Source organism: Amblyomma mixtum, chromosome 6 (assembly GCF_055824585.1).
Source record: "Amblyomma mixtum isolate Tamu chromosome 6, ASM5582458v1, whole genome shotgun sequence".
Taxonomy (NCBI): Eukaryota; Metazoa; Arthropoda; class Arachnida; order Ixodida; family Ixodidae; genus Amblyomma; species Amblyomma mixtum.
The window spans coordinates 99,395,030-99,467,118 of NC_143017.1; the positions used below are offsets into that span (position 1 = coordinate 99,395,030).

Consider the following 72,089-nt stretch of genomic DNA (forward strand, 5'->3'; position numbering starts at 1 on the left):
GTGCGTGCATGCGAGCGTGCGCGCACGGGCCAACGCGTCAAATATAAAACCAATCTGAGGCGGTGACGCAGTTGTCGTTTGCGGGGACAGCCAAATGCCACATTCGTTCAAACACAAAACACAAAGGTTAATTTTTGCTTGCTGTACACACTCTTCCGCACTGTTGTTACTGCGTTCCTATAGCAAAGGAAGAAATAGCGTTGTCTGCGGCCTTTCTCGGCTGCCTCCCTGGGGACGGGTATGGATCGGGCGCGCACCCGTCCATGACGCGGATAGGAACGGCCGCGCGTGAGCGACTCATATTTGCGTGTTTTCCATTGATGTTCGAACAGCAACGATGCCTATTCTAGAAAAGTGGTGTCATTTGACGAATCTGAGCTTTGGACAACACGCATCGTCCTCTTTACCGCAAGAATCTGGCGCAATTACAAAACAGCGGTGCTTTCACTGTAAGCCATGGGCTTGTACACAGTGAATTTTAAGGCGTCTGTAACCAGTTATGATGAACTGCAGACATTTTCTGTTGCCAACAATAATTTCTCTGCGTCGGTTCCACTGAACTACAATGTTGAGTGGGTTCCCAATGTGACTTGCAACACCACCTCTAGCTTACTTTAGCCAAAGATTAAAAATATGCGCAGGCAGAATAGGTGGAGGCAACTTGTACAGTACTTTCGAATACTGTATTTAGTAAGTCTGTAGTTTTATATATTGTTCAACTGAATAAAAAAATTGAAAAAATAACATTTTAGCTATCATGTTCCTAGCAAAAATGGCAGTGCCAAATTCTGGCGCGTATCAAACATGTCTATAAGTTTTTATTTTCATGCATGATATGACCAATTTTTTCTTCGTTTAAAAAAAAAACAGTGTTAAGACTGGTCATGACCAAACACTAACCTGCATTCCGGATGACGAGCAGGCAAAGCAATGGGCGCGCCAGGCAGCAAACACGAGAGAGAAGCGGCGCACAGAGTTGAGAGCCTGACAGTAGCAGCGGAGATTTCTCAGGGGCCCCATAAAAACGCACCCGAGGTGATTTGGTAGCAGCGATGCAGCGCGCCCCCATCGACTGCTCTGACAATGCGGCGGCGGATCCGCCTTGAAAACGACGACTACCAGCTATTCAGTCCCGCCTGCCAGTGAAGTACGCTCTCCGTCGAAGAACAACATTAGCGTTCTCTTTTTTTCAGATGGCCGGGACAAAGTGAAAGGAACAATAGAGCACGTGCGCACTTCCAAAGACCAATAAACAGAATAAAAGGAACAAGTGAGCGAAAATTAGAGGCAAGAAAAATTGAGCAAGAATAAGGTTGTAAGAAAACGCATCGCACCGTTCTGCGCTTTCTCTCTATCCCCAGCTATTCTGCTACCGAACGGCCTCTGAGGACCCTGGAAGTATGCAAATGACATTTTGCTCTTCCGCTCCACAGTTAACGCTCGGCTTTATTTTAGTTTTCTTCATATTCTTCCTTTCGCTCTTGCCGTTCGTCGTACGCCCCTAAGGCCTTACGATCTGCTCCCTCCAGGCTGTCCTCCTGGCCCGCTCGCACTCCCTGATATGTTCCGCCACCTATTTCGTCATCGTAAAGACATTCGACTGGGAGCAGACAGTATTCACGGGACCAGCCTTCTTTCCAGTGCTTCGTTTCGATCTCCTTCTGCTCGAGGCGCCTAATAAGAACCCCGCCGAGACCGGCGGCGGCTGCGACAATGAGGGCAACCGTGTGACGGGCGATTTGTAGGGCAAGCGGACTATACGCGATGGGTGCATATAGAAAAGAAAAGCAATCCGGTTAAAAGACATCGCAGGCCGTCGCCAACCTTACCCGATAATCGTCACTAAACAAAAAAGAAAACTACAACTAAAGCGGAGTGGTGTTGGACACGGGGAAACAGGCAGAATGAAATGGAGGAAAATATTGACGAATAAAGGAAAGACTGGACGGAATGTGCGCTGCTGAAAGAAGGAGACGAGCGAACCGGAAGGCGCCGTCGGAGTGAAGCGGTCGCGGTTTGTCGGTAACAAGTCTCGGTGATTGTATAAGCCCCGCCGTCGCCGACAAAGCGTTCCGCCGTGAGGCCGGTCCTCACCGCATTTCTGGCGGCAGCTGCGAGCGCCCATAATGGCACTCGCTGGGATAGCAGATCGCGCGGCGTTTTGAAACTGCCTCTCTGAACGAGCCTGAAACAACTGAAGCTTCACTTTTGCGCCCTGTTTCTGACTGAGAAGCATGGCTGTATGCACCGCCAATTCACTCCAATTTATATATTTGGGGCGCAGTTTGATGAGATAACTGAAGAACATTATATCCTCCAGCGAACGTTCGCCTTCATGTCAGAAGTCAGACCGAAAAGCACAATTTTTCATATCTTGCTATCGCTGAAGAGGTTTGTTTTATGTGTCGATATTAAATGGCGTGGTCCAATGGGACCACAAAAGAGGTTTGTCATACGCAGAGTAAAATAGCGGGAACAGCTTGTGGCTGCCCAAATGAGCAGCATCACGGCGCTGTCCTTTCGTGCGCACGGACGCTTTGAGACGTATGCATGCAAAACGCACTGCACTCCTCGATGCTGCTAGCCGGGTTATTTCGTATTTGAGCGCACGCTGAAAAGAGATCGCTAGAAGCCGTTCAATGCGCAAGGCTCACACGGACGATTCATAGAAGCATAAGGACTAGAGTGCGTTTGTTAGCTCTTGGCATTGTAATGAGCCCACACATGTTGGCCTGACACTACTTAGAAACTACTCAGATACGATTTGGAATTGGTGCTGGTTTGATAAAGCATGGTCTCGCTGCAGCGACCACCGTACATCACACCGAGATGCCGGTCCATGCCTGCCCCTGAGCCTGCATTACTGATTATGGCAAATCACCTTCCGGACCGCGCTCGCTCCCTCAGGACGTCTCGTCATTGTGGCTTCGCCTCCCACCCGTCTGCAACCAGAACATTCAAGCGTAGTTCCTCCAGGTGGAGGCGCAGTTCAGCCTTCCCTGTATCACCTCAGCGACGACGCGCTACTATCAAGTCGCCTCACTGCTTACATCGAAGGCGGTGAGCCACTTAGGGGCATTCCCTCCGAACCAATAGTAGATATCCCATATCAACGCTTCAAAGCCAAAGTACAGGAGAGAAAAATAGCGTCGGAACGCACTTGCCACAGGCAGCTTCTTACCGGCGGGAATCTTGGCGACCAGAGTCCGTCCGAGATGATTCGCCGGATCCATCAGCTTATGGGCGATCGCCACTTCATCACGCAAGCAGCGCTGCGTCGAGAGCTGTCTTCACAGCTCCATCGGCGGCCTGTTCGCGCTGGTTTCAAGGAGCCTGCGACCTGCACATCGACCGCCTGACAGAGCTGGGTGACCAGGTGCACAATGTGGCCTCCCTGGCCGCCATTGGATCCGGTGATTTCCAGCCTTGAGGGCTGAGCTTGCCGTCTCAGAAGCCTTCCCACAGAGGACCTCCTAGGAGGCCAGTTTGTCACGTCAAAGACATCGCTTCCCTTCGAGCGGAAGCCAAGCACGGAGACCCAGCCCTCAACCACTCTGTTGGTACCAGTGGCGGTTCCAACATCGCACTGCGCAGTGCATTTCTCCATGTTCCTGGTCGCGAAAGCCCACCTAGATCACTGACGGCGGCAGGTGATCGCGCGTCTCTTCCCGGCCGCCTTTTCATGGTAACAGAGAAATTCTCGGGCACTCAGTTTTTAAGAACGCAGGCTCAGAGGACAGCGTGGTCCCACGATCCAAGGCTTATCGATGCAAGTTGAGAGGATGGTCGCTACGTGCTGGAAACGTCTCTTCGGTTGCGACGTACAGACTTCGGTCCCTCGCCGTCGTCCTCGGACTCCATCGCACGTTTCGGTGACGTTCGTCATCGCGGAAGTCGTCCTCCTGATCCTTGGCTCAGATTTCCTCTCGTACTTAGACTTGGACGTCAGCATTCGGCGCCATTGCCCGACAGATGGTTTGACTTCTCTAGCAACGTCTGGCGTCGTGTCAGGCTATATCCCCATCTTCATCCGGGTGCTCACAGCTTCGTCTCTTTTCGAGAAGATCATAGCAGAACTTCCGGAGTGGAGGAAGCCGTTCAACCTTACCCAGACACGTAAGCGTACAATAACGCTCCACATTTTAACCCATAGCCTATCTGCTGCAGCGCGACCACGTTGACTGCTTGGGGAATGCCTGGCGGTCGCCAAACGAAGGTTCGACAACATGCTGGAGCTCGGCATTATACACCCATCATCCAAGTCGTGGGCTTCGTCGCTGCATCCTGTTCCCACAAAAGACCAAGCTGACTGGCAATCGAGAGCACCCACGGAGGACCTTAAGCAACACACGTATGGCTGCAACATATTTGGCAAGGCGTACCTGGTTATGTAGTACAAAAATATACCCATTGAACCCGCCTATGTACCTAAGACAGCCATCACGACGCCATCGGGGGTGTTCATGTACAGATGCCCTTTGAACTCCGCCACTAGGCTCAAACATTCCAGGGGTTCATCGCTGAGGCAATGTGAGATCTTCCCGATGTGTTCGTATACATCGATAATGTACTCACCGCCAGCGCTGTGCCTGAAGAGCATGACGCCACCGCCGTGACGTATTCCCCGGCGGGCTCTTATTAGCTAAGACGAATCCAAATACTCACTTTCCCCATTCTCCTATGCCTACTCCACATTTGCTCATCGTATACGTAAATACATGACCCTGGTGTGGTGGTATTCCTACATTTACACACATTACATGGACATGCACAGCTAAACACAACCACTTAACCACACAACCACATCACCAATCTTTTTTTGTTGCTTCCATAAAAGCTGTTGCGGGCGCCGTGCTTTTGATACATTCTGGAGGCAACGCTCCGACTAGGCTGATGATGGACGCCTCGAGCATGCCCATCGGAGCGGACTTACAGCAGTACATCATGTCCGAGTGACGGCCTTTGTACATTTCCTCTCGGAGGCTACAGCTTGCTGAGATCCGCTACATTGTCTTCTGTAGCGGGTTACAGGCCATGTACTACGTTGCGTTTCAACGCTTACGACACTTCATAGAAGGAGGCCAGTTCCACGTGCTGACCGACCACAAATCACTGCCGTAAATTTTCCGGCCAATCTCATCGAAGAACACGTCTTGTGAACTCCGCCTTCTCGTATACATCGAATTCACAACGGACGTCCGCCGTCTGATGGGTGCTAAAAGCAGCGCTGCTGATACCATGTTCGGTATGGCTACGATTTCGCACCATCCAGCGTCGACAGGACCGCATTGTTTTCCACACAACAGTATGACAGCGAGCTGAAGGCTTTTCAAGAGAACCTCCCTTCTCTCCGAACGCAGCTTGTTACCCATTCGTGCATGCCTTATTATGATGCGATACTTCGACGACACTTTCACGATCTTTCGCTCCTGACCCATTCTGCGCCGCAATGTTCCATTCACTCCGTTGTATCTGTAATCAACGCGTACGGACAACTAAGCACCTTGTTATGCAGCGCGAAGTATGATACTCTAGTGTCTACAGCGATGTGCGCGAATAGACTCGCACATCTCTACCCTTGCAAGCACCCCGCCCCGGTGGCTCAGTGGTTACGGCGCTCGGCTGCTGACCCGAAAGACACGGGTTAGATCCCGGCCACGGCGGTTGAATTTCGATGGACGCGAAATTCTAGAGGCCTGTGTACTGTGCGATGTCAGTGCACGTTGAAGAACCCTAGGCGGTCGAAATTTCCGGAGCCCTTCAATACGGCGTCTCTCATAGAGTGAGTCGCTTTGGGACGTTAAACCCCAACAAACCAAACAAACCAAACCTATCCTCGCAAGCAAAGAAAGTGTCCCCTCGTAGCAAGACGCCACACCACGCCTGTCTTCTTCCAGGCAGTCGTTTCGATCAGGTGCATCGCGGTACCCGTACCTGTATCACAGGGTTGTCGCTCTCTCTCACCGCTATCGACCATTCTACACGCTGCCAGCAGGCCGTACTCATTCACGACATGACCACTTAGACTGTTTTCCGCGCGTTCGTCTGCACTTGGGTGTCGCGATTTGGTTGTCCAGACACCTTGGCTACAGACTAACATTTTGAGCCTGCCTTTTCTGCTTGGCTCACCCCACTCTGTGTACCAAGCTCAGTCGCAGCACTGCGTACCACCGTTGAGCCAACGACATGGTGGAACGCTATCACCGCCAACTGGTGGCCGTCCTAGCTACAGGGTTAAACTGCACCCATTTGGTCGACTAGAAGACCCTCAGTGGTGTGCGGCAGCGCTCGTTTTCTGTAACCCCAGCGTCTGCGCAGGGACTTGTCCTCGTCAGAGGAGCTACAAGTCCAGCCGCAACAGCACCTGTACTGTCTCGTGGACTGCTTAAAGGAGGTACGGCCTGTTACACCTCGCTTTTCCCACCACAACGCCACATTTGTGCACCCTCATTTTGCCCCCTCCACGCAAGTTTTCCTTCGCCGCGATGATAATTGAGGATGATGTCCTCGCCGCGATGCTATCCGGTTATGGCACGTGGTCTGTGTCTTCTTCGTCTTCGTAACCTTTGCGCTCACAAAATATTATGCGCTGCAAACCCATTGCCTACGAAGGACCATTCCTAGTTATCCGCCGCACAAGCTAAACTGCCACCCTTCTGGAGAATGACCATGACGAGGTCGCCAGCATGAACCGCCGCAAGCGGGCGTGCTATAAAGGCGCCGACTGAGCGTCTCGCTACTCCGCTCGACTTGGACAGCACATCGTCAGCAGTGTCTGATGCCCTGTTTATCCACCTGTGACGGCGGCACTCTGTTAGGCTTTGACGTCCACTATAGACGGGGTGCCCTGTAGCGCCCTCTTTAGTTCAAGCCCAAGAACGCAGTCGAACGGAAAAGAAAATAAAGAACGCGCCTGGCCGTGCGCACGTGATGCCACAGCACGGCTTGTAGCTTCTAATTTCGATCCGACTTCGATGTTCTTTCTAGCTCGTGCCTGAGCCTGGCGCCCGTAGGCCCGCTTACCAAGCATTTAGCCGCAGCGCAGCCGGGTACCGGCTCAGGAAAAATCTTGTACGGTTTATCAATTGTATAAGCGGTGGGTACCCGGCGGCATTCGGGATCGCACCCTGTACCTACTGCGTACGAACCGGCTGAACAAACTACTGCGTTGCCGCTGCGGTGTGGTTACATGTAATCGTAACTTTTATGTTTGTATAGCGATTGAGAGAACTTGTGTTGAACACTACTCTGACGGAAACAACGAATAATAAGAGACCTTCTTGAGAGCAGAACAACTGCGGTGTAAAGAAAAGACTGTCGTTGCAAGAGAACATATAGTCCAAGTAACTATGACCTATGACATGTGCTATCGGGAACAAAAGTGGAATACTCCACGGGGCGGGAGCCGCAGCAACGGAAAACTGCGTTGCAATGCCATCTAGACGCGGCATCTGGGACCTAGACAGGCAATGCGTGACCTTTATTATTAGCAGGCATGTCGCTTGGCTCATTTCAATGTTTCGTGCTTTAGCTCGCCAAAAATGCGGCAGTTTTCTGTTATTCCGGATCCCGCCGCGTGGAGTATACTACTTTTGTCCCCGATAGTAAATAACGCACTCACTAATAAGTCAGAACAAACCTCTTGTCGAGAGAGCTTTCAGGCGTTACTAGACACTGTGCTATGTCAACTAATTTGGCGCTGCTGCTTTCTCGGCTGCTAAAGGTGTTTGCCCCAAAATAATTAAGGTGAATGAGAACAAACATTTTTCTTCACTGGAGAAACGTAACAGCTCAATTCTTTATTGTTCAGAGGTGATGTGTCTTTTACAACTGCAGACTCACTCACACATGACGTGCCACACATATTTAATACAAGGAAAGAAGCTCATGATCGCTAGTCATAAACAAGCGAAAAAATCTTTATGCCATACTGGGGGCTTCAGATGAAAAATGCCTCCTTTTGCTTAGCCATTCTTGCCAAAAAACAATACCACAGGTCGCTTAGTCAGTCATGAAAAGAACAATTTGCTGGTAGAACAAATACATATCTCAAAAATACATATCTCGAATACATATCTCATAAACACCTCGGTGTAAGCGACACGCGAGAAAAAAAAAAAAACATTTTACCAAGTATTAGGCTACTAGTTACTTTATTCAAATTTTAGCGTTGCTTTTCTTTGTGCGATACAACTAAACGCCGTCTTTGCCATAAGCGACTCTTATTTTAACGCATATTCGCACGGATCCAAGCATTCGTTTCCACAATTTTGCACATGACCCTACCAAAGCTAAACGCTTGTACTACGCCATTTTTGACTCTCCGGTGAACGCCGGGAGAGTGGGACCCTACAAGGAAAAAATTTTGCCTAAAACGGTCACAATTCTGCTCGGCTGTTTTGGCTAAAATTCCCGTAAGCTCTGTTTGACATGAGTTCGGAAACAACAATTAGGAAACCAGGAAGGAGGCGTACTGTGCGCAGCGAAGCGTCGCGAAAATCTCACAGGGTTTCACAACATCGTCCCTGCCATTCCGTGTGTGAGGGGGGAGGCGCCTATTTGGAACGAACACAAAGCACGGCAGTCAGACAGGTGTTTGAAGAGCATTATCTGGTTGAAAGTGTTATAGCCTTCTTACAGGCCTAGCCTTCCGCAAGAGGCTGAAATAGAATGACTCTCCTCGTCACCGAGAATGAAGAAGACAGCATTGCATTGTGGTGAATGCTTACGGCAGGCTGAAGTGTCAGTTCTAGCGTACCTTTCAGCGTGAAACAGGTGAGTGCACGGACACTCTGTTAACCGGATCTGCATCGGAATGAAGGAAGCTTGGTCGCGGGCTTGACAGTGTAACATATTACTGGCTCCCTCGAAATTTTGTCCCAAAACGGAAAACAAGGGCTGTCACGTTGAAAGCCTCCTTTAAACTAAACATTGCTTGCTTTCGTGTTTCGTTCTGAATGATTTAAACATCCCAGTTGGTATTGATCAGACATCAACTTGGACAAAAAATTAAGCAGAATTTTCATACTGCTTGCGTGGCCCATTGCCTAGTAATAAATCGGCAAACGCTGCGGCCTCTTTGATTGAAACCAAATATTCATGACGCTCGGGGAGTTTTCGAGAGACAGGTAGGTGGTGCACTCGAGTATAAGGGGTAAACTCAGCATGGCAGATTTGTTACGCGTCACGTATTGTAAAATTTAGGACGCGTAGGCTGTTAGCGCAATTTTCGATCGTCTGTCATAGAGGCCCAGAGTTGCGAGTTTTCTGCCGGAAGAGGCATGTCTGCCTTTAGAAAGTTTACTTATCTCCAGGACAAAAGTGTCCACGACGCGTGACGGCAGTCGTCGAACCTCATAGCTTTGTTAATACCCGCTGTCTCGAGACCGGACTTGTGAAAGGTCATTTGATGTGATTTATGGGGTAGTAGTTAAGTGAGATGATAACTGAACAACTTCGCACCTGCTCGCGTAGATTGCTTTTTGCGTTTCCGCGAAGCGTTTCTCTTCAACAGTACATCTGGTGCTCACGGCAAGCGATCTTTTTTCCGGTCTGCAGTTTCCCATCAACTGCAGCCTGCAGCTACAAAGACAATGGAGGTTGTTTTATTCCCCATTCTAGAAAACTTAAAAAAATTCATGTAAGCAAGCGCTCACTTTCCGGGAGAATACTTTAGGTCCGATGGTTGAATGTATTGCGACAAAGTGAATCGGACGTTATATTAAATTCAGACTCAACTAATCAGAATCGCCTACACCACTCGCCTCACTGGAAACTGCTTCGAGACAGTATAGTCGGAAGTCAGTTGTAGTTTCTTGGACTCAAAAGCCACAGATTAGTGCTTTTGAATTCTCAGAGCTTTCTTGACTTGGCACTGACGTATGATCGAATCAGTTGGACAAGAAATTGAGGCGCTTAATAAATACCGACCTCTTTTGCCCTCTTGCTTCGAACCTTTCTCGAGCATGCCCTAACGGTTAGTAATGAGGAGTTTTGCACCGTATCGCACTCATAACTGAAACCTTAATTCGGAGTCTGTTTCTGCCGGCACGATTTTAACGCATCTTATTGTTTTGCGTTTTACGACAGCGTAGGCGAAATTTAATCTGTTATCAAGGCCAGAAGTCCTCTAGAGTGCGTTAAATTGTGAACCCAGCTTTCGATTCTTAGCTTGAATGCTTTTATCGCTTGAATTGCGCCCTGCTAGTGGTGCAAAAAACATAAATACACGTACCCCAACGCTCACAACAAGCGCGCAAAATCTCTGGCGGCAATTGTAAAGCCATATGCCTCAGGTGCATTATACATTTCGGCATGACACGCGCAGCGCCCTGACGAGCTTCAAACTCGTTGGCACGAATGGAGAGGCGATAAACGGTGCGTGGCCTCAGAGGAACGAGCGAGGTCTCAGCACAGTAAGAACCGAGGCTATTGCAGGCGGGCAGTGGATGCCCCGGGCGAGTTGCGTCGTCCATCATAGCTCCAGCAGGGCGAGGCAGATGAGCAGACCGGAGAAGAAGGGCGCCAGCACGCAGACTCCCTCGTTGGACGCTGCACACATTGCGGAAGAGAAGGGTGCATCAAATCAAATTAAATTTCATTCTCCTTTGCACAATGCAAAGAGTGGAGAAGCGCAAGAAGCTGCCGCTACCGCAGCTTGACAAGGCGACTGCCCCAACTCATGATAAGGCCAGAGGCGAAAAGTCTTATTAATAAGGGAGTAATTACTCATTGGCATCCACCTGAGCGCAGCCATACGCAGCCGTATGGCTGCGCTCAGGTGGATGCCAATGAGTAATTACTCTCTTATTACAAATCTACTCCACCTTGGGGGATTCCCCTAAACATTTGACCAACACTGTTCCCACTTCGAGTTATTGATCAATTCGCTCTCGCCCTACCATAAGCTTGCCGTCCCGGCTAGCTCAATTGGTAGAGCGACTGCTCCGGTGAAGCGGTGGTCCCGGGTTCGAACCCCAGACCAGGACGAATTTTTCTTTAACTACGAAGTTTCTGAGAAAGCTGTATAGCTTTCCTTTGCAGCCGTATGACTGCGCTCGGGTGGATGCCAATGAGTAATTACTCCCTTATTACAAATCTACTCCACCTTGGGGGGTTCCCCTAAACATTTGACCAAAGTCTTATTAAAGGACGACTGAAGAGGTTTTAGAATTCTCCACGCTTAAAGGGGCCGATTGTATGAAACTTGCAGGTAAAAAGTGCGAAGCCTTTTGGCTCTAACGTTTTAAGTGGTGACGTAATCGTCCTATAAAGTCGCGTATGCTATCAGGTTTCTCGGCAGCGCGCAGCGCCAGGCAAGGGCTACAGTGATGACGTAATATACGGGGATGCTGCCTGTACACAGAAGAAACGGTTGCTTTAGGAAATAAAAACAACAGAACCGAAGGTAAAGTGCAAGAATGGTTATTTGGCGGCATCGGACGATGCACGGCAGCATGTGGGCGAAGGCAGCGGCAATTTGAAATTTCGCCAAGAATGACGTCGTCAAGAGTTTTTCGCACTTCTCCGAAGTAGTCAGAAGAAGCCTGAACGTCGTCGATGCTTTAATTTGAGATTTTTTTAAATGCTAGCGGAAAAGTACTTGTCATGTTTCACCCAGAAGCTACGTACAATCGAATCCTTGAATAGCCTAAAATTCTCGAACAGCAGTTCAGCTTCCCTTCAAAAACACAGCAAAATAACACAAATAGGTTTCACAAGAAATCCAGTCGCATTCAAAGGTTCTAATGAACAGGATGAAAAGCATCACAATGAGCACAAGGTTTTGGCTGACTAAATTAATAGTGTTACGATGATGATGGTCACAAGAACACATGCTTGAACTTCTTTTAGGCAACTGAGTAACATCAATAGTCTGATGAGCCTAGTTGTTGAGGAGAAATGGAAGATTATAAGTTAATGATGAAAGCGCATAGTTTTTCGGAGGGATCCTCGCGCACGCTGCTGTTATTTAAATTCGTTATTGCGGAAGTGACCTCGTCTTCATGCATTGAACACAAGAACACAAGAACATAGAACTTTGTTTGCTGAAATATCTTGTAGTGCTGGGTCTGTTCCTTCTAATGAAATACCGGAAAATGGATATTAGTTTGCAAATAATCAACTGAAAAGATTTGCTATACTGCATTCCGAAACTTTCATATCGCCATGAGAGGTCTGCTCAATTTTACTAGAACCACAGATACGACACAGCACAGCAACAAGATTCTTCTATGTTAAGTAAGATAGCTCGATAGCTCAGTATTATGCAGAATACGAGTTGTAGCCTGATTTAGGCTTTCGGTCTGTTAACAAGTTTATTTAAATGACTTTTAAATTCACAAAGTGTACTTTCATCTTTAGTTGCATTGAATTTTTCAAAAAGAGTTCTTGGGATCTCTTTTTCTGAAGGATATTCCTGGCTTTCTTGTTATGTATGTCATAACGAGCCCCTCATTTTCCCACCCTTCTCTTCTCGATAGCTTAACGAGGGTCTCGGCTCTGGCAGTCTTGGTGCCGTAGGAAACACAAGAGGCTCTCGCACAGTTCCTTCCTTGACCGTTTGATCCCGTTTCTCGCGACACTCGTGGTGATATAGGATGTACTGCGTCCGCCGCTATGGATGAGGATGGCACCGGTGACCACTCTCAACGCTAATTCGAACGCAACATAAATAACCCAGAAAGGAGAGAAGGAGAAGATTTGACTACCTGCCACCGTAGTTCAGTCGATAGAGTACCGTACGAGAAATTCGGAGATCGTGGATTCGGATCCCAGCGGTGGCATCAGGGTGATTTGTCTTCCGCTTTCTTACTATCTTTAAGCCATAAAAAGATTACACTAGTAATGCCCAGCTGTTACATCCACAAACTAAAAAAGGCCTTTGTTTTGGTGTCTGCTGGCCTCCTTTATTACTTCGTCATCCGGGGCTTTCGTGTTCTCTCTCTCCCCCGCCGATGCTGACCTCGGACCATCTGATGGGCCAGCTGGCTTTTGTGACGCTGGTGCAAGATATTCTAGACGCTATGGTGTGTGGGAAATTTTTTTTCTGTTTATTTTTCGAATTCAGTTTACCTTCTTGATTATTAAAAAAAAATTCTGGGTATAAGCGGCCTTTTGTTGAAGAAAGTTTCGTAGGCCTCCTCAGCGTCTGTTATCGCACATATAGAGTATGTTCCCATGTAAAGGTTTCTTGGAATTTTTTTAAGCATTCTACATTTATCCGCTTTGACCATTTAATGCACACATTTCGCATACGGCTTTGAGGAAAAAATGCTGGCGTCCACAGGGAAGCACGAAAGGAGAGGGAATCAGGAAAGCAGCGACATCGGCATTGGCAAATGCAAGGTGCAGATGACATGGGGAGCTGTTCGATGCAAGGAGGATATGCGATAATTCTTAATGCGATGTGAAAACTTGTTGCAAAAAGGAGGGCCGGAAGACACGTGCTCATGCAGTGTTTGCAAGAAGTGGGCATGAAATAATGCAATTACGAATATCGGGCGTGTATCACGCCTCTACTGTGCACGTACACCTGCAGAGGATGCTATATTTTCCCTCCCTTCGGATAATACGAGCATTTCACAAAGGGCTCGTTTTTCCAGAGCCTTAGTGAGCCCGCAGTTGTTTGCAGGGTATTGATTTCAAGAGATCGCCCAGCAGTGCAGACTGACCGTCGTCGTCGGTGGACGCCCTGAGGCCGGACATGGTGCGGTGCTTGTTCTTGATGCTCGCCTCTGCGCTGCTCGTGTTGAGCACGTGCGACAGGGTGACGGTGCAGCGCAGGTGCATGCGTTCCTCCTCGAAGTGCTCCGGCCGCACCGTGAAGCGGAGGCCCAGGGACGCCGCGTACCTCGGATACCTCTGCAGCTCGTGGCGCACAAGGTACTCGGGGCGGGCCTGTCAGGGTGAGCACGCAACGCATCAAGTCTTACAAGAGCTGCCGATGGCCTATGGCTTGTACGAGTGCTCAATATATCAGGGCGTTCGGTCGACCATTTTGTATACCGAAATGATTGGCTTGAATCATTAATGTGGCTTTCCGGCTGAAGAGTTGCATTACTTAGTCTGTCAGTTTGCTATTACCGTAACTGTACTGCCTGATTAGGACGTCTTTGAATGGTATCGCACAGTGGCGCACCCTCTATGACGCGCAGCTGACGCCTACGAGTTCACAAGTGCCGTTCCCAGCTGCGGGGGACTCACTTCCGTAGTAGGAAAACGCAAGCACCTCAGCTCAGGCTCTTAGTGTATGCTAATAAGCCCCGGGTTATTGGAATTTGCCACGAATCACTACAGAAAGGCATGTCGCATAGCCGGAGTTAAGATTCCGACCTTAAGCATTTATTCACCAAAGACAAGGTTGCAAGAAGGAAATGTATGAAATTAAGCATGTTTTGCTTATCTTTCCGGTTTCTAGTTAAGAAATCCCATAATTATGGACTTACCGAGACCTCTTAAACTAAGTAAACTGAAGTAAGAATTGGCTAGGATATATGACAAGAAATATTATTCCTTAAGAAGGAACAGGGTTAGCAAACACAGCTGAAAATAGAGTAACCTAAGCGGAAATAATCTCAAACAAAACGTTCACAACCAGTGTCGAACAGCGCGGAGACAGACAAGAGACGAGGAAACAGAGGAAACGAACGTAACAGACTTGTGCTTCTCTGTGTTCACGCTGTTGGGTAGAGGATGCTTAACCAACTAGCCCGCCAAAACGTTCCTGAACATTCACAAGTAGTATCATTGCGAACATGAAGAAGAAGGGATGAATAAAAAGAAAATAAGAACAGAACACTAATATGCAAATCCAGTGCTATTACGAATGAAAAAAATCCGCGGTAATCATTTTTGAGGTAGTAATCATTTGCCGAGTGATTACGGGGTATTTCATTAGGTGGCAGCGTTGGATTACTGAAGAATAAAATATCGATATGAGAGAAGAACTTGAATTATTGACCCGAGGAATGCTATTCCACGCTTTGATTGATGCGAATCCTACAGTGAAGATATCGTAGTTATTGCGGACTTAAAGTATTCGGAAGTTAGTTCTTGATGCAAATCTAGTAACATTGAGATTATTAAGAACTTGGTGCACATGTCCAACATTCTAGGGCCAAAAATTGAAAATTGGAAATTGTACGATACTCCTACGGAAATATTAAAGGTAATAGTCTATTCTGATATGTAGCAAAGTGATTCTTTTAAAGTGCTTCCATAGATCGCACTGAAAAGTTAAGACTGCCATATAAGAAGCAATTGAGATCACTTTTGAAGTAGAAAAAGCGTTAAGAGAAAACAAATTCAAGACTGCCGCCGGTGATCTGCGGATATACTGATTGTTACAGTGAAATCTTACATTATATGAAAAATGTGCTTTCATAAACGGTTTCCCGCTCAAAAATGCTTATGTCCAGAATTGTTGCGTATGTGAAGTGGAGGAGGTTATGATCATTAAGAAAGGAACGGGCGAAAATGCCTGATTACAGGATTAGGTTGGAAATGGGAACAATACTGAGTGCTGAAAAAATGTAGAAATATTGGCACCGTATGGAATAAATGTAATAAATACGTAGGGCTTGGTTTCGCAAGTGCTGTAGTGGTGCGATATGGGAATTGTATCTAACACCCGAAGTTATAATGCAAAAATTAAGATGACTATCAATGAATGCGAAGTATACTATTAGGGTTGAAAAATTAATTTCGGGCCTTTAAGAGCACCCTAATGACATAAGTAGTTTTCTTCCGAAGAAGAGCAACATGAAGCCGAAGCTTGCTGAGACATTAGCAATTAAGGCGCAGTGGAGCATAATGCATCAGCAAGATGAATTATTTTCGTAATGTAATTTTCTTATAAGTTATCCTCGAAACCACTTCTGTCCACTAACACAAGAATTTAGCTATGACTCCTGTATGGCCGTGGAGCGAATGCCAGCCTGCACCAGGCAATTTGAAACAGATCCTGAATTATTTCTCTATCAAATACCTCGACTGCATGCCTAAACTGGCAGAAACTCTGGAAGCGCGGGCACTAAGCGGTGTTTTCTTGCTACGAAACATTTTTACGCACAGTATCAGTTCCAGAACGAGGCAAACAGAATTTGATACCTACCAAAATGGTCTTCTTCATAAAAGCGCCTCTTAAAATTCAAAGCCTTGGCAGAAAAGACACCTTGCACTGGGAAAACACTGACCTCTTTATCGTTAATGAACCACATGAGCTCCGGAGGTGTATCGTACTCCGCGGACCGGCAGGTCAGGTTCACGAGGTCATTGATCCGGTACTTGGGCAAACCTCCATCGATGACGGGGCTGTCGGGACTGGTCTCTGCGTGCATCCCCACGAGATCGGTGCAATCAAGCCCAGTCGTAGAACAGAAATGACGTGCAAAAACTCGTGAAGATGCTCTAAGAAAGTTAATGAGGAGCTGGAAATGAAATACAAGAGCAAAACACCAATCTAAAAGAGAACGTCGAGTAGCAGTGTCTTTTTTCTGTGCACCTACCGCTTTTTTTAATAAATGGGGTCTCTCTGGAAGAACCACACGCATTCAGCGATAGCAGATTCGTTGTTTCGATTTACAAATATAACGAAGAAGTGAGTCTGTCCAGTATAAGTGTGGCAGCAATAATTTATCATCATTGGCTTGCGCACGTGAAACTACGTCATGATGTCGCCTACATCGCGATTTATATCAAGAAGAATATTTGTAGATGTGCATCTAAAAGGCACAGGAGCTCGGAGAAGAGCGTGAAAACGAGTGTTACTAAGTTATATTGGGTGAAAAGCAATCTATTCGTGGCAAAAATCTCCTGAACTTGCATTCAGTAACGGGCTACATATCACCGAGGCTGTCTGCGTGCATGGCATAGCGTGCAATTTATGATGGTGAAATAGGATGCGTTGTGTAAAGCTAAAGGAGTGGTATTTAGAAGGGAAAGAGTTGGTGGTTTGGGAAAAATTTTGCATAGTTTCTTGTATACAATCGTGAACAAAACGAGCGAAAAAGCTAACTCTTGTGACTTTACCAGATATTCTTCGAAGGAGTGTTGTACAGTATTTTTCTTTCTGAAATTTATTTGATAAAATTCCATGCCGAAGGCAATTTAAGCTTTATTTTTCTAACACCGGAACTTTCACTGTATTTCTGTTGCCGTTGTGCGGCTGGCTAATTTTACGCTTGCTTACTGGCACTAACTTGAGCGGATAGTCGTAACATGGTGTATCACTACTTAGAAATGGCGCACGTGTCTGATCATAAGTGCGTGACTTCCATAATGTATCAGTGCTGTCAGTTTCGCGCCGCAGGCCGGAACACAATGAAGTCATTGGGTGTGAAGTACCGGTCGCGTTTGCCTCCTTAAAGAATCGCGGTCATGGAAGGGGGCAGGGGGGAAGGGGGGATACTCTGTTAACACCTGAAGGGACGTTTTCCGACGGGTGAACTCAGCCGATTAACGTCAGGTGAGTTGAGGCTCGATTCGCAAAAGTAGTCTGAGCCCTCTCACTTTCATTTGGTGCGCAATTGGGGTTTCGCCCACCTGGATAGGGTATGGAGGGCACCGTGTCTCCGACAATGAGCTCCTCGCTGGACGTGAGGAACACCTCGGAGATGACGCTGACACACTTGATGCGCAGCCAGTTGCCGGCCATGTGGTGAGGCCGCAGCGTGAACGACATCGCCGCGCCCGAGCTCTGCAGCCCCTCCGAGTCGAACAGGGTCTCCAGGTCACGCACGTCGCTGAAGGGAACCTGGACGACGCGGTGATGGTGCCATTTGCGGGAAATGTGACCCAAACGCTTGGCAGGGTCCAATTGATTGCAAAAAGGTATAGCGCACTTCCAGCACTTGGTAGCGACTGGTCTCTTACTAGAAATTGCCATGTCTTTTGCTGCTTGAAAGCAGGAATCATCGGTTCCTTCTGGACTTCATTCGTCCAGCAAACGTTTTCTCGCTGATATAATCATCTCCTTTGTGCCCTCTTGCAATAATCACCAGAAAAAAAAAACAGCGTACTTAATTTCGTTGAAGCTGCTCCGCAGCATAAACAAGCAAAAACAGCATTGCCTGCCTACTTCATGCCAGAAATAAAATGTATTTAGTCGCACTAGAGTTTGAAATCATAAGGATCTTTATGATCTTGGGTTGCTATCAAAAGCTACTGCTACGCAAAATTGCGAAATTATTGATAGGTGCCAGTACGCCTGAGGCCTGGAAAGCCATAATAATCACCCAGTGGATACTAAGATTTATGAACTTATTTTGTCCAAGAAGCGCTCAGTCAACTACATTTACGATTCAGCGGCGTGATGAAAATGCGGAGTGACAATTTGCACCCTTCTCTTGGTTGTTGGCTACACAAACAAGAAAATATGCTTCTTCCCATGTTTCAGACGTTCTTTAACGGGTCAGAAGCTTTGTGCTGCTGCTTATATTGTTTACGGATTGTTATCTCAGGCTCCCCTTAGTTCCCACTGATAAAATCATCGCGAGTTGTCGTCATAGCCGGCTATGTTTCATATGAAACATTGAGACAGTCGTCTACTCTTGCATTCACAGCTAGTGAGAAATGCTGTATGAACTGATGAGAAAATTTGTGTACCTTTTCACAATTTTGCAACTCTTCGAATAGTGTGACGCTACACAATGTTTCTTTTTTTTAGGGGGGGGGGGGGGGGGGGAGGTGAGTTTGGAGTGGCCACATTTATTACGGGAGGTGAACCTTGGAATTGTTCTTTGTACAAGATGTATTATCAATGTGCGAGTGCATTATGCGATTTCTGGGGTATTATAAAAGGAATTGTCGCACAAAAACCTCTGTCACGAATTTTGGGCTATTATATCGTCGGGTATATTTGTGTGATAGGTAGGTAGCATTTGTTTCTTAGAGCACGTTGAATGTTCTGCCTGCTATCAGCTAATGCAAATTTCTTTTTTTTTATGAACGTGTGTTTCTCAGAAACGTGAACTTTGCTGCATGAAAATCTGCTGCTGAGAACTTCCAAACTGCATAGGGTCGGGGGCTCATTCAGGCACTGCCTGCCTTGTGCATCTGTTCCGGAAAAAGCTTTCGTTCATACTCTGCTGAAGCGCTTGTAAATACTATCTTGTCGATCAGTAGATGTTCAGCCGCTGCGGTGGCTCAATGGTTATGGCGATCGGCTGCTTACACGAAAGACGCGATTTTGAGCCTTGGAGCGCCAGTCGCATTTCGATGAAAGCGAAATGCTAGGAGCCCCTGTACTGTGCGATGTGAGTGCATGTTAGAGAACCCCAGGTGGTCGAAATTTCCGGAGCCCTCCACTACGGCGTCTCTCATAGCCTTAGTCGCTTTGGGACGTTAAACCCCATAAACCACATAGTAAGTATTCAAGTAGAAAGGACTAAACTTAACTGTTGAAGATGTCGGCTGCTGTAATACTTAAAATACCGGGTATTTCTGCGAACACTGTCAAAACTTCCATGAAATAGGGAGCGATAAATAGGATGAGAATTATTTCGGAAACACACGACCAGGCACGGAGGAAGGTCTTAAGCTCTAAAAATCACGCTAGTTATGTAGATAATTATCTAAAATTCACTGCTTCTATTTTATTTGGCGTCTACCGGTTGGACCAACGAAACGTGCAAAGCCATGGAAAATACGATTGCCGAACTGAGGCGTTACCTAAGCTTGACAGTTCGGGGAAATCCGGCACTTTTCTGAGCACAAACCCGAAACTGAGTGCATGAGGTGCAAGCACAACGCCCGCTGATGACGTTTTACAATGACACAAAACAAAATTCCAACTGCCTGTTCTACTTTGTCGTCTCACCTAGTTCGCTTTCGTTTGCTCCGTCCCTGCCAAAAACAGGGGCCATGCAATGCATCTTCTTTGCAGAAATTTAGCAGCGAGGCAAAAAAATGTTCAAAATATAATATGGTACCTGAGACAGTTCTAATTGGCATAGGAACGCGTCATCAGCGGACCCAGGTTCCTCCCCTTATCCTTCAAGTTTCGGTCTTGTGCACAAAAATGCGTTCGACTTCCGCGCAATTCAAGCGTTAGAGAAACATTTTTTCTCCGTTTAAACAAACGAAATGGCATGGTCTTATCCACGGCTTCGAGCTCTCCGTTGGCAGTAAATAAAAGGCTGTCTTCATTTAAAATTAACTTAGTAAAGTTCTGTAATTAGTTATCTATCCATGCTTATATCTTTAGTAACTGATGTCTGCCGAGGCTGACAGTCTGTTCCTGAAAAGATTTTCTTCCCTTTTCGAGGCTGCTATTTACAGTAAGTTTTTAAAGTCTTTGTGTTTGCTGAATCATCCTATATGAGGATTCCTTATTAGTTGTTTTTTTTTCGCTGCCTGAGAAGCTAATGTGACGTCACACCCCTGTGCTTCCCCTTGCTCACCGACTAAAGACGAGTGATGGCGGCAATCCCAGGTCACTTTAGCCAATAGCGATTAAAAACAAAAATATAAAAAAAAACATGATAGAGTCAAAAGTGAATCGCTATGGTAGGCCGACTCTGTACAGGAATCGTTCTGAACTGTACTCGTTCGCGCCCTGGTGAGAACAGACAGCGACTGCCAGCGTGCGTGACTTCGCATGCGCGTGGCACACACCTCTTGATCGTTCACCAGCCAGACGAGCTTGGCAGCGGGAAGCGAATATGGGGACCTGCAGGAGACGTCGACACGCTCCCCGACGCCGTACTTGGCTCGGGTGCCCCGGATCGTGGGAGGCTTCTCGGGGATCACTGTCGGCAGAGAAAAGGCACAAACTGTTAGCTGGCCGTAGGCTTTCCAAAAGACAAAGAAGGTTTATTTTCTTGTTGACTGAAGGTTAGTGGATTAGTCATGAATGTGGCAGCGACGATGTGAGCTGTCAAGTGAAGCTCAGTTATCTTTCGTCCTCGGGTAAAATTTTGACTCCGTTTAGTAATTGGCATTTCGCCAAAGGTACCGTTTCTTTTCTTGCTGGTCCTTTCATACTTGCATGAATCGAATTTATGTAGTTGGCACCCAGTTACTTTGCATTTTTTTTCAAATCAAAACAAATCAGTTTTATTCAAATGGTTAGTAAAAAAAAATACATGCGAATCATCTGGGCCCTTAGCCTTCTCGTCTAGACTTGGGTTCATGCAGAAAGTGGAAAAAATATTATAGCGAGACAACTCAGTATTATACACAGAATTCATGTACACCAGTTATGTGACAGTTATATACAAAGAAAAGCGAAATACTCAAGAAATTATACAATAGTTAGGAACACAAAAAAATAAATGAATGAACGCACCCAAGAGACACACTGATTTATAGTGGAGTCGAATATTGCTGGCACCGAAAATAGTTTTTTATTTCGGCGATTGCGAATTGACCTAATTTTAAGCTACCTGGCAGTTGGTTCCAAATTGTAGTAGTGGCATCGGCAATAGTTCTTCTACTGTACACATTATTCACAACAGGAAGGTTAAAACGACAAGTGAAAAAATTTCTAGTTAGACGAGATGGATATACGAAAACAGATTATGATAGTGGGATATTACGGTTTAGTATATGTATAACGACACAATCTAGTTTGAAATCCTGCATAGCAAATAAAGGTGTAATGTCTACGTCACGAAAGAGCGGAGTGGATCTATCTGTGCGCTTACTATGTGTTATTATATGAAGGGCTCTTCTTTGTAAAATTAGCCGCCGCGATGGCTACGTGGTTATAGTGCTTGGCTGCTGACCCGAAAGACGCGGGTTCGATCCCGGCCGCGGCGGTTGAATTTCGATGGAGGCGAAATTCTAGAGGCCCGTGTACTGTGCGATGTGAGTGCACGTTAAAGAACCCCAGGTGGTCAAAATTTCCGGAGCCGTTCACTACGGCGTTCCTCATAGCTTGAGTAGCATTGGGACGTTAAACACCAATAAACCAAACATTTTTCGTATAATTTCTATTTGATTTAAGCAAGTGTTATACGTAAGTTCCCGGGACTCTACACAGGAAGCCATATTGTTTTGAGAAAGGTAATAATAAAAAATTTTTAATGTGCGAAGCGAGAAGAACTTTCTAGCTTTTATTAGGACAAAGCAAGCCCGTCTCAATTTAGTGCTTACACGAATTATGTGAGGATTAAAATTGAAAGTTGAATCTTGAGTTACACCAAGATAGATCTGTTGATCGACTCATTCGAGGGGGTTTGCGCCTATTCGTAACTCATTTAAGCTGTTTGAATTTTTATATAGACTGGAGAAGACAATGTGTTTAGTCTTTGAGGTGTGTATTGTTAATTTAGTTTGTAGAAATCACTGGCATATCAGAGAAAGATCACCATTAGCCTGCCTTTCGACTATATTAGGTGCATGACTAAAGCAGAGAAGGGCTGTATCATCAGCATACATAATAGTTTGGGCATAATTCAGAGCACCAGGCAGATCATTTATGTGCAAAAAAAAAGAGTAATGGTCCTAACACCGAGCTCTGAGGCACGCCACACAAGATGGAATGAACGCTTGATACGGATTTGTCGATTTTTACATATTGCTTCCGGCCAGAAAGATAGCTTTCGAAAAACTGCTTTGATTGACCTCTGAAACCAAACCGATGCAATTTTGATAGTAGCCTATCATGGTTGACAGTGTCAAACGCTTTTTTTAATATCAATAAAAATGCCAACTACATACTCTTTCTTATTTAATGTTTTGCTGATAAATTCACTTAAAACACTGTACAGCCGTGGAAGTAGATCTGTTTTTCCTGGTACCATGGTGGTTGTCTACTAGTACGTTATATTTATCTAGAAAATGTGTAAAACGTTTCATCAATGACTTATCAAATACTGTGTTAAGGGCACTAAGTATTGATACTGGTCGATAGTTCTGGATGTCATCCTTACTACCGGGCTTGTATATAGGAGTGACGCGCTATTGTAAATGCATCTGGATATATGGTCATGTAGAAGGAAACATTAAATAATTTTGCTAAATGCTCACTTAGTTCCTCAATGCGCTGTTCAATGACGAGTAAGGGGATCTCTTTACCAGGTGTTTTTCGTCCAGTCATTGTTTTAACAGTAGAAATGATTTCATCATGAGTAATGTCTTCAAAATCAAAATAATAAGTACAGGGGCTGGGAGCTCGGGGGCTTCGTGGATACTTAGTTCTTTCACAAGAGTTCGACCTATATTACAAAAGTATTGATTAACGTATTCTGCAAAGTTTTGTGCGGTTCTAGTTGGTGGGATATTTCTGTCACTATATGATCCTTCTCTCGAAGTGTAATGACTGAATTAACTATTTTCCACATTTTACGTCGAGCTTTCTGGTTGCTTTCTATGAGAGTTGTATGTTACTTCTTTTTGGATTTTCTAAGTAAGGCCAGAGCTTTATTTCTACGCATTTTATATTGTATTCGATAGTATTCATTGGCTTTGAGCTCCTTGTGCTTTCTATATCATTTATCTTTAGTTTGTAGAGCGGCTAAGATCTCAGTCGTTACCCAAGGACATATTGGGTCAGAATAATGAGATTTTGCATCAATAATTGCTTCTTTAAATCAAGATGAGTTAACAGTCATGAGGTGGTCGAATTCTTTATTAATATTCGTACTGTTCACAACATTTATCTCTAGAGTACATATACGAGAATTTAACAGGTTATGATTAACGGTTGTTTTCGCGGGTTTCTTCATTTATTTTCTAAGAGAACACGATGCTAGAAAGAACACTGGAAAATGATGAGAAATATCAGCATCCATAACACCAGGTGATTAGCAGCTATGCATACGTACTCCTCTAATGACCCCATCAGGGTTGGCAGTATTCCAAGTAAAAAGTAAAATAGTTATAATGCGTGCATTTGTTGTACTTTGTGGACTAATATTTCTTGGAAATACCCTTTTTTCTCGTGCGCGCAACCGGAAGATTAAATAGTAACATAGATTTACATACACACATATGTAAAAACGCGTGATAGAAGGGCCATTTAGGAAGATGAGTGATCTCGTCTGAGGCCCAGTTTTCATGTGACTTCTGCGCACCCCTGCACTCGAACTGCGCTTACTATATCCCAACGATCAATGCACGGAGGCAAACAAAATCGGGAAAATAGTCTAAGCTTGCCACACGGATCACCAAGACAATAAAACGACGGCAAGACAAGAAAGAGAGTAATGTTGGTTGATAAGTCTAGATATAAACAAAAAATAAAAAAGGGCAGAAGTCAACACAAGACACCTCGCTCAAACTCAATTTCCACACGCTACATTAAGCTCTGCATTCGCGATTAGTCAAAGCACCGCCCGAGAAGAAAACTCGGTCGAGCGTCCTGCCTCGGAGCGAAAGAAAAGAGACCGGCGCAGCAGAATTTCCTCATTCCGTTTTTTCCCCTCTTCTTTCACTTATTTCACAACTTTGTCATAGCTTATCTGACGTTCAGATGCAAATTCCGCGATCCCCAGGATGTAGTACCAGCACGGAATTTCACTGCACGAATAAAGCGAATAGCGCATGTGTATGCGCGACAGAGCGCCAGGGGAAAAATCGGGAGTTATTACGAGGGAAAGAGACGATGGCGGCGGACGCGAACTTCTTCGGTTCGGAAAGGAAAAAAAAATAGAGCTCAGCACCCGCGTTGGGTGAGGGCGCACTGTCAGCGCATGGTAGCCTGTACCGCTTCCGTGCCGCAGCAGTGCTTCCGGCTTCGTGGTAGGTTCTTTTTTTATCGTTGCTTTTTACGTACGAATGTCGTTAAACCACCGTGTTTTTTTTGTGTGTGTGGTTTCTCTCTTTTTCAGTGAACAAGAGCAAACATGAAAGAATAAAGTGCATTTCACGAAGCACAGGAATATATGGACCGAAAGCGCACGTCGAAGTGAGGCTCCGAGCAATCTCCGGCAGCAAAAATTTGCGTACGCACACGCGAACCGAAGCGCGCTATTGAATGCACTTGCGGGATATTTTTCGTCCCTTACTTTAAACCGCACGCTGGCCTGTGCTCCCATTCTTAGTGCCTTGCTATCTACGGCCCTCAACGGTAATGATTCGCATAGCGAAAAAAAGCGCACTGGTGGAGAGCTCACAGAAAAACGGACACATTCTAATGGTCCTTGCTACTGACCGCAACCATTCTTTCTGCCACTCTGCGGCCAGAGAACTCCGCCAGAAGATAAATTAGACGCCGCCAGGAAATGTGGTGCAGCCAGATAGGCTCTGTGCCAAGTGATCTTCGGGAGGACTTCCCGGCCGTAACGATTGCCTCGCGATAAGGACGTTAGTGACCACGTATGCTCTCCTCAGCTGTAGCCCCTCGCGTCTAGCGAATGCACGAAATTAAGGAATGCACCAAGCTGAATACGCGACATCAGAGCTACTTCGGAGGAGATTTTGAGCGAAAATGCCCTGCTAGCACAGGGAAGGTTGCCGGCATTGGTTCAATGCTTTGGAAGCAGACTTTGAGCTGTAGCTATGAACGCGTGGCATGCATGCTGCTGAAATGCAAAAGTAAAATAAGGCATAGATGGATTGTGTCGACTGCGGTTATTTTGTTTGTCTTTGTCGGGGCATAGGACAGAGGGATAAAGAGGAAGAAGGAAGGCAGGGATGTTAGCAACATACTCCATTCCTTGTACATGTGTGCGTTTGTATCCGCTATGCACTCTGGCCAATCGCCCTCCGTGGGTATGTGCCATTAAGCCTGAGGACATCATCATCATCATCATCATCATTAACAAGAAGAGTGCTCCGGTTGGCTACCCTGCACTGAGGAGCAGGGATGAGGCGATTGAAAAGAAAATGGAGAAGGGTCACGTGAGGAGCGCAGTGAAAGTTTGTCATTCAAGCCAGTCGCACTCACGGATCGCGTAGTAGGCCCTGAGGGCAGTGGACTGCTGTAGCCACGATCCGAGGATCTTGTCCTGTAATAATGGGCGAGAATACAAGTGGTGCAGAGCATAACACAGTGGGTCTCTCGATCGCGAAAGGCTATCGGCAATTCCAATCATTCATGCGGAGGTTCTTGGCTGCTGAACTCAACTGCAGCTGCAGTTCAACTGAGCCACAAGAACTGGATGCAGCAAGTCCAGTGCTTGCAGCATGTTGTCTGCTGCTGGAGTTCGCAGGCTGGAAAGCAGAGCACACATGACACTCATGTAGGACGTGAGCATTTGAATTGCTGGAAGATCTTGGCCTCAGTCCGGATCGTGGCTTTTGTCTGGTAGGCATGTGACACCGCGGTTTCGGCATCGTCGTTAATCCAGCAGGCGTACAAGGCTTCGGCAGTCGTGACCAAATTATATCAAAGGCTTCACTAGACGCCAAGCTTCCTTGATTTAGTGGGGTGGCTGGAGGAGGCGGACACGCTGCAGTGGTGCTTGGGACCTTCCAAGAAAAGGTCTTCTGTGAAGACCTTCGGCGGCCCAAATAACGTCGGCGCACCTTTGCGGCGGCTTCTCTGTGCGTAAAATGGTCTCGCACCATTTGCTTGAGTGCCGCCCGTTCAGCCTTAAGACGGGGGCAGTCTTTCGAGGAAGAGTCGCGAGGGCCACTGCAGTTGGCGCGCTTCAAGGCAGTCGCTCGGCAAATGCCACCACTGTCTGGCTGGGAGCATCTCGGGCACACGATAGAGTTTTTGCAGACTCCGCTCACTTGATCGATCCTTATGTCCCACGCTGGAATGGATCAAGTGGTGCCAGCACAACGTGCTATTAAGAAACACTCTTCTCTCACCCCACAAAAAAAAAAAAAAAACTCAGTAAAACAAACCCTGACAACTTGCTTTCCAAGCGCTGCTCTTTCCAGTAAAGGCTCAGGGAATTTTAGTTTGTGTTCGTCTTTTCTTCTTCGTGCTGTTGAAGTCCTGAGGGTGCTTAAAATCTCTCTTTTAAGTGAAGGTTGTGGCTCTCTCGTTAGAATGCGGTTTTCTGTCAATGTAGGCCAACCTTAGTACGCCCTCAGAGTTCCTTTAATGCATGAAGGGCTTTCCATGGTACTCACATGTGGAGAAAAATCTCCGAAACAGTTTCTCAGTCGTTCGCAATGACTTCCTAGGTTGCCATGATGCATAGCATTCTCTTGGCTGGCAACTAAAACCTCGCATCCATTTTGCGATGCAACAGAGGCACCGGGCACCAATAAACAACTTTGTTGCTTTGTTAAGCTGTAGAGTGGGTGAAGGCCGCTATCAAGGAAAAACTTGCGCACCAAGCTGTTGTGTCCTTCTACTGGCGCCACTGTTTTTATTTGATATTTGGTTGGTCATGATTGCTTCCACTATCGAGAGCAGAATAATTTTGTTGAGAAACATAAAAAGCCTCATTTGCGTCTACGATCGAACAATAAAGCTATTAACCTTACCCCAATGTCAACTGTTCTCTCGCTGAGCAGGTCATAATATTGGTGATAGGCTCTCAGCGATCGCTCCTCACTGCACACATTTCCTGTGTTTCGAAATGTCCCGCATTTTTTGATCTTCGTCCCCCGTTCTTAAGCAGAGCATTTTTATACTCTACGCGTTACGTTCCGTTTCTGTTTTGATGTTCTTTCTTTACCTCACCCTGTGCTGCTTGTTCTTCGCTCCGCAATGGCGAGAATAATTCCTAGCCGATCTATTCGTCAAGATTGCATGCGTTGTTTGCTGAAGTTAAAAGAGAAAAGAAAAACTATTACTTCGAAACGCACGGACAAAGTTGGAGTCGCCCCTACGCATGGGGACAGGGAAGGAGGGGGGGGGGGTATTAGAAGAGCACGCAGTTTTCCCAGTAGTGCGCTCGCGGGCGGCTGAAATGTAAGGGTTCCGAAACAGAGGGTATGATACAGCTATCACTACCTGGTGGAGGTGAGATGAACAGTCGGAGAGCATTTCATTTTTTTGTATGCCAATTTTTCACAAGTTCAGGGTAAGCGAATCAGCTCACGCGTCGGTCAGGCGATTCACGCCCCGAACCGCAAGTCGAGCCTGACTCTCATCGCGCAACATATTTCGACGAAGCGTGCGGCGACACCCGCCCGACAAGCACTACAACAACGAAAAATACGTGTCAGCTCGGCACGGCATTTCTCTTCACGACGCGTCGGGCTGGAAGTGTAAGCAGCAGCGGGTAAACACTATGAGAGAGCTCATTTCACGCTTGGCTGGTTCGGCAAACGCAGAGGCAGGGAGGCCGCGGATTTTGACAATTCTTTCTGTTTATCCAAGCATGCGTGGAGACCATAACTAAGTATTCCCAAACAAACACGTATTCCTATGACACGCATTGTTATTTTTTTAATGCGCTTCGAAAAGCCGACAAAATTGCGCCATCCCAGCGAACGACGCATAGCAAAAGCTTTTATCTCAAGAAAAATCAAGGCACCTGTTCTTGCGTTGAAGCGCAGACTCTATATTCAAGCCCCGGAGAGATTGTAGCGCTCAATTCTGGTCATTTCTTTTCGCCTTGTTGAAGAAGCGGGCGGGCATTCAAAACGAATCCCAGTGAAGATTCGAACAGTCGTATTAGCGAGTCCGACAGCTTCACGTATAGGTGTGCAGGGAGCATGCCGTCATGCCGGAGCACAGCGAGTACTGAGAACTAAAAGTGGAGACATACAGGCTACATGAGCCTTTAAAGTTAATGAGTTTCATGCACTCAACTACAACTACTCCAAAGGAAAGCATAAACGTCGGCCACTTGTACAGAAATGGCACAAATTTCCCTTCCGAACTGTTTAAATTATACACTGAGAAAGTGGTTTGTGAGGGTTAACGTCCCAAAGTGACTCGAGCTATGAGGGACGCCGTAGTGAGGGACTCCGGAAATTTTGACCACCTGGGGTTCTCTAACGTGCATTGACACCGCCTCTATCGAAATTGGACCGCCTCGGCTGGGATCGAATCCGCGCCTTTCGGGTCAGCAGCCGAGCGCCGTAACCACTAAGCCACCGCGGCGGCCCACTGAGAAATTGGGAACACTCACCAGCACATAGCGTGGCCGACAGTGCTCACAGCCGCAAAGTTGCGGCCGTTATTACAGCCATTCAGCTACAATTAAAATGTATTATTTTAAAATTTTGCCTCATTTTGGTTAGGCAACAGAAGCGTCTTATTACTGAATAGTTTGCACGAATTGGCCAGCTACCGACTGGAAGCTTGGGCTAGCTCATCACGAGCCGTTGTAAAAATGCGGTTCAGACGATATGCCAGCAAATGATGCTGAGCTGCCTACCGAAAAATTCTTTGAGGATTTGAGGTGTATTAATATAAGATTACGGGAGCACGAGAGGTTTTTACATATTAGTAGGTGTTCTAACTTGGCTGTGCGTTGTAAGGGATGGGAAGGTTGGTACCCGCTCCTTTCGGCAGTGGTTATTTTGGTGGTTCATTCATTGTAGATTAATCGGGAAACCATCGAGGCTACACACATCTTACGACTAGGTGAAGAATGTGCGAGTGTGCCGTCCATCGAGTTAACATGCAGCGAGTTGGGCTACCTGGGTCAGGAGAGTGTTTTGGGCAATTTTAGATTGCTGTTATGCTGCACGATTTTCAACGATTATGTGGTTCGTGGTGCTTGGCTTGTCCATATAATCTATGTTCGCTTCAGTAAACTACAGTTGCGAGCCAGCCCTTGTTTTATCCCCTTTCACGTTTCCGTCTTTCGCGCTGGTTGATGCATCACGACACCATGCCAACTTGAGCGTGTGCAATGAAATTAATTCCAATAAATTCGGTGCAATTGCTCTTCTCCACCGGGGCTCTGCGCATCAGCTCGTGGTTTAGAGAGAGCCTGTCTGAACGAAAATTAACCTCAGGCAAGCTCGGGAAGAGCAACCTGGTGGCTGTGTTTGAAACTTTCACCCGCCAGGGCCGCGGCGCATCGCCTAACACCTGCGCTCGGAGTGGCCTCCCCACGATCTATGACTGCATAGAAGAGAAAGTGTTCTTGCGCTTGAGGGATCTGTAACGCTATCGCATTGCATCCTTACTGATAGGTTAAATGTCGCCAAAGTTTTTTCTGTCTTTTTCTTTCTTTAATCTCGGCTAATCCTCTGTGTTCTGTACCGTTTCTTGATGTGACTCCGCGTCCTGCATAAGAATCGTCCGTTCGCAGTCTGGCAGCATTTGGTGGTTAGTACGTCTTCGCGTGTGTGTCTGTTCTCCTTCATGATTAAAATGAGGGCGCAAACAAAGCGGCGACACAGAAAGAAGAAAACAGGACAAGCGCCTTTTTCACGACTGGCTTATTTGGAAGGAAACGGCCTCTTAAATACAAAACGATACCAAAGGCAGCGACAAAAAGATAGTTATCATATCAGGGTTAAAAAAGACAAACTTTTAAGACGAAATCCTAAAACCTGCGCAGATCGCCTATTTCCTTCTTAGATAGCGAGAGCGAAGGCTTGCTCCATCAGTTTCCATACGAGACTATGTGAGATGCTTCCATCACCCCTCTGGTTCTTTGTTGGGGGTGATGGTACAACACCTGAGTGGCCTCAAAGAGAGGACGGCAATTGTCGCATTCTCGGAGATGTTCACTCACCCCTCAAGAACAACATTTTCTGTGCTCTCTAAGGCGAATGTTCAGACACCACCCGGATGAACGGCCTTTGACCCACTACATTAACTTCATACAGGACTAGAAAATGACATTGCTAGGGCCCCTGAGATTAGGAAGACTTTGCCTTCTTGTGCAAAGAAAGGCGGAAAGTGTTGATGGTAGTTCCCGTGCCTGCAGAGTGAAGCATAAAGTTAAATTTTGTGAGATGTGAAACTGGTGCTGTATACAAAATTCCGTCTTCATGTGGGTTAGTGTACATAGAGCAAACCGGGCGGTGTGTGAACATTCGTCTCAGAGATAACAAAAATGGTTTGTTCGTCAGGGGTGAGTGAACATCTCCGATAATGCAACAATTGCCGTCCTCTCTTTGAGGCCACTCAGGTGTTCTACCGTCACGCCTAACAAAGAACCAGAGAGGTGATGGAAGCATTTCACATAGCCTCGTATGGAAACTGCTTGAGCAAGCCTTCGCTCTCGCTATCTAAGAAGGATATAGGCGATCTGCACAGGTTTTAGTTTTTTCGTCTTCTTTGTCTTTTTTAACCCTGCTATGATAACTATGTTTTTGTCGCTGCCTTTGGTGTCGTTTGGTATTTAAGAGGTCGTTCTCTTTGAAATAAACCAGTTTTGAAAAAGGTGCTCGTCCGTTTTTCCTTCTGCGTCTTCGTTCTGTTTGCGCCCCTATTCTCATCATGAAGAGCTTCGAACTAGCCCAACTTTCTGTTGTGCTGTACTACATCTCCTCCTTGTTCAATTTTTTCAGGAGAATTCTTGTTTGTGAAATCTTGTACCAGTTGGCCCAACCAGTCACACTTACCATGACAGCAGAACCGATCTTTCCTAAATGTGTTCTAGCATTTGTGAGCTTGGCTTTGCGCTTGTGTGGATGCATAGCTTCAGCCATCTGAATTATATATTCCAAAACATTATGCTAAATGATGTTCTTGTATCTTGGGTGTCACGCCCAGAAATGGGAGCCACCCCCGGTCTTTGCAAGAAATCAGTGCTTCGCGACTCTCATGAACTCACTAAAGCTAGTGCTGATAGTCACTAAAATGTGCGTTATGCACCTTTATAGCTGGACAAAAAGTTGGGAAAGAATTGCTCGTCTGACGACATCGCGTTTCAAGCTTTTTATTTTCCGGTCCCCAAGGTTTATTTGAGTTGATTGCTATACGACCGAAGACTCCGCCATCGCAGAAAAAGAAATGTCGAACGGCAATTTGCAGGTTTCTTAACACAAGCAGCGCCACTGTCACAGTTTTAAAAGTGGCGCAGAAGTGTGCGTTCGGTTTATGTCTGGGGGATGAGCGTTTTTTTTTTTATCACCATGGCAGTTTCCACAATCATGATGGATTGCAAAAGATTCGAGGATTGGTGCGCACCAGGCGCCTAGCGGGGGCGGAGGAAAGCGCAGATTAGGGTTGTCGGTTCCCTGGCAGCAAATCTTCGGGAGCCTTGAAACTCGGGGTGGTAATGTGGCGAAGCAGCGATATTGAAAAAAAAAAGTTCTCAGAAGACTTCCTGCGCAGATTGCCCGTTTAGACCGTCGCCATCCCTTAACGACTCAATCCTGGGGATATCGTAGAGCATGCAAGTAATGCAAGTCGTTTCGTTGCTTCCCGTTTAGGTACCTTCACGTTTGATAACGAACACTTATATGCATATTTAGGTATTTGCGGATTTATAGGCACAATTTTACCGTGTACATTTATGCACTGTCGCTATCAACAGTTTACGGGACGCGAATGTACGGGAAGAATTTTTTCGGCACAGACATGTAGTCCAGGCATCTGAACTGTGTCATGGTATCAGGGGAGGTGCATGCTCTGTCCGCTGGTAGCAAGAGAACGCGACTGGATCATGAGGTAGAGCTGCAACAATATCTTTTCTGAGAACACACATCCCGTGATATGCTGATCGTGATAGTATAACAGTATGCGGAGATGAGTACATCAGCAATTTAAAGTGAAGTACACGAGTAATAGCAAGAGAATTTGTAGGTTTGTTCTTTCGTTTGTTTTAGGCAAACAAAAAGCTATGCTGTTGCAGGAGACTGCTCTATTCAAACGTGTAGCCGGTTTTGGAACACTATGGCTTTTATACACACCTCAGTTACACTAACGCTTAGTTGTGTCAACATCAAAAGTACAGAGACGTGGCCTGTATGCTCAATATTCTGCCAACTCCACCTACGATGGCCAATTGAATATGTAAATGATATTGACTGGTATTTTTGCGTCTTGTCTTCGTGGTACAAGGCAGGATATTCCCCTGTTTAATTCTTTGTAAAGCAACAGCCTGACCCGAAAACTCCCCTTAGGAATTTTATAAAACCCGTTACGTCACGCAGCAGGGGGGGGGGGGGGGGGGGGGCATCACAGAGCGGCGAGTGCATCTTAGCACATGAGTGTTTGAACTCGAAAAAAAATAAAGTCTCAAGAAACATTCCCGTGACCGCTGCTGTCTAGTAAATTGAACTACAATATCACGAGGCGCTTGAAACGTTTTCCCACTGCTCTTCCTTACTCCCCCCCCCCCCCCCCCCCCCCCCTCCAAAAAAAAAATACAACTAAGGGGAGGCCGTCTGTTGTATCGACATTACGCATTGAACTTAGAGCGTGCCATAGTTGTCCGGCCGCAGAAGACGACAGCCTCAACACGTCTGCCAAGCACGCGCAGACTGGATTTCGTGGCTGCTCAACTGAATGCCGGCGGCGCATTGTCCCGTTCCCGCCTCGCTGAGCGGGTCCTGCCAAATATATTTATGGAGATCCGACAAAGACTTGTGTCTGTGACTCATCTCCACAAATTTGGTGACCCGGACTTCGCGTCTGCGTTCTCTGCTCCTGCCCTGCGCTTGCCTCAGCCGATTCGCTAGGCCTACCACAGCTCGGAGCTCGAGACCCCGCCTGCCTTCCGTTGTGTAAGCCATGGCCGTGCATCCCTCCACTCATGTACCGTATTCTTAGCCTCTCACGCCCCCACCTCGTGAGTCCGCGGTCTCCGATCTCAAGCTGCCCGACTTCTGGTCATCAGACTCGGAACTTTGGTTCCTCACCATGTTGGACTTTGGTTCCTCACCTCGATACACTTTGCTTGGCTGACAGCTGAAGCGCGTACGTGACCAGCGGTGAGCGTGGACGTTGTTGCGAGGCAAGACATACCTAGCCGTGATGAGGCGCTGTGTTGCGCGGATGCCAGGATGGACCAAAGAACGGAGGGCATCAAACACGGTTCATCGGTATGGTGGAGGCGCGTAGGGGCGAGGGCGACCGGTCGACGTATCACAAACGAAGGGAACGGCGCAGTCAGGGAGCAAGGCGTCCTCCAACACCAGAGAGGTGTCGCGCGTGCGAAACCGTTGCAGCTCGGCAGCAGCCATAGTCGTGAAGTCGATGTTTGGCCGCCCATTGTCCGTCGCATTGACTTCAGCACGAGATAGAACATTGGCAACTATGTTCGACTTGCCGTTGACGTGACGAACGTCGCGGGTAAATTCGGGAATGTAGGCGAGCTGCCTGATTTCGCGAGGAGCATAAACTTATAAGACGGGAGAAATTCTCAAATGCAAGAAAGGAACGTAAGCTATTTATTAAAAAAAAAACAAGAAATCAGGAACGCAGAGCGCATATTTTAGCAATGCGTTCAACAACATCTCGTTTCGTCAGCCGAACTGCCCAGAGCGGAGGCGATTTTCAAGAAACAACGCCTAGTACGCAAATAAATTAATCTGTCTTAAACAGAAGTTTGAAAGATTACCCTCATGTAAGCAATTTGGCATCATTAATATGCATGTTGGGCTCGTCTAGAATAACGCTGTTGATTTTTGAAACACCTAGCTGAATAAATACAAAAGGACATCCTCTGTAGCACTGTTACTATATTTACCGTAATAGTGTCAAAGGCCCCGTTCTTCAGAAAATCCGGTGTCGGCGTTGTCTGCGTGGTCGGTATCGGCGTCGGCGTGCTGAACGAAAAATCATGAGCATGAATTTGGCAAGTGGTATCTAGAGAACAACCTAGGAGGCAGGTGGGCCACCTAGGTCAGGTAATCTTCTGGGGTCATCCCAACCTGGCCACCGGAGAGTGACCAAACTGCCCACCGCGGCATGTGGCAGTTAGATTAATGATTGGTCGCTCGGGAAGAGCAACCTTGGCCGCAGAAGCCCCACCGCTGGGAGCATCTGCCATCTCAGGGCAGTGGGGCTTCGCTTAACCCTGCACCACTCCGCCAGGATGGGTGTGAGGATCTGTGAATGTAAAGCAGAGAGTGACCTTCTGCATATATGGAATTCACCCATTACAATATCGTGTAATATCCTCTAGGCGGAGCTTAAATGTGCCGTCCAGTGACCGCAGCTTGCTTCATTTCGGCTTTGAATGCCGTCCCATATACGAGGTCTGTTAGAAAATTATCAGACCTTTGGCCGTAGAAAAAAAAAATACTTGCATAACTGGAGCGTTGCAAACCTAGTTAACTTCAAAGTAGTCTACTTGGGACTCCACACACTTCTCCCAGGGGTGCTGCCATTGTGCGAAGTATTCCGAAAAGGCCCCTTTCGGAATGGAGTTTAGCTCAGCTGTCGTTGCAGCCATAATGTTCTTCCTTGTCTGAAATCGCACTCCTTTCAATGGCCTTTTAATTTTGGGAACCAGCCAGAAGTCGCAGGGGCCATACCAGGACAGTAAGGAGTCTGTTGAATTACAGGAGTCTGGTTTTTCGCCAACAAATCTGAATCGACTGCGAGGAATGTGCAGGAGCATTGTCGTGATGGGTGCGTCAATTTCCTGTTGACCTCAGCTCCGGGTTCTTGCGCCGCACAGCATCACGTAGGCAACGGAGGACATCCCTGTAGTACTCTTTGGTCATTGCTTGACCCTGTGGAGTGCGTACTCGTGGTGTGCCACACAGAGGGTGTCAAAGGAAGTAGTCGGCATCACTTTCACATTGCTGCGCACTTGGCGGGCTTTCTTAAGTCTTGGTGACGTGGAATGTTTCTACTGTGATGACTAGGATCTGGTTTCCGGGTCGTACTTGTATACCCAAGACTCGTCACCAGTGATTATGATGTTGATGAAGTCGGGGTCACTGTTTGCAAAATCCAGCATGTCCTGTGATACTTCAACACGAAGCTGATTTTGCTCCACCGTGAGCAGCTTCGGCACGAATTTCGCCGCAACTCTCTCCATGGCCAAATCTTCGGTGATAATGGAATGTGCGGAGAAATAGCTCATGTCCACCTCTTCCTCAATTTCTCGGATAGTCACGCGACGGTCCCGCATCACCATAGCGTTCAGTTCGGCAATGACCTGGTCATTTTGGCATGTTGATGGCCGATTGGAGCGTGGCTCGTTCTCCACCGATGTGCGGCCATCTTTAAATCAATTGTACCACTGCTTAATCTGTGTGCTGCTCATAGCATCGTCAATGAAAGCCGTCTGAATATTTCGAATGGTTTCCACTTGGCTGTCGCCCAGTTTATGGCAAAATTTGATGCAGTAGCGCTGCTGCTTTCACTCCGCCATTTTCTTTGCAATAAAAAACCGACGAGAGCACTGCGCACTGCCTCACTGAAATGCTGCGTCCCAGCGACTGACGCTATCGGAAGGCGGGAAAAAATTCGTGCATGCGCATGAAGGTTCAAGGTCGCCTGATGCAAGCGCGCTTGTTTCATATGCATCAGGTGTTCGCAAAAAAAAAAAAAAAAGAAATAAAGGCGGATACTTTTCTAACAGACCTCGTACACGGGGTTTCCGTTGAGCTAGGACGTATTCCCTTATGCCCTGAAACCCGACAGTGGCTCGTCATTTCGGGCTCTTCGTACTACTTCAACATCCATTGTTTCTCATAGTCACTTCTTCCGTTCTGGACCGCTTGGTTGACGAAAGGAGAGTCAGTTCGGCAGCGGTGTAGTCCAGAACATCTAGTTTTCGTATCTTCTGCAGCTCTCCGCACGTGCCCATCGATCGCGCATGGGATCACATCGATCCTTGCTTACCAGAGGCCGTCAACTGATCGCTGCAAGCATCACGAGCTTTATGTGGCGAACCGACCCAAGGACAAGGATACCCCTGACGGACGAATTGGCCTACATCAGGCGCAACCGCATCAGCTGAGTCTACAGGTCGGCAGCGGCGCAGTGCAGAGCAACATCGAGTTTTCTGTTTCTTCTGCCAGGGAACAATACTTTTTTCTTCTCATTGTATAAAGCGCAAAAATTTATTTGTGCACTACTGCCGAACACAGCAATGTTGTATTGCATTTGGTTTTACTGTTGTTCGAGTTATGTACTCTTGTGAAGTGCCGCGTCACCAGCGCAAATAACTAAGGACGAGAAAGATATTGAAAAATCGCTTGAGGACCTCAGGCGCGAGCTAAGGACAGACCTGAAATCATCGAAAGAAATTGTAAAAACACCGCAACGATATCTGTGATGGTGTCAATGAAATCGTAAACGAAATGAAAGAACTTAGCAATTAAGTCCAAAGTCTCCCAAAGAGAAACGAACAGTTGGAAGCTGAGAGCTGCAGGTTGAGTGAAAGAATTGACCATTAGAACAGTGCCAGAGACCGAACAACTTGGAAATGAAAGGTGTACTCGAAGAAGGTGACGTCTTCGATGTCTTGAGGATTGGGAGTACCCTGAATGAGCCGATTGGTCTCTCAGGCATTGACATCTGTCATTGTGTCCCCATATCAAACTCCTCCGAAAACAAAAACATTATTAGCTTTACGTAACGCACAAAACGCGACAAAATCCTGCAAAAAGCCTCAACGCAGAAGAAGGAAAAGGACCTTGATTACGGCGGAGATGGTACACCGGTTTATGTAAACGAGCCCCTGACCAGCTCTAACAAGAAAATTCTGGGTGCTGCGATGGCTAAGAAAAAGATAGCAGGATAGATGTTCGTGTGGGTGTCCGGAGGGAAAATTTTCGCCCCGCATGAATGAGCAAGCTACGAGCCACAGAACCTGCAGTGCAGCTGACACTGAATGAATAACAGTTTAGAAAAAGCCATAAAGGTCTTGAAGACAGCGAAGAACAGTCATAATAGAAGACGTACCACACCAATGTGGCTATTATGAATGTGATCAATTCAATGAAACTTTACGAGAAAGGTGAAGGACGGTTTTCAGCGATCCACTGAGAAGTCTTAAAAACAATATACAAGAACTTGCAATGTTTCTACTCCCTGTTAGTCCAAAATTTACTGTTATAATACTAACGGAAACTAGGCTGACGGATGAAGACAGGCCCCCTTTATCTACAGGGCTATAAATGTGGAAGTGGAAGTAGAAAAGGAAAATAGGCGGTAGTGCAGTCATTTATTTCAGATTGTTTACCGCATAAGGTACTGGGGAGCATGACTAGTATGAATGAAAATTTCGAAAGCTTATCTTTGCAAGTGCTCAATACCACTGTGTGCGGTGTACAGGCCACCTTCTGGATGGGTATCTGCATTCATGACGTTTCTAAAAAATAGCCAAAGTTGCACTTCTTTACAAAGGTGGCAGAGAAAAGGAATTCAGTTACTACATACCTATCTCTGTTTTGCCGGTGTTTTCTAAAATATTTTTGCGCGTTATCAATGACAGACTTACACTCTTTATAAAAGCATAAAATAATTACAAACTCTCGGTACGATTTTTAGAAGTATAGGTCTGCAGAAAAGGCTCTGATAAAAGTATTAAAGGTCAAAATAAAATATTGAGAGCTAACTGGTCCCTCTGGGGATATTCTTCGATATTAAAAATGAGTTCGACTCTGTACAACATGACATCCTGTACAACATGAAGCTTACTGCTTATGGTGTTCGGGTGTAGCGCATAATTTAATTAAATCCTATCATTAAAATTGGTATCAGTATGTATAAGCCCCTACACTCGCATCTCGAAAACTGAAAATAAAATACGGCGTCCCTCAAGGATTTATCTTAGGGCCCCTCCTGTTTCTTGTTTACATAAATGACATAACAGCAATACCCCGCTCTCCTGAAATAATAATGTATGCCGATGACACTAATAGCTTTTCCCTGGGATCACGAAATTATAGTTAGAGAAATCAGCAAACTGCTAACCCTTAACCCTTTCCAACTGACTAAAAGTAATCGGCTCAGTTTCAACACAAGCAAGGCAGCAATGTGGGCTAATTGCTTGGACATTTGAGGGGAATAACGCGCTGCACACGGACGCAACACGGCAACTGAAACGACGAACACAGGACAAGCGCGCCTGTGTCCGTCGTTTCAGTTGCCAATTTTTGTCCGTGTGTAGCGCGTTATTCCCCTCAAATTAAGCGCAAGACAAACCAAATATATAATTTTTAAGCCAGAAAATAAAAAAGATCCCTACTCCGTTCCGCTGAAATTTCACAGTTCATTACTGGAACAAGTAACCGAGCAAAAGTTTTTGGGCGTGTGGTTAACAAATGACCTGACATCAAGTGCTCATGTTGACAAATTAAAAAGCGAGCTATCCCGATTTACCAGCTGCATAGATAGGATACAAATTGTGCTACCGACCTGGTTAAAACAAGCCCTATACTACTCACTTTTCTATTCAAAACTTAGTTACGGCATTCTGGTATGGAGGACCATGACCACTTCAAACTATAAAAAATTAATAATTGTGCAAAAGAAAATATGGAGAATGTGTGAAAACTACAATGGTGATTAACGAGCATTTTGAAAGAAACTGACCTTCATTAAATATAACATGCTTAAGATTGACCATGTTTATTACTTCAAACTGTTCCAGTGGATTCACAAAAATACGCTAGACGCCGCGCCTGTCGACAGTTGCAATTCGTACGCAGTGCCTATCCACACCACAGAACGCCCGTCACAAGATCCAATTACGGGAGGCAAACATTGACTTTTCAAGAAATTAGTATATTAAACAATTATCACTCCGACGTACAGCATGCAAAGAACTATGAAACCGTCAAGAAAGAATGCCGAATGTTGATAATGGACAGTGATATTACATTTGCATTACTTTTTTTTTACCCCGTAATACATCATGTAATCTATCGTACGCTTGCATGTCTCTCAGCGATTCACTACTATATTTAGTACTGTTTCATTATCTGCATTATAGGTGAATATAAATTTTGTGCTGTTTGTTTGAGAAGATGCGCTTATTTATCGTTCCGTCTAACCACATTCGCTGTTTTTTGATGAGACAAGTGAATTATGCTCTTTTTGCATTTCGTGGCTTTCCTAGAGTGCATTATAATTACTGTTCATCACTTGGAAACATTAGCAATATTTGGGAAATATGCTTTCAAATTTCGTTGTTGCTAAATTTTGTACCTTGTGTGATTATTATGCTGCCTGGAACTGTTGGGGCGCAAAGGCTCTGCTGCACGGAGAGAACCCATGGTACAAAAAAAAAAAAAAGTTGTTGTAGAAAGCTCCGCTTTGGTGTCCAAGCAAAAGAAAAAATATAGGCACCTTTCTTTGTTATATTTCGCAGGAACTTCAGGGGCAGTCTTTCGCTCCGTACTCCCACTTCGCGGAGGCAGCGTCTTCGTTCGCTATCTGCGTAGGGCTCCGTGCTCGAGCGGACATAGGGAGGGACGACATTGCGTATGCAGAAAGTTGCTATTCTTCTTGGAAATAGTACACAGAGCGGGTCAGGTAGCTATAAAACATCAGCTGGCTATCCTGCGAGATAGAGAGCTACGCAGAAGGGGATTTAAAAGAAGGGACACTGGCGTCGCTTGGTGGCATGCACCGAGAAATGCGGAACTACGCGAATGCCGGGTCTTCCCATGTATTCTTGAGGTAACGCCAGCCCGGGACGTCTGCCGGTTGATATGGCGAGAGGGAGCGTTTGCTATGCTCACTTCTCTGCCCGGAACGAGATGACCGGCTGCAGCGTGCGAAAAGATTTCTCATACGTCTGGAGCGGAAGGCCAGAAGACTGTGCGGCCACAACCTCTCCCGACGCTGGCCGGATCCAGATGAGGGTCACACCGGCTCCGTGGGATCCTACGTAGCCGTGGTGTGGTGGGGGTCGCTCGCGTCGAAACGGAGGGCTAAGTAGGTTTTCGGCAACTTTTCAGTTTTCTGAGAATATTTTGTCTTCCATAGAAAAGAACTTACATCAGATTTTTTTTTTCAGATACTCAGTCAAAAAAGGAAAAGACGCAGTCGAAGAGCTTACCGAAAACCTTGACCTCCTTCTCACCGACGACGGTCTGGAAGGAGGGCGCTTCTGCTGACGCCTCACAGCGGTAGTTTCCCTCGCTGGACAGGTTCACCGAGGACACATACACATGGCCCTCGCGGGAACGGGACATCTGTGTAAAATGAAAGACAAGGCAAGACTGTAAGGACGCATGTTGCCGGGTATTATAATAAAATTAGCGTTCAGCACATGCAGCCAGCAGTTTCACCATCTGGGAACCTCAATGTCTAAAACGACCACTCCTTTCCTCGTTTTGACATTTTGGAAGCTTATAGCAGGCAGCCAGTTTCTTGATCGCGGTGCTAATATAAGTGCCTTTAGCTGCACCTTCAATCACTGCATGAAGATACTGAGTTTTGAGTTCGGTTTAAGAACCCACAGCGTCCTTCGTGAACCTTCAGTCACCTGAAACCAAAGTTTACACGTCAAGATGTGCTTAACTGCCCCGTACTGGCTGCTGTTACAAAAAAGAAAGCCTGTTAGAGAAAGAAAGAAAAAAGGAAGGAAGGAAGGAAGGAAGGAAGGAAGGAAGGAAGGAAAGGCGGAAAGAAAGAAAGAAAGAATGAAAGAAAGAGAGAAAGAAAGAAAGAAAGAAGGAAAGAAAGAAAGAAAGAAAGAAAGAAAGGAAGAAAGAAAGGAAGAAAGAAAGGAAGAAAGAAAGGAAGAAAGAAAGCAATCTTTGCCCAAGCGAGAGATGCGTGGTTCCGAAGACGCGCGGGATGCTCCCATATCAGAGCTCACTGTGGTGCATAGGGCATGTGCGAATTGCGAAAGTAGAGAGAGATGGGGCCTCACGTCGACGACGACGCCTGGCAGGTCATAGTTCTGCGCGGGCGGCCTGTCCCTGGGGATGTAGCGATAGAACTCGGTGTCATTCTTGTACCACTTGACCGAGTACAGCTCGTCCGACTCGAGATCGAAGCTGCAGTTCAACCACATCCCGCGGCCATGGATCGCCGCCGATGGCGCCGACATCTCCAGGAGCCGCAGGCACGAAACTCCTGCGAGAGGAATTTGTGAACGTTCATTAACACTCATTCCAGTGAATGAAGGAATAAATATGTATTTAATAATTTACTTTATTTAATTATAGAATATTTATTTATTTAATTATTTATTGAATATTTAATTTATTTAATAATGATTACCTATTTAATAACTAATGAACTTTTATATGGGACAGATGAGATCGAGAATATGCGCCGTGACGTAGCACAAGACCCTAGAGGAAGACATTCCAGTTGGGCCCTTTAAGTCCTTCGAACTATCAGTAGATTTACGCGCTTCAGCGTTTTTTCTTTTGAAATGCATCCGCAACTACTCTAATACAAGCAGACAACCAGCGCTGGATAGCAGAATCCCGTAGCCAGTGAAACGCAGCGGCGAGTCGGGGAATGTGTATAAATGGCAGAGCACATGAAAGATGTGCGCAACAAAGGCGGCGGATGAATACTAGAGCTAAAAGCAGTGATTGTGCACTGATATTTTATAATTCTGTGTCCATGGTTTCCGCGCTTAGTATTTTCGAAATGACAACATAAGAACTCGCCCAGCTCTGTGGCTCTATGGGCATTTAGTTTTGCATGTATGGCTTTAGAGTCAGTTGGATTTTATTATTTAATATGCCTGATGTGCCCGGCATTGAATGTTCCAGACATAGACATACACGAACCTCTTAGATTATAGTTAGAGAGGAACTGTGCAGTAAAATTACTATTCATTGTACTATTCCTCAAATCAAAGAGTTCATAAGCACAGCCGTATTGGCGGCGGCCAACTGAATACTAATAAGTAATTACTCCCTAACTTTGCTTGTATACAAGACATTTCAAGTTATTCTCTACAAATTTTTCCTTTAAAAGCCATGAAAGACAACTAGGTACGGTGTATGTAGTTTGATTTTACATAAGAGTGGGCACTACTGATGTAATGAAGTGCAGTCAAAAGACTAACAATCACCGAAAATTAACTGATTAACTCGTCATTTTTTGTTCTGGCACAAGAATATATTGCAAAATTGAAGTAAGCCAAATCGAAGGCGAACACAACATTTTAATTCAGAATTGACATCATGCTTCGAGTTACTGAACGGGAAAGAAAGCTTTTTCAGATCACCTCAAGTTGGCTTTCTCGTGTTGCTTATTGGTAAAATGCACGTTCCTTCAATCAAATGTAGACGCAGGTTACGTATTTTGGGATACAGATGTTTTTGACGTCATTCCCGGGACGGTACTACCTGCAGCGACGTCATTTTGCTAGCATGAAAAGCGGAAAAGCCGACTTAGCGAACTGCCAAATGCGTATTTTCTACGCTCAATATCTTCAAGCACGGTGCTGATTGAGAAATTTTATAAACTGGGTTACCCCTCAGTGTCGGAGACCTTCAGTTTTTCAATATAATCTTGTGTCCTAAAACGAAAAAATCAAAATGTTGATCAGTTAATTTCAGTTCATTACTAGGGTTCCGTTGCACTCTATTACGCAAATGATGTCCTTCACCCTGTATAATCAACATGCACCGACCCCATACACGTATATTTCACGGCCTTTCAATGAAAAAACTGCATTCACTAACTTCAAACACCCTGTATATATTCACGCAGTCGTGACAGCAGCCCCGGCAGTGCGGAAGACAGGAAAAAAAGGCTTCCAAATGAAACTGTTTATTCGGCTGAGCTGTGCCAACACGGAACTGATTAACTCGGTGTCGGAGAAAGCAAGAAGCGGTCTCGGCGGTCGTCGAACAGAAATCCCCCTTTTCTTGGCTGCGCTCAGTTTTAAGCAGACAAGTTACCTTCGAGATATAGAACCAAAATCAAGTACTACAGTCTGGAAATATGAGGAAGGACTTATTTGCAGCCACGACCAATCGAGATAGGACTGGTCGCATCACGCGTCACAAACAAAATGATAAAGCCGCCTGCCAGCGGCTATGAAGGTGAACGAACAAAATACAAAGATGCGCAGCATTAATTTAAAATAAAAATACCATCGGCTCAATGCTTTACAATAAAAAAGAAATGAATGCAAAATATCAAAGTAAACACAGAAGAAAAAACACTAGGAGCCGAATTCCAGAACTCTCCTTTATTTACACGGTTCACTTAACTCAAATAAGCAGCTCTTCATGCTTCCTTAACTCAAGAAGTCATGAAAGAAGCCATCTAATTTTAGAACCACCTTTGGCCGTTCCTAGGCTAGGGAGGTACTCAGAGCGACAAGGAGTCGGTTGTACTCGTCTGGTGCTTGAAATACGCGCCTAGTAACATAAATGTATTTGTCGATACTGAAAAAGCAAATAAATGTCTACAACGTTCTATTTGTTTTCAGGTACACACGCCTATGTGAGCTCGTTTAGCATTTTACATTTATTGTTCCTGTGCAGTCGACTGCTTGGCAGTAAAACGTCTGCCAACGTCTCATTGTTTAAAATGCAGCGCTAGCAGCCAATATTCGCACTATTTGCCAGAGTCGCCCAAGTGCGCAAGCGCAAAGCAAATTGTGTACTCAAGCTTGCGTACTGGTCAAGGAGCGAGGTGAGGAAGCATGAAGGTAGCGCTGCCGCATCTCATGAAAAGGACGCTCAGTGGACATCTCGCTAAAGGCTAGTTATTAACGCGTACGAAAATTGCCAACGATTACGTTACTTCCTAATGCAAAATTTGAGCACAGCTAATCAGCTGTTTCAGCTTTTCGATTGAATGAGGCAGAGAATTCGAGCAAGACATGTATGTACAATTACATACAACTTGCTATTTTTCACACATTTTTCCTTCTTCAAGAAACACTCCACTAACAGTTCTTCATTGTCATGAAGGAAGCTTTGTGGTCGGAGAAATAGATGGATATATGCTCGACTTGATGCAATAATGCCTGGTTCTCAAAAGACAAGGTCTATGCAATATTTCGCGAGGTTGTCACAGCCGTGGGAGGCATTTCGAGCGAGAGGAACGGGATGTTCTCCCTCATAAGTGGTAAGAAATTCCTGTTTGTCTTTATATCTACATTAAATTCTCCTCTACTAGCATTGGTGCGGATCGATGGGCGGTTAATGCAAGTCGCAGGAAGTGCACGACGTCTTTGGTGAGCGCGGTAGGGGAGAAGCAGACAGCCACTACCAGCAAGCCATTGGCCAACTTTGCGGCGTACAGTTCATCAACTTCATCTGACGTACCAACTATTTCGATCGGTATTGCAGAGAGACCCCTACGCAAGCATCGCGTGGGCGCATAGGAACGTTGCACGGCGAAGAGATGGCAGCGGCTGACTGAAGCGGCTTGGGATGCACGCACCGTGATCGGCTAATGCCGAGCCGGCGCTTTGGCAACCGGAGAGCACCACGCGCTATCGGCGGTAGCCGCCACGGAGGAAGAGGGCGGGTGTCACGCAGTGCCGAACGGCGGCGGCTATGCGTTTCGGCTTGGGCGTGCGGCAGGTGACGCGAGGAGCGAACGCAGCTAGAGCAGCGCGCTGCCCCGGCTGCGCAGCTGGTTAAGAGGGACAACAGCGACGCCGCGAAACGCAGGAACGGGCGCCAAAGAGCTGCGCTCTAAAAAGTTGGTCAAACATAGGCGAGCCGCTTTTAAGGCATCCTCACTGAGGCAAGGAGCGTTCTAGAATTTAGCCCTAGGTCTGCAAATACAGAGCGTTAATAAGGCTTTAGGCGCACGACATGCACAACTTCGTGAACGGCGCAGCTGTGATGCTGTGGCACTGTCGGTATACACTTCGTAGCCAAGTTCTCCAAGTGGACGAATGATATTGTATAGGCCGAAGTAGCGTTGCAGAAGCTCTTCACAAATTCTGCGGCGGCGAATGGCCGTCCACAACCATACAGGGTGACCCGGCTTGTATACCGCATGACGCCGGCGTAGGCTGTACCGTCGGGCGTCGGTGCGCTGTTGATCTTAGATCAGCAATCGAGCATGACGTCGGTCTTCTGCGTTCTGAAGGTAGCCAGTGACGTCTACGTTGCCTTCATGTGTAACACTATGGCGTCGAGCGTGGTGGTTGTCTCCCTAGCACGGACGAGCCCAAACAGTGTCATCTGGGTCGTCTCTTGCACTGCGGTATTGTAGGCAAAGACGACATAAGGGAGGATGGCATCCCAGGTCCTGTGTTCGGCGTCCACGTACATGGCGAGCGTCTGCCAGTGATAGTTTTGTTCAGACGTTCCGTAAGACTGTTGGTATGCGGATAGTACGCTGTAGACCACCGGCGGATTATGTGGCTGTAGCTCAGGATGACTTGAGTGAGCTTGGACGTAATTGCCACTCCCCTACGCGTGATGAGAACTTCTGGTTCGTCTTAACGCAAAAGGATCATAGCGACAAAAAACTGCTGCTTCATCCGCAGTACCACTCGACTGGGCTTTTTTTTCGGCTTAGCGGGCCAAGTAGTCGGTCGCTGCGATGATAGACTTGTTGCCTCCGTTCAACTGAAGTTGGGAAGGGGCTGAGGAGATCATTGCAATCGGTTGAGAGGGCTTGCTCGGAGTATTGTGGGCTTCAAAAACACAGCTGACCTGATCGGTGGTGTCTTTCGTCGTTGACAATACAGGCATGTTTTGACACTCTGTGCGGTGTCGGCGAATAATCGGGGCCTGCATAAGTTCTTCTTGTAAGCTCTTCAGAATGACGAGGAGGTATGCGGTCTTGTTGGGGGTGAAGTTCTTCACAAGCATGCTGGTTCGCAGACACACAGATCCTAAATCGTACTTGAACGCTACTGGGGGTGAAGAAAGCTTTTCTGTTGTGCCGTTACGGAAGCCCATCGCCATTTCGCGCCTCTTCGTTGGTGTCTTTTCTTTCTTTTTTTACCTGAACAAGACAGGAGAGATTGGTGCCGCATAGCGGCACCGGCTACTCCTTTTCACCAGTTCATAGAAGCCCCTTGGTTGGACGATATACAGTTCAACATAACACAAACGCAAAAAGTACACGGCATATAAAACAAAGTACAAGCGTCAGGAGAAGTATTAATAATGAGCGAGCATAAACGCTGTGAATGTTAACAGAACTGTACATAATACAATATACGTAGAAGATATGAATAAACAAGGACTGAAGAACAAAAAGTAAGTTTATTTGCAGCATACACAGCACAAGTAATTAACAACGTGTAAGACAGACATTGGGGGTTTGATGCCCCAGCAGCGAGCGCCGAAGGAGGAGAGAGGAAGGAAGACGAAGCTGACGATGCTCAGTTTGGCGCTCACAAACGCTGAAGCACAGAGCTTCTACAAACTCACGGAGTCCATTTCCTGCGTGCGTTATGCATTTCCCGTTTCTTTTTGGTCTATTGCTTTCTTCTGACTTCTTCTGACTTCTGACTTTCTTCTAGGAGACGCCGTAGTGGAGGGCTCCAGAAATTTCGACCACCTGGGTTCTTTAACGTGCACTGACATCGCACAGTACACGGGCCTCTAGAATTTCTGCTCCAAAGACATTCAACCGCCGCGGCCGGGATCGAACCCGCGTCCACATTTATCGTTGGAATCGCCTCTTTACAACTGCTGCACGTGCTGCCTGTTCTGACCCTGGAGCTGCGCACTCGGACCTTATCAGGCTCTACCACGATGCCCGACAACCCGGCCCAACCTGGCCAGCCTGTTCCCACTGCTGTCATCTGTTCCGGTGCCGCCCATCATCGCGACCCTACGATTTTCAGCAGCACGTACGATACCGACGTAGCAGACTGTATCTCCTCCTACGAACGCGTGAGTGCTTACAACAAACGGGATCACGTCGTTAAGCTCACGAACGTCATCTTTTATTTGACCGATGTCGCCAACTTATGGTTCCGCAACCATGAAGCCGTTTTTACTACCTGGGCGGCTCTCAAAACCAGTCTGACCGACGTCTTCGGCCGCCCCGCTTTCCGGAAACTTCGCGCCATACAATTGCTGCGCAGTAGTGCCCAGCAGACCGGCGGGAACCTCACCAGCTATATCGAAGACGTCGTTGGCTTGTGCAAATGGTTCAATCCATCCATGAGCGAAGCTGATAAAATAAAGCACATTCTTATAAGGAATTGAGGACAGCGCGTTTGAAATGTTGATGTCTAAAAATACTAAAACCTTCTCCAACGTCGCCTTTTTATGTCACAGCTATGACGAGCTCCGAAAGCAGCTTCATGTCACCCGCCGTACCATTAGTCCGGACGCCACCCTTTCGAGCTTGGCTGTAGGCAGTCCGGACAAAGCTGGCAAAGCTCAGTTTTGCGCTCACGAACGCTGGACTACGGAGGTGCACCGTGCTCACAAAGATTGCCGCCGTCCACATTTATCGTTTGATTCGCCTCTTTACAAACGCTATTGAAGCACTCACTCAAAAAAACAAAACAAAGTTCAGTTTGTTTGCAGCAAACACAGCAAAAGCAAATAACACAGATATGGAAGTGCTTACTCACAGAGAGGTGAGAGAGCACTATATATATATATATATATATATATATATATATATAGAGTTTTATTTCTCCGACCAACGAAGCCGAAGTCAGAGACAAAATCAACAGGGTCGTTTCCAGCTCGTTAATTTTTGAAAACCGCACTTACTGAATCGCGCAATATGAGATGTGTGACAGGAGATGACGTCATCAATCAAAGATTTGCGGAGACACCAGAACGGTTCACAACCTTATGGGTTTGCATGCCTGTTAACATGGCGGAATTGCTGAGGCCATTGCTGAGGCCATTTCCGAAGGCATATGTCAAAGAAAGGTTATATTTTCTTGTAGTTATGCTTTTCCCTAACTCCACAGATACTATGAGGCATTAACGAATAATTCAACTAGTTACCTGATATAACAACTTCCTGCTGCAATAGACAACTAAAATCCGCGACTTGCATCATTAAAGCGTGTTACCTTTAATGTAAAGAAAGAACGCTCGAATGCTCTTCCCTCAAGAGTCCGGTTGCATGCAAATTTCTACCGACCGAGACTCCCACCGTATGATAATTGCGTGTGGGCAACGGATATGTACGACCGGTCGTACCAAGAACGAGGCGTGTCCCAGTGGTAGCTCCCTTACTTTTGTAAGCGCCACCTCTGTATATATTGTTGGCTGGAGGACACCAGGTCGATCATGAGCATGTGTAAGGACCGGAGCCACCACCAACACCCCTATTATGCATTGAATTTTATTTCTCTCTCTGCTCTGGTTGTCGTTTTCTCCTTTCCTCCATGCCTTCTTTCTTAAGGGCCGTCCTCTTTCGTTGTTTTTGACGCGTACAGCGCGCCCTTAGACAATGAGGGCGCGCATCCGCCTGTGCTTTCCTCGTGCGATGGAGAGAGTGGGCGGCCGCCAATCGATCGGTAGACAGCACTTTAGGCACACTCTGTCTCCCTCTCACCAGTGTCATAGCACGGGAACCACATTAGTGCCTACAGCTGCGAGTCTAGCTCGAAAAAACGGGGCTTCTTTGCATAAGCGAAAATGGTGCCGACGCAAAGGAGGCAAGCCTGTACCAAGAAAGCGTCGATACTAGGCAGATGAAGCGTCAGGAAACTTTTTATGGCGACCGTTTTGTACATACCCATGCCTGTTACCCATGCCTCCGTCACCCACATGGGTGACGGAGTAGAAGGGTAAACGCGGCCGGTGAGGGAGGGGGGAAGTTAAGATCCAACGGCTGCGGTTGTTCTTAAGCTGCTGAACTCATCAGACTTCTCTGCTTCTTCTCTCCCAGCCCTTTCCCCGGAGAGCTCTGTACACTTTCACGTCTGCGAAACAAAAGGGCAAGATACCCCTCCCACCTTGTTGTAACTCAATAGGTTCTTGAAGCATGCTGTCTTCATGATGGGCAGAACGCCTGACGTACTGTTGAACGCTTTCAATGCCCGTTGTGCTTGTCCGTGCGAAATATGTTACGGTCGGCGTAATCAGGATAAACAATAATATAAATTACAATGACACACTTTAGATAATGCACTTTTTATTATTACATGGCAAAAGTATTTAATTGGTCACGTCACAAAACTTCGGAACATCACACACATTTAAATCAGAACTTGAGTGTAATAGAAGCTACTGACCGCATGCCGACCGACCTCTCATACTGACCTCTCCTCATGTCGAACCTTAAGTCTAAGCCAATAGTCATTTTCATAACTAGCCCATGTCTAAATATGCACTAAATAACTTTCCGCTTTCAGCGGGAAAACATAAATGTGGTTGCCCCTTTTTTTAGGAAATTTTTAAACTGCGCTTTCAGCCTCATATGACCGTAAGGCTTACGGAAATTCCCATCTTTACAACTCCCGTTTCTAGACCAAAAGGAGTACTCCTTATCATCTATAGATGACAAAATAATTGTTTTTGCCATATTTCTAAATATTATGGAGGCGCTACAAACCCAAAAGTTCTTCTGGAAAAAATAAAATATTACAGTATTGAAGGGGCACCGTTAGAGTTAAATAAAGGACATCTTTCAGGTCGTTTACAGTATGTTAACCTTAACGGGTATTCATCAGATATAACTTGTAGACACTTCAGAGTGCCCCAGGAAAGTATACTAGGGCCATCTGTATTTTATATAAGCGTGAACGATCTTAAAACTCACACGTGGTTTACGATCATCATCGGCGCTGGTGACTCTAGGATTTCGTATGGTTGGTATAACTGCACGTCTTTTTTTCATTGCAAACTCCGTACTCTCTAAACTAGGTGACTAGTTGTCAAATCATGGTTGAGTAATTAACTATAAAAGAAAAACAATCGTTTTCAGCTTGAAATCAAAGCTTGTTCTACCAGGCTTACGCTAAATAAATCAGAGGTAGTAACACCGAGTGAACATGAGGAGAAATTTTAGAGAGACCGGCACCTAGATTATATATTCCGAAAACCCGCGTCTGTAATTGGTACTCCGCACACTTAGAAACATTACCTACCTTAAAGCAATATGCTACTCCTCTGTACCTATCTTTTTGTGCCTTATTTAAATTCCTGACACTCGTTTTGGGTAGGACCAGACTGACAAGGTTGCATAATATCAACTCTTAGTTTTAATGCAACGATGTCATCTTGCGGAGTTGAATAATTTGTGCTGCGATAGCCGTGCATGAATCATTTCGCATGCATCGAAATGGAGAAACCAATGTGTAGGAATGAACCAGTAGGCTCGATTTCAAAGCACTAGAATGCTTTAGGCGCCGGACGCCAAAGCGGACACAACCTCACAGTGGAGAGCGTCTTCGCTGGTAAGAGGCTGCTGCAAGCAAAGGGAATGTTCCCACTTTGGCCTCCCCTCCTCCCCAACAGTCTCTGTAACCACCGTGCCTTTGTAGCAATTTCTGACTGTCGCACAACCGCGGTTACGCAGCATGCTGCCCCGGGTCGGCCCCGGAGTTTGGCAGTGCGCGACCAGCGAGGCTGGAAGTTGCAGCCGCCTGCACATTCCGCAGTCAAGGCTGGCTTGTGTTCTGACTCCGCGTGCCGACTCAGCGTTTCTTCGGAGAACACGCGCTTTCTGTCTCTTCGATTGTTGTCTAGCTTCGTGCCCCTTCTGTTTGGAGGCCATTTCAGGGTGCTCAGTGATGGACACAGGCGAAAGAGAATAGAGAAAACTGGGCTGTGTTGTTTCTTTTCCAAGCCTTGCAAAAATAAAACGAGAAAAAAATAGATAACATCTACTCTTTAGCGATACACACCAGTGTCACTTCCCAAATTGTTCGCAGCGATACTTGAGGCCTCATAATGACCGAAAGGCACTTTTGTGTCTTCGAAGTGAACATTGCAGTGAATGTAGAAGAACTCAGGAAAAAAAAAAGAAGAAAAGAAACACCTTTTAGAATTTTTTAAAATAATTTCACATCTTATGGTCTAAAGGAGAAGTGACCAAGGAGTTCGACAAAAGCATTTGTTGGGCGAGTTGGTGTTTTCGATGATCCATAACTACAGCGCAAACGACAGGACAGAGATGAAGAAGGGACACCACACAGCGCTGTGTGGTGTCCCTTCTTCATCTCTGTCCGGTCGTTTGCGCTGTAGTTATGAATCATGGATTACCAAGGAGCCTCTTTCTTCTATTCTAATTTTCGAGTTGTCATTTTGTTCGCTGGTTTAACAAAATGTCAAGTGCACATTAAAATGCAGAAGCGTTAAGTATTTCGAGATGTTATTGAAATAATGGTTGCAGCAGTACGATTAAATAGCCGTTAAATGATATAGCCGTGTATTATGATATATGGAAACGTTAGTGAAACTAGAAGTTTCATCAACACGATGCCAGTGACCGCTAGAGCACCTGCTGAACACACGAGTGAGAGTTTTTGTTGCATACAGAACAATAACGCACGTTCGCATGTAAATGAACTCTTATTCACGTACCAGTTCTCATCAGGCTCTGTGCGTCATGCCTGGCTGTTTTTTTCTTTCACTGTTGTCTATTTCGACCTTTGGTTGTGCGTTGTTTCAACAAGTTGTAAAACCAGTGCCGGTATCTTAAGAACTTGATTCCTGCAAGTAAATCAATTTGGAATTACATTCACCCCTCTGTGCTCCCGATTATTCTTCCTTTGCTTTTCCTTTTCAATACACAGTCTTCGCAGCTGTAGAGTTTTATCAAAGACTTTAAATGCATTTAATTGAATCTACTATGCTTAGCAAAACGATTTAGGTCCAGCTTGAGAAAACTGCCACTTTGCGCATTTGCGGCATGAAAAATAGTTGCCAAGCTCTAGATCAGCGTACAAATACCTATTTTTAGAAATCGTGTCATTTAGGATGGTAGCGGAAACACGGAAATAAACAGTGATATAAGAAATTTTGTTGTAAATGCTAACTAGGTTCACCTTGGATGTATCGCGGTGTTTGGCGTCATGCCCGCAGATGTCTCAAAGGCTTCTACATGGTTGTGGCCCAGGTGATGACCACGAAACCTGCCTGCCGCGGTGGTTAAAACACAGCTTGGTTGATGGCCTCGGCGCCCCATAGCCACGCGGTACGACTGCGCATTGACATGCACCTCTACTTCTCTCCGTTAGCGTGCACCAACCCAACGCTGAAACGGCGCAAGTGCCGCAGCGCCATTAATGCAGCGTGGTTCCGGAAAGTGCTTAGAGAGATTATCACGCCATGAGAAGAAGTACTCTGTCGTGGCGCCGAAACAACACTGGTTGAAGTACGACAGGATGCCCTTCAGTGAGAGAAGCACATGCATATGCTTCCTATGCATATGCCTAGGAATTTGGGCTGGCTATCCGACGAGGGCGCGCCGAAGTACAATGCTCAAACCCTGTTTACACGAGAGTCAAACATTTGGATTGTAAGCAGTGCAAACATATTTTTCTGCGTCCAGTTTTCCTCAAGTCATTCTCAAAAGATCAAAAACGTTTATTTCTTCATTGGAGCTTTAGCTTAGCCGAAGCATTATATTATCTCAGGATCGGGTTTTACTACTGTTTTAGTGCACTTGAATGCAAACCGCACTATTCGCTTGTATACCATTCACAATTGTCGTGAATACCTGTAAACGTTTTCTTCGTTTGGCTTTATGATGCTTTTTTAACGGAAGCTTTCGTTCGAAACAGTTCACAGCAACTTAAACAGTACTGAAAATGTTCATGTGCGCGAAATAACGCACGAGATCGGTATGTTCAGGCAGTAAGCCGTGGGTGCCGTCCGCACCGATGCGTGTGTTATTTGCCCAAATCACAATTTCTCGGGCACTGGTTTACTAAGTAAAAGCACAGTTCGATTTTGACTTTTGCTTTAGCTAGAAATTGGAAAAAGTGCCCTTATAGGCTGATTTCCGGAAGTCATTTTTTCAAATCTGGTAAGCATCAACGTGAGAAAAAATGCGTGCTGGTAATCAACGCGAATAAATTTGCGGCGAAGAAATTATTCTAAATGAACAATTTATCTTTCTATGTCCTAAGAAATTGTTCTAAGGCTTCCAACCGCACGCTTTAATAATGAGAAACTGGTGATTATGCAGCGTTTTTTTTTGCGCACCTGATATGAACTGAAACTATGAACAAACAGCTGTGGTGAACTGCGGCGCAGAAATGAGAACTTAAGGTAATTTTGATAATGTAGAGAAGCAGTTGTTGTAAAGCATGTGTTCTCCTAGACTACTGCGAAACAATCTTGCTACTGAAGGCATGTTCCAAACTGAAGGGCTCTGAAATACCGGTTGCAGAAGATTTTGATGTTCGCCAGACAAGAAAAAAGCTGTGTGAATGCTCTGCAGAAGAACGACCCAACGGAACAAGGTCAAGTTAGTCTGATAAATTATGTCTGAACAGGACTTTTTTGCTTGGGACGAAATCGAGAACAAACGGTATAATACTGCGAATGTTAAGTAACAACGAAAAACAAAAGAAGGCTGCTTTAGGGTTTTAAATGTGAACTGTCGCAGTGCTGTTAACAAAATCACTCAGTTGGAAGGTATCTTACTTACACATGAGCCTGACGTCATGGTGCTGACGGAAACATGGTTAAGCGAAGATGTTTATGGCAGTGAATTTGTCCCAAACAACCACAAGGTATTCAGAAAAGATTGTGAGAGAACAAGTGGGGGAGTGGCCATACTATTTAAAGCATCTCGCAACTCATAAGATTACCTGACGTCACTGGAGTCGAGGGCATATTTTGTAAAGTTTAAGTTAATCAAGTATATCCTTGGAGTCGTTTAAAGACCCCTTAACTCTACTGTTGCTATCTTGCACCATTCAAAACAACACATGCAGGGTCTTGTGAAATGATAAGAGAGATTAATTATGATGGGCCATTTTATTTTCCTGAACATCGATTGATGCAATTTTTCTACCGAATCCTTTAATGCTATTAAGATTGAAATGCTGGACCTTGCTTTTAATTTTGATCTTATACAAGTTGTAAATGAGTCGACAAGAATTCAGCACGATTCATCATCCATCCTAGATATTTTTCCTGAGTGGCAGTATTGCGAGCAACGCTTATTGCAAAGTTCTCCGGTCTCGAGGCAGTCTTTATGAAAGGGCCCAGCTTACTGTAGGGTTGGAAAGTTTCAGAACCTCAAAAGTCAGTATTTTTCGGTCTCTTGATCTCATCATATTCGAACGCCAGCGAGTTACTCACTTATCGACATATCGCTTTTAACTGCTGTGCACGTATGACTACTATCCACAACGTTTTGTTAGCTCAACCATTGTGTGTTTCATTTACAAGGCTTTTTTCTAACTCTTCAGTTGGGCCGAATTTTAGTTTTGTCCTAACTGGGCAGCAGCTAGTAGAAAACAAAGAATAAAAGTAACCATGTCATTCCGTAGATGGACTTAGCTTGCTTCGTATGATTGCGATATTCGTCGCCTGTCTGGGGAATATTATTTTCTTCGCCCTGTCTAAGCGAGTAGTAAAAGTACCAAGGTTTAAACGCCGGGTATCCTGAGAACGCCTCAGGTGGTGCCACAGACATTGCTTTTTAACTCTTATGACCGCGTTTGTATTGTGCAGGCAGCAGTAACCCGCGAAGCTTGCGTCTAGGTTGCATGAGTCTCCGAATAGCCATAGATGCACCCGAAATTACATCTGACACATGTTCAGGCTGCAAGAAAAATTGTAGGGTTCCAGTACACGTCTTTCAATGCATCGGCCTCACGCCTAGCCGCACTAGTTTTTTTTTATGGACCTGCAATGAATCGCTCGAACCGATGCCACGCCCTACAGCGCTCAAGCGTATACAAAGCGGGAGTCGTGAGTCGCGCTCGCAAGCACGAACTATGAGCACCCGGAAGGTGGTTCTGGCCGAGAAAAGGGGCGGCTCTTTGCAGCAGTTGTCTGTGCCTATCCATCTGCCCACTCTGGTATTCAGTTTTCTTCAACTCAGTTTGCTCCATCTCAGTCACTGCTCGTGAAAACTGGCCAGCCGTCAAACCACGTGACAGGGAAATGGAAAATTTTCGCGGGAATTTCATTTGTTCTACTGAAGAAGAAAAAACATTTGCTATCGCTACTCGGGAAACAAAGCAAGTAAATAGAAATGGGTAGCTAGAAACGTTCAGTGGTACTCGGAGATGCTCTAGAAACGATGGAATTCAGTTCCGCATTTCGCCTCTAGTACAAGGGCGTTGATGACTCCAAGTGTGGGTGATCGCTTTGTTGGTGAACAACGCGAAAAACTTAAGCCCAAAGGTATATACACACGACGAGCGCTGTTTGTTTATCTCGGTGTTCGCCACCCAAGCATGTTAGTCAGACAACTAGACCAGGCTGCAACTCTCACTCTTGCTCCTTGTTATTGTACATCATGGCTGCTCCTGCAAAATTAATCTTCGGCCATTTATTGCTTTCGCAAATAATATTATAGCATTCGGCTTAGATTGATTATGCCGCCATGGAGAACATAGCGCTTAGACCACTTGTAGGACGACTGCGCGCTTGGCCAAGAAATCTATATCGAACTTTGAAAAGAAACGACAGTAACATTAAGTTTCGATTAGGTAGCAAACAATGATGGCAATAAGCGAATAGCAACTGTTGTTAATACTGGAGAGTCGGGCACAGCTAAGATAGCTTGGCCTCGTTGAGTCTTTCGTCGCGGAGGATGACCCAGCCGCGAAGAAAGGTGTGCCGCCATATCTGGCGCACCTGCTCTGTACCACCTGCTCTGCTCTGTACCACCATACGAGGTAAGTACAGGCCATAGCCACTCCTATTTTATATGAACGTGTGCTTCCACATTTGCGTCGTTATTCGTTTGTGTAGGCGTCGTACAAACTACACAGTTCATGTCTGGCATATCTACATGGGCAATCACATCAGCTCTAGCGTGTAAGGAGCAATCAGCGACAAACAGAACTCCGTTGTAGCATTGCATTTCCAGTATTTTGTAAGCTACTGTTCTGCAAATATTGAAGCTCATTGGTCCACTCACCCGATGCGTTGCAAAGCCTTACCACGGTAGATCTACAGATATATTTTGATAACGAAATCTTCCAACATATGAAAAAATTTCGATACAAACTCTTGTCCGTTGAAAGCTGCTGTCAGAATTGTTGGCTATGTGCAACAAAGCAAAGCGGTTGCGATCTACATTTTCATTTGGTCTACTTTGTATGCAGGCGCCGGGTGTCAGAGTGCCAAAAATCAAGGTTATAGGCCAATTCATTATATTCAGGGAAATGTCGCAACTTGGCGCATGGGTTTAATTTAAGGGAGTAATTACTCATTAGCAGCACCTTATATTGGTAGCGTATTAGGAAAGCGTCAAACGAGGCCGTACAACTTCCCTTTCTAGCCTCGTGCTCATGGCTGTGCTCATCTGGTTAACCATTCGTTAGGCTCTTTGGCAACAAGTGAATGAGAGGCATGTAATGCGAACAAAAGTACAGCTCATCAGAGCTCTTCCCAATAGTTCATTTTCTTTTAAATTTTCTTTCTCTTCTGCCCACAGGTTACGCCAAGTTTCTATTAAAAGGGCATGCTATCGAAGCCTAACCTGCATCTCGACTGATACGTAAGCGGCAGTTTGTTGGTTCGTTGGTGGCTGTGTTGTAGAGAAGAGGGGTGGTCAGCGTCAAGGCCGCGAGGACTCTTCGAATTGGTGGACGCATGCCTAGTCATCTCAATAGATTTTTGTGCGCAAGACTAATGATTCGCTCCCATTGCGGGCAAGATCAATTACGGGGAGGAAAGATTGATCCGCGCAGCATTATTACAGCCTAAGCTCGTTTACTTAGACCGACACCGGTGCACTCAAGAGTTTGTACGATGAAGACAGACAACGAGGTGTAATCGATCATTTCCGAGGAATTGTAATCAATTGTTGGGCATTCTCAGTGTACAATACAATAAGTTCGCCATCCGATCTAAGAACAGAACAAGACTCACATGCACAATATTAAGACAGTCGCTATACAGGGTCTGTTCTGAAAGTAGTAGGACTGGATTTTTCCTCCGCGAACGGGCGGACAAGAGACGGTACGCGCGTGCAGGATCGTTGGAGGGGGATATTGGGAATGGTGGGGAAAATTGCCAGTTGGCTTTCGGCCGTTGAAGAGAGCAGGTCGCTTGTACTGTGAACCCCTGTCGAAACGTATCGTCACGCAGAATCATGGAGCGTTTACCGGATCAGCGATACGCGATAAAATTTTGTGTAAATCTTGCTAAAACGGGCAAACAGACTCACGACATGATTAAGGAGGCCTATGGTGACGCTGCCATGGGTAGACTAGGTGTTTTTGAGTGGCACAAGCTGCTCCGAGAAGGTCAGGAAAGAGTGGAAGACGACGACCGCTCCGGACGCCCTTCGAGCAGGAAGATTAACGAAAATGTGTAGCGAGTGAAACATTTGCTGAACAGTGATTTTAGGATGAGTATCAGAATGATTGCTGATGACTTGAGCATTCCTCAAACTCATGTGTTTGAGATCGTGACAGAAACCTTAGCCATGAGGAAAGTGTGGGCGAAGTTGGTGCTGAGAGTGTGGTCAGAGGAGCAAAAGGCCAACCGGAAAGCGATCTGCCAGGATCTTCTTCATCATGTGAATTAGGACCCCGATTCTTTGTCCAGCACAAGGCGGCAACGCTGCCTCAGCCCGCCTACAGCCCCGACTTGGCCCCGCCAGACTTTTTTCTATTCCCGAGAATAAAATTGACACCCAAGGAGAAACATCACGTATCGGTAGAGGCGGTTCAACAGGCCGCGACGAGGGAGCTAAACCGCATTCCGGTCAAGGCGTTCCTGGAGGCGCAGGAAAACTGGAAAACTCATTAGCAGCAGCGTGTAGGTGCGGAATGGTGCTACTTTGAAAAATTCTAATCGTTTGTACTGCTCTCATGAATAAATTTTATAAAAAAAAATGAGTCCTACTCCTTTCAGAACAGACCCTGTATTTCACTAGGTAACAAATGTCGTCGTCCGTACGGATCATTTTCTGCCACTCTTTTACAGTCAAACAGATAAACAGGTCAATAACGTCCAAAAAGAAGTTAATATATGGACAAGATGATACCGGAGACTGTCAGTGTCTATGTTAGGTGTACCAACTAAGATTTCCTTCTCGCACCATCGTATCAAAACAGCACGGAGGTATTGGGAAGTACTAGGAAACGTAAAATGGCTTCTTATGAGGCTGCTGCTTTCACATTCCGGCAATGCTGTCGACAAACGGGCAACAGACGGATGTAACCATATGTGATGCCTCTTTGCGAAAGGGTCCAGCTTTAATCTCAGCAATATTTCTCTTGCCATAGTCTCAGTTAGAGCATTTCCTTTACATCCAGAGGGTAACTTTCTGTTTTTAGATAAAACTAAAGCTTTTGGTTTCAGGCTTCAGGCAAGCTTTTTCGCCATTGTCCTTGCGTCGGCCTCAACGAGTAATTAATTACGAGAAACAGTGGCGCGTAGAAATACTGGCACGGCAAACATCATCCCCACGGAGAGGAATTCCGCGGACTAAGCGTGTTCCCTTATTTGCTTGTATTGCTTTGTTGAATTGAAAAACGTACGACATACTTGTACTGAGCATCTTGCCGTTCAGACTTTGGTGTCGTGCAAACAGCGCTATCTGCAGTACACTTCTTTTCCGAGAGCATATGACCCTTTGGCGACGCTGCCCTCCGATATCACGTTGACGAGTGAATCACGCATACTGGACTATTTGTTCATTTTGAGTGAGAACTGGCGCTGACAAGCGACGTATCTGCACTGTCGCACACGCCTTCGACCTCGCACGAACGCTGAGGATGCATCCTCAGTGATTAAAAGGCAGCAATAAGACACTTGGCTAAGAGTGTCGTTATGTCCCTGCTCTCTCCATTGTGGGAAGAGTTAAATTATCCACAGAACGGTTCCAGCTCATGCCAGCACATAGCATCCACCCAGGGAACTGGGCATTCAAATGTACCCGAGGTTTCGTCACCCGGGTACAGAGTGACCGGTGCCCCTGGTTCAGAATGCAGCTCATGGTAACTTACCATGAAATCGTCATCCACGAATGAAACAATCGATTCAAATACCCACCCCCGCATAAATACCTCACGAAAGCAAAGCAGGTTGCCTGGCGGCAACTTCATACGCGTATATTCCCAAATCATTATAGAGAACCAACAACCTCTGAGCGTTCAAATCTCAAACCAAAGTCAGTGAGAGACTGCGTTGCTCAGTCCTGACCGGGAGGTACAACTCCGGATATTGGTTTGAGCCCTTGAGTTCATCAGGAAGCATGGACTCCAAGTCACCTAGCACTCTCGATAAGTCCTACGTGCCTGTCTAAGCCTTATCCCTATTTAACGCCCCTACCCTCTTTGTCATGTGACAAAAAAAGCTTTGTTCCTCCACTTCCTCCTCGTTCCGAGATGGGTTGTTCTGTGGGTACACGGCTGTTCTTATAGGTTTAACAAAGTCTTTCCCCTCTTATATCGCTTTACACCAGCAGTCTGACTCAATGCAAGGACAGCCCAAGGCTACAGGAGTTGACTTGATTTCGTTTCATTCTATTTGGAATGGACGCGGTGGCCCAAGGTAAAGCTGCACCATTGCGCTTTTGTGTTGGAGTCAATACATAAAGCCGTCCGAATGTCCAAGGTTTTCACAATGAAATGGGTGCAACACTTTCATGCGCCGTTGGTCATTCAAGGTGGTGGATTTCTGGGCAACATTTGGTGCGTGTGAAGGGAGGGTGAAGCAGAATTACTTGCATACTGCTTTTCAGGACAATACGGCTTTCGTCTCGAAAACTTGCTTACCTCCCTAAATCATTCACTGGTCATATTCCAAAACGTCTGTCTTACCATGAACAAAAAGACACCCTGCATCTGGTTTCTTTACTTCGTTCGTAATATAAGCAGTTCGATGCCTGTCTTTATTCTGGATAAAGGTTAAAGTAGAAATAAAGAAATTTTCGGACATGAAAACAGATAAATGCAGCCTGATTGAGTCTCTGCAGCTGCTTGACGGAAACTTGCACGGGCAAGCCGGGGCACCATGGCATCCTCACTCCACTTGGCTCGAATCCGTTGCTCGAAGGCACTTTAACCGCTGCCTTCAGCGACGCTCCCACCCCCATCAATGCATTCTTCCGTCTTCGTCAGATCGGGGCGGCGTCGCGCTCGATGACGCCGCGACAGGCTCACCCTTGTGTCCCCGTTCAGACAGAGCAAGACCGCTTCTGCTCTTTCCCCTTCGGCTGAAGGCTCAGCGGGAATAACTTGCGGACTCCGATACTCCGTCTCTGCTGCCAATCGATTTTTGCATCGGCCCCTGCAATTTAAAACTGGCTCTCCCGGCGGCTTTTATGGACGAGTGCGAATATACGGGGCGTTGCGCCAGACGAACGACACGGTGAAATAAAGAAACATGTACGGGTTATTTTTTTTTCCTGTTGCTGGGGGTCTTTCTTTTTCTCGAAGAAGTGATTTCCTGTTTTTTTTTTGTGCTCCAGTTTTATTTTTACGCCGACAGTGTCATGCCGTACCTTCTTCTGGGTTTATGCTGCCGTTGTTACTTATGTGTTAATCCAGTGTTCACTTGTTATCTGAAAACAGCATGATTATGCTGGGTCCGGCAGTGGCCTTAATCGCTAGAGGAGCGTGGGTTGCGCTACCGCTGTTCCTATTCTGTCGTCGTACTAACGAGGGCCAAATGTGAACGTTTTTTCAAAACCAAATGCCGCACTGGCTTCGGTTTTGAAACTGGAAGCTTTACGTTGATTATTTCTGCGCCATATATATTGCAAAATGTATGCCGGATCACCAGGCCCAACGTTAGAATGAATAAAAATGCTTACAAACTATAAAAACGAATTCATTGAGTTCGTTGAGTCTGTCCGTCGGTTGTTTAATTTACGTAGTGTTGTAGGGGAGACGAACGTATCTGCACAATCGCGTTCGTAAGAGTCGCAAGAATGCAGAAAAAGGAAACGGTGGCTTCCTGTAGAGCTTCACTGCAAACAGTGAGGTGCTAACATGCGTTTGTTAAGTGGTTTATTGTTGGCAGGAATTCTGCTGAGTCAACCATTCGGAACCACAAAAAAATTATGGTGTATTTGAGCCGTTAGGCTAAATAAATGCAAATTAGGTGCGCGAGCAGTGCGGTTTTCCATTCGGTTCTGGTGTTCAGATCCAGTGCTGACGGATGGAAGTTGCTGCCATCGTTGGGACTTGGATTGCTTATATTAGAATGCGACCCAGCCTGCTCTTCCCAACCCGCTTCTTACGATTAAATGAGCTGCCGCCTATGAGATGTATATATATATGTATACATATATATATACACTCGGCAAGTTTACTCCACTCCGAGCGGAAGTAAGCAGCCTGCCGCCACAAAACCGGGTTCAGAGAGACAAACAAACACACCATGCCTAAATTCTGGGAATGGCCACTACATGTGCTCGCGCACTAAAAATGTCAGTATGGCTACCAGCGTGTAACGCAACATTCAGTGACAGCTGTTAAAGCATTTAAATTTTATAGTATGTTGACGTAGACAATACGAAAGCCACTTCGTATTCGTACATTTCACAAGCGTTCTTTTTAGTTTTTCGAGCATACTCGCTTTTCGACCAGCTCTCCTCTCCAATCCTCCACCAGTGGTCCTCTCCTCGGGCGGCGCGTTTCGCAGCGGCTGCCGCAGATGCTACATTCCTTCGCTTTTGCCACCGTGCTCTCCCTTCTCATTCCACATCAAGCACCCTCCGTATGGTCTCCGTGGTAACCACCTTACATCTCCCTACGCTGTCGCAATATTTTGCTAAATCCAGTGTAAACCTCTGCCTCATTCCAAGTTAACTACCCTTGTGATGGTTCCCGTGGCCACCGCGCACTGGTTTCACCTTCTTACGCTCTCGCCATACCCACTTCCTTCCGTGGTCACCATCCACCGGTTGCAGACTCCTCCGCTCTCTTCACACCTTCCCCTTTCCACGGCAAGCAGCGGCAAGGTGCATTCCGTGGCGACGCACCCGCCGGTTACGCTGATGACTACTGCGACATATGCACCCAGCAACGGGCGCTTTACTCCTGTATCTATAAAATGAAGTGGAAACGGTGCAGTCTTCGCAAAGTAGTAGGCAAGTGCGTGTCCACTTGGTTGTCCACTGCCGGAGCTTTTGTAACAACACGGATGGGGAATATCTCGGCACATGGCGATTAGCTTACAGAAGGTAATTTTGCGGGCAAAAAACAAACGTCAGATTTACCTGCAATCATGCGCTCGGCATTCATTATGTTATTAGTAGACTTTATACCCTCAGTATCATCATTACCAGACTTTATACACTACAGTGGCAGAATGTTATCGGCCTTGCGAGGACTGTATCCTTGGCGTGCTCCATAGGCAGTCGTTAATGCACTGTCCCATCGCATCGATGTTGAAAGGGCCGCATGGTGGTGGAATCTTGCACTCTGCACTAACGCTGCATTCAACAAACTTTTTCTGGCGCTTTTTTGAGAGCCTATTTTGTTTTTCTTTCTTCTTTCGCTTCTCTGCCTATAAGCTTAGGTTTTAAAATATAGAACTTATCATCACTACGACCATGTGTGTTGGGCGTACTCGCCGCGGTCCTGGAAGGGCCTTTCTCTCTTTAACTTCGCTCATTCGAAGATAGTCAAGAGTGGAATCACCAAAGCTTGCTTAAAAGCAGAGTTGCACAGGTCATGCGTGCATCAAACAAAAGTTTCGACACACAGGTGGAAGGCTGGCCACTGCAGGATACCCATCAAGTTTTTAGTCAAGCGTTGCGGAACCTTTGCTTGCTGATTCCAAAATCCATAGAAACAAGCACACCGATGCCGACAAAATGGCCGTGAAGAAAACATCATGCACCAAGTTTCACACAACCTCAAAAAGTTATTGAGCAAAGCGGCCTTGAGGTTGTTCTTTTCCGCCAGGAATAAGCAAAGAGGCCTGTTCAGAAAAGTGAGTGAAGGAGGAAAAATAAAAGAAGCCCTCAGGAAAAGCACCAGAACAAGTTTGTTGAGTGCAGCGCCGGTTTACTGTACAATATCCAACGTCATGCGGCCCTTTCAACATCGATGCGACGAGACGGTGCATTAACGACTGCCTATGGAGCATGCCAAAAATATCGAGAACAAGTCGCAAAAAAATCATCGTCCTGTGCATCGTGCAGAGTGCTACAAGTGTAAAGCGTTTTTGAACCGTACCGCCATCACCTCGAGATGTAATGATGAGACCTCGAGGCTCATTTCTGAGGGCCACAATATACAAAACGCAAACGACTCATGCATTAGTAGGCCGTCAATAGTCTTGTTCCCACAAGTACGAGCTCGCCTTAGGCAGTGACTAAAAATAGTCTTCCCGAGTGCATGCCATGTATTACCTCTTTTTTTATTTTTTCATGTTATTGCTCTAGTTATCTTTTGTATGCTGCTTCAGTTTTCACAACAAATCGTTTCGGTTGCTGGTCAGCGCAGTCGTCTGTCTCGTTCTCTGTGCCGTCTTCAAAAAGCACTATTACTTCTTTTCCGTCGGCATGTACCAACAAGTCCGTGTTATCCCTCGTTTGGGGTTGTTTCCAGAGCTCAGCAGAGGGTTGACACGCAATTTAATATCGAAAATGTATAAACCAACAGCGATCTGTTACGTAAGCAAGATGCCCTGGCGCTGGTGTCGTCTGCTGGGGCGACTTATGAAAATTTCGCGGTGAAAAGCAGGCTTAATGCCCATAGGCATACGTAAAAGCAAAAGTTCTCAAACCAACATTCTCATTTGACAATGCACCTGGAATGTTATCCCTTAGTCAGGAGCAACCAAGTTCATCCTAAAACTGGTTTTAAAGGCATGAAGTGCCACATCGAAGGTTGTGTATTTATAAAACACCTACGCATGGAAGTGACTCCACATAACGGTAGCGAGGCCTACAGAAACACATTTGTGCAAAACTTTCGCAAATACCTTTCTAATTTCATAGAGCACCCATGGAGGTCACCGTTCGTTAACAGTTAGCGAGTACGTTGAAGAAGAGTGTGACAACGTACGCTTCGTCACTTCGAAGCTATCTTTCTAAAATGCGACGAAAAATGTACGTTCTGAAGCAGGACGCGCCCACAAAAGGCGCTCTGTACCCTGGGTGTTACCCCGAATCGCGCTAAGTTCTGCTGTAATCCGACATTTCTGCTGCGCACGCTTCATTCCATCGCAAAGAGTGTCTTTCAAACGATAGGTAGTTTTACATAGAAGACAGCACTCAAACAGCACGATAGACGCGCCGCGTTCTGCAGCAGACGACGAACTGCGGGATTACACACACAGCGCTGGCTGACGCCTTAAAGCGTCATAATGGAGGCTGCGCCCAACAAAGTGGCCACTAGAAGGTCGGGGAAGAAAATTACAAAAAATCAGTTAAACATCAGGATCAGCCACATAAACCATGCAAGGGTGTAAAAAGAAAACGAAATGGCTAGAATAGTACGTATACGTACTATACCACAGTTAAAGCACAATGAAATAGTATTCGCTCTCTGCGAGACATACCTCAGGGATCGAGAAGATACACACTTTATAGACGGCCACGTCTTGGAAAGACGCAACAGAACAACAACAGAGAAAAAGAGGTTAAGGTAATCTATGATGTGATGTTGCGCGAAGCAACAAGTAGGCACAGAACGAAATCAACATGCGAAGAACATGTCTGTGCGCCAGGAATAATTGCAGGTAAAAGGATATGGCTAAGGGTAGTTTATTTAGGGACAGGGGACAAATGGAGGCAATGAAACAAGGATCTCAAGTGTCTCAATAAAGATGTAAAACAGTTTTCAGACGCTACTGATATAAAACCGTTGAGTGACATGTATGGCCACATCGATGATCTAGACGAAAACACCAACTGTAATGGGCTGTAATGCTGGACTTTTGTGAGCGGCAAAGCCTAGTTATTGTAAAAAGAAAAACTAAATGTAAGGTACCAATCACTTCGGAGTTCCGTAACAGGAAGACGAGCATTGCCTGCAGCCTAATGTCACAAGGAATCTATAGCAAGCTCGCAAAAATGGAAATAGACTAAGAAGGGGAGTGCAGTCTGGGAAGTGATCAAAGCGTATTAGTCTTCAAATGGGACCCCGATCATGCCTTAGCAAAATCCCTAGTGCTCCCTCAGTCTCACTCCGAAACGATTGGTGAGCTCAAACTCGCACTCACAGATTCCCGGGCTCCTTCGAAATCATGAACTCAAACTAATTTATGCGCACAACTCACTTGGGCTAACTCAGACTCTCCAGTCATCCGGGGTCAAACAATTTTAGGGACTCACGTCACAGTTAGACTTGTGACTCATCTAGGCTCGCGCACTCAATTCAACTGACGACTCATCTCGACTCACAACTCACCAGGACTCACTTATTTCGACACTCGGTTCACCTGGGCTCACTCGTTTGGACTCACGACTCACCTCAGCTCATTCGCACATTTCAACTCATGACTCTCCCAGGCTCATCTTTACTCAGAACTCCTATATTCTCACCTATCCCACAGCTGTGCCATTTTCACGCCCAACGGCCCAAGTTACGCGCCTAAAATGCAATGAGCTCATAACAGATGCTAACCTGCAGACAGGCCCAGCTTAAAGACCTGTAGTTCCCACTCGTGGGACTAACGATAAAACGCCGCTGCGTGTGTTCCGCAACCAGTTAAAAAATAGCAAAGGAAAAACTACAAATATGGTTCAATAAAACTTGTTGCCGGGCTACTTGGTCACACATACTTGAAGAAAACGGTAGCGCAAAAATGACGACCGCACGAGGAAGGCATCGTAAACACGAACGCTACTAACAACTGGCTTTAATTTCTGGAACAGTTAACAATATATAGGCGTACACATCGCATGCACACATGTCACTAGGGCGGCGCCGACCTTCTTCACAAGAAAAGAAAAAAGAATTCTCATTAAATATCAACAATCGCAGAAATAACGGGTGCCAAGTGTATCAGCAGCGAAAGAAAACGTCAAGAACCAACAGATATTGAAGAAAAACTAAATAAAAACTAAAGAAATAAACAGGCACGCACGTAAGAGGCGGTGTTGTTCTTACAGATAGCTCTGCAGTTCGTTTTTGTGGGTGTTGGTAGTCTTCTTTTTTGCGCCACCTTTTTATTCAAGAACTAGAGCAATCGCGTTACAGCAAGACCCAGCTGAAATCCAACGAGAACAAGTGCGGTGACTATTCAACTTTTCTTACCTTCTAGTATTGTTCTGTAGTGGAGCAGCCGCAAAAATTGCATACCACGAAACACTGAAATTGCTCTACATTATCGTCTCGTCCAAAAAGAGGCTATTCAGTACTACGAGTGCGCAGGAAACTGTCGTTTATGAACGTTACAAACTCGGTTTCACCTGGGATCATGAGATTGTCAGCTTCATACCATGGACTTTTTTATTTGATTGGCTTACACTCTACCGGACAGAACAAGACCCCGATCACGATGTGAATGTGAACGCGGACTTAGTCACGACTCAGAATATGATCTGAAAGTGAGTCCGGACTCACTCGCGACTCATATCATGATCTGAAAGTGAGTACAGACTCACACGCGACTCAGATCATGATCTGAGTCGAGTGATCGCGAGTGAGTAGTCATGAGTGAGTTCGTCGACCTATGGCCCTGATCAAAAGAGAAAGGCAGCGAAGCCACAAAGGGAACGCAAAATTACATGAAAAAAATTGCGCTAATAGCAACAGGCATTGAAGAAGCAATGGAAAAATTTCTACGAAAATGAAACAAGTAAAAGTGGCAAACCGCTAGAAAGGAAAGAGGAAGCCACAAAGCTGGTGGAATTAGAAAATTAAGGAGTCCATCGGACAACGCCGGGTAGCTTCAAGGGAATACAGAGTAGCAAAGAAGGTGCTGTTATCTCAGTAAGAAATAGACCAAAAATTGGAATCTTAACGACCGAAGAAACTCGAAGTACAGCTCCTTGTCTAGACTAAAATAAAACAGTCGTCTGATCGCTGGCTGGCTGAAGTTCGTGATGCAAATAAAGGGGGGCCAGGAAAATTCTAGAACCTTATAAGCAGCCTGGGTAAAACGAATCAAAGAGAGCAGGAATGGATTCAAGGTGCCGAGACAAATTGTTTAGAGCAAGACGACGCTTTGAACTACATTAGATCAGTTGTACATGCGTAATTTAGGAGCGACGACAGGGTAATCTCCCCAAACGAGGAAGCAGCGCAGGACAGCATAATACAAAGCAGCTCAGAACTGACCAACCTTATTTGCAAAAAGAGGAAGGCAAGTATTCCTGAATGCACATCAGCAGGAATAGGCGAAGTTCCAATGAGCTGATTAATAAACTTTGTCTAAGATCCAAGGAAACGTTGCTAAAATTATTGGAAAATGTCATAACAAATAAACAATTACGCACAGCCGGCGACCGAGCAAAATGAATTTGATTTATAAAGGAAAAGGAGATAAGATGAACATAAATCCTTCCGAACGATTACGATAACATCTGTAGTATACAGGCTGGCAATGCAGGCAGTGAAATTAAAAATGTAACCATGGGTAGAAAGTAATAAGATACTCGCAGAACTTCAGAACGGGTTCAGAAGCGGTAGGAACATAGAGGATATCCTTTTCGTGCTTACCCAATGCATAGGTATAGCTAAGGCAAAAAACAGACCTCTATATTTAGCCTTCCTCGACAATAGCGGTGCGTACGACAACGCGAACAGGGAACCCGTGCTGAACGTGCTAAAATATGAAGGTACCGCTCATTAGATAACCGATTTTCTACAGGAAACATGCCTGGATTTAAAAAGTGAAATATTATAGGAGGGCATATGAAGTACAACTGTCGAGGAATGCAGTGGATTAAGACAAAGTTGTCCTCGCTGCTGTTCACGCATTATACGACAAATGCGGAAAAAAGGCTACAAGAAAGTAATCTAGGCTATAATCTAAGCTAAGCTAATAAGGTAATAAGCTTAGGCCCAAATTTCGTTCAGAAATGGCTCCCCGGTTTAATGTATGCGGACGGTATTGTACTGCTAGCAGATAGTCAGGAAGATCTGCGAACTGGTTAATTATTGTAGAGACGAAGGAGAAGCTCTAGGGCTCAGTTTTGGAGCCGTTAAGTAAGGTCGGATGATTTTAAACGATACAACTGATCAGGTGCTTATTATACACGGCCATCAATTACCCATAGCAGCTGCATGCACATATCTCACGGTATGGGTAAACGAAGCGCAGATCTACTCGGGAAAGCACGAGCAATCTGTTAAGGCAAAAAGCCGAAGATATGCCGGGATAATGAAGCATATGACATCATGGGAGTACAAACAAACATGAAATACTGATGATGGTGGATTTTTATGGCGCAACGGCATCTGTGGCCAAAGAGCGCCATGGCCCAAGTTCATTTTAAGCACTCAAGGTGGGACCAAATACCCATTTTTCTAGCATTTTATCCCAGATAAGCTGAGCAGGGGAAAGGTTGTACCTATTGTATCACCGGTGGGTACCCGGCGGCACTGGGGATCGAAGCCCGCACCTCCCGCATGCGAGGCGGGTGAACCACTTGGTCATCGCTGCGTTTAAATATGGAATACTAAGAGGTACTTGGAAAAGAATAATTGTGCCCGCGCTAACTTTGAGGAATAAGGTTTTGTGCCTAGGGCCAGAAGTTCAGTCGAGATTAGAAATAAATCAGAGCTGTTGGAAGACTAGCACTAGGTGCCCAGGGCAAAATAAAAAACGAGGCAGTACAGGAGGTTATGGGCGGTGTATCGTTCGAAGCATGGCAAGTCCTATAGAAAGGACACCCGAGGAAATTGGACGTTACCAGTTGAGCAGCCAAGGTATTTAAGTACTTATACTTAAAGAGCGTTGACTCACAATGGCGAAAAAGAACTAAGAAGCTAACCAGTGCGTATGCCGGACACGAGTGCGGAGAAAGAAATTGCATTAAACGGAATGTAAAAAATATAAACTGGATCCATCACTTCAATGGAAAAGAATCAGATTGTATAGGTCTCCCAAAATTGGAAATGGCAAATCAGGAAGGAATGTTTCAATGATTACTCCAGAGGCAGTGCCCTACTATTTGAAGCTATATCATGGTGTGTTAGAAAGCGCAGCTACAAAAAAAAAAAAAATACCCGGAAGATGACACATGTGCCGTGCGTGGTAAATCTGTAGAAGGAATTAAACATCTTATTCACGGATGTGGTGGTATCTATCCCGATGTCGATGCTGGCACATCCACTCTCCCAGACGCCCTGGGGTTTAGGGATAGCAATGGTCATGTGACTAATTCTGCAGTATAAGTTAGGAAGCAGTTATTGTAAGATTGGTGGCTCTTAAGTAGGGAAGTGGCATATTGTTAGAAGTGTAGGATTAAAAATGTATTTAAAGAAAATCGGGAATAAATAGACCAATTTATAACACCGTGTAAAATATACAGGAAAAATGATTGCGAAAAAAAGCAGACCATGATGCCAATTGCTACCACTCTGTTTCAAATCGGACGCTCTTCAATCCATCCATCCAGCCGGTGGCGGTTGGTGTGTCGCCTGCGGCGCCGTCTGCTGCAGTGCGTAGTTCTTGCTACGGCGTTTGAGAACTGCCCTTTCAGGTAATGCTCTCTAAGCTATCTAATTTGAACGACTTTATTAGTGAGCAAACGTAGCGAAAGCCGCAGCATGTCGGACTACTCGAGAAGCTTGTGCGATTAGGGAAAGTACCGAGCGGATAGAGAGCCTTTTGGGGGTATGTCCGGCTTCACAAACATTTATCGTGGCGTTTCAGAAAGATAGCTCCGAAATTACGTGCCGTACCCTGTCAAGCGCTCCTTCGAAGCACTTGCCAACTGTTAACGAACGGCCGCCTTCATGGGTACTCTGCGAAACGATAAATATATTTCTGGCATGTGTTTCTATTGGCCGCGCTCCGTTCCGTACCTTCAGCCAAGAATCACTCCCATGTATCGGTGTTTTACAAATACATCGCGTTCTAAATGTCACTTATATTTTGTAGGATGAACGCGGTTATTCTTCACGAAGGGATGACATCACAAATGCAGTGTGAAATCATAAAACCGCTTTGAATACTATTACTTGCATGTGTTCCTATGGGCGTTAAGCCTACTTTTCACCCCCCGTCGGATCCGCGTGCCGCGAACTCCCCGCTTTCTTTGTAAACGCGGTGTTGCTCTATAGGTGTCGTTCAGACAAGAGAAGGAAAACGAGGGGATCGTTATGAAATACATGACGAAAGCCAACAGTCACCGACACCACGAGGCAGAGGGGAAGATTTTTTTTAAGCGAAAGCCTTTAATGGGTCATACTCGCGGCCATGACTGTCCGTCCGTCCGTTACATGTGAAGTGAGTCATAACTAGTCTGCTAGTCACAAGTCATGACAAACTAGCCATTAACCACTCACGACTGGTTAGTCATGACTAATTAGTCATTAAGCAATCACGTCAGTCATTAACCAATCATGACTAGTCATTAACCAATTATTACTAGTTAGTCATGAATGACCATGGCTGGTTTGTCATGACTAGTTGACTGGTTACTCACGACTAATCACAGCTGGTTAGTCATGACTAGTTAGTCATTAACCAGTCATGACAAATTAGTCATTAACCAACCATGACTAGTAAGCATGACTTGTTAGTCATGGGTCATGACTAATTGGTCATGCCTAGCCAATCCAAGTCGCCCCATAGCCGCCTCGTGTTGCGTGGAAAGTTGCGTGGAAAGGCTTTCGCCTCGCGCACTTTGGATCGTCAAAGTGCCCCCTGATCGTTTTAATTGTGGTGTTCGTTAATGAGAGATTATTAGGGTAATTATTTTCAAGATGATTAGAAAGCGGATGAAAAGAACAGTTGTTCAGTTTGGGTAATTAGGCCAAACGCGGATATGAGCGCTAGCATGAAGTCAAATATCGGTTGGAGCTACGACACACTAGGTGGCACCAGCTAGGCTACCACATAATTATCGTCCCAACCTCGCGTTTAGCTACTGTGCAACATTATAGTCACGTTCTCCTCCTAACCACTGCTTACTCGTTCCGCTTAGCCTGGTGCACTTAGGGGCGGTGCCGCCTAATTAGCGCCCCAGGTTCTCGCCTGGTTACCCCCGAGTACACCTTGGCAAGTAGGCCACGCTGTGGACAGGCGAGCGATGGCACAGAGACACAAGATAAGTGCTATGGCAGGTTTTGCCATAGGTGGGACTTGGATTGCGTTCCAGATTGCTCTTCCCGAGCATTCTCTCACGATTAAATAGGATGCCACGTGACATGTGGACAGGTGAGAAGACTGCCACAAAACTGGCTTCAGACAAACAGACAGAGAGAGAGACACACGAAGCGCAAATCCGCGGAATGGCCACTATAACTGCTAGCGCGCTAAAAACAACCACATGCCGCCGGTGCGGCCCGAACGCACGACCTCCGAGTTTCGTTGCCATGTGTTTCTCGGTGTCACTTTTATGAAAA

General features: G+C 46.0%; 1 protein-coding gene across 1 annotated transcript; it reads right to left on the minus strand.

The window, feature by feature from the left end:
- Positions 1–7,769: 7,769 nt before the first annotated feature.
- On the minus strand, positions 7,770–49,250 carry LOC149339838 (uncharacterized). Its single transcript, XM_089551004.1, has 8 exons — positions 49,247–49,250; positions 41,505–41,710; positions 40,686–40,821; positions 20,617–20,750; positions 17,545–17,755; positions 16,197–16,330; positions 13,674–13,899; positions 7,770–10,551 (listed from the first exon to the last, which is right to left on the minus strand). The coding sequence occupies exons 1-8, from the start codon at positions 49,248–49,250 to the stop codon at positions 10,475–10,477; spliced, it is 1,128 nt and encodes a 375-aa protein (XP_089407130.1). The 3' UTR covers positions 7,770–10,474.
- Between the last annotated feature and the right edge of the window lie 22,839 nt (positions 49,251–72,089).

What these genes read in the sequence shown, in the direction of transcription:
- LOC149339838 (XM_089551004.1), bottom strand. An exon ending in TGCCAGGCGTCGTCGTCGAC is followed by an intron (nt 40,822 to 41,504) that starts GTGAGGCCCCAT and finishes CATTTTACACAG; the next exon opens with ATGTCCCGTTCCCGCGAGGG. An exon ending in GCCCTCCATACCCTATCCAG is followed by an intron (nt 16,331 to 17,544) that starts GTGGGCGAAACC and finishes GGATGCACGCAG; the next exon opens with AGACCAGTCCCGACAGCCCC.